General features: G+C 38.7%; 4 protein-coding genes across 4 annotated transcripts; 3 read left to right on the top strand and 1 right to left on the bottom strand.

Moving 5' to 3' along the window:
• The first annotated feature begins 5,077 nt into the window (after window positions 1-5,077).
• LOC143849281 (exostosin family protein) lies at window positions 5,078-18,684 on the top strand. Its single transcript, XM_077358274.1, has 15 exons — window positions 5,078-5,202; window positions 5,548-5,990; window positions 11,157-11,250; window positions 11,726-11,912; window positions 12,009-12,267; window positions 12,876-13,091; window positions 13,171-13,257; window positions 13,348-13,482; window positions 13,964-14,077; window positions 14,199-14,446; window positions 14,554-14,634; window positions 15,070-15,301; window positions 15,882-15,980; window positions 16,077-16,262; window positions 18,344-18,684. The coding sequence occupies exons 2-15, from the start codon at window positions 5,646-5,648 to the stop codon at window positions 18,443-18,445; spliced, it is 2,385 nt and encodes a 794-aa protein (XP_077214389.1). The 5' UTR covers window positions 5,078-5,202; window positions 5,548-5,645; the 3' UTR covers window positions 18,446-18,684.
• A 1,486-nt stretch (window positions 18,685-20,170) lies between these two features.
• On the top strand, window positions 20,171-36,484 carry LOC143849265 (defective in cullin neddylation protein). The gene is made up of 11 exons (XM_077358273.1): window positions 20,171-20,359; window positions 21,220-21,281; window positions 21,913-22,049; window positions 22,345-22,403; window positions 30,282-30,305; window positions 30,928-31,010; window positions 31,130-31,194; window positions 31,468-31,517; window positions 34,433-34,534; window positions 35,691-35,750; window positions 36,092-36,484. The coding sequence occupies exons 1-11, from the start codon at window positions 20,357-20,359 to the stop codon at window positions 36,236-36,238; spliced, it is 792 nt and encodes a 263-aa protein (XP_077214388.1). The 5' UTR covers window positions 20,171-20,356; the 3' UTR covers window positions 36,239-36,484.
• A 5,405-nt stretch (window positions 36,485-41,889) lies between these two features.
• LOC143860518 (uncharacterized) lies at window positions 41,890-45,057 on the top strand. Its single transcript, XM_077371201.1, has one exon. It carries the CDS (start codon window positions 41,989-41,991, stop codon window positions 44,761-44,763), a length of 2,775 nt encoding a protein of 924 aa, XP_077227316.1. The 5' UTR covers window positions 41,890-41,988; the 3' UTR covers window positions 44,764-45,057.
• A 3,142-nt stretch (window positions 45,058-48,199) lies between these two features.
• LOC143849249 (adenylosuccinate synthetase 2, chloroplastic-like) lies at window positions 48,200-62,559 on the bottom strand. Its single transcript, XM_077358272.1, has 4 exons — window positions 62,165-62,559; window positions 52,777-53,469; window positions 52,136-52,447; window positions 48,200-48,545 (listed from the first exon to the last, which is right to left on the bottom strand). The coding sequence occupies exons 1-4, from the start codon at window positions 62,477-62,479 to the stop codon at window positions 48,375-48,377; spliced, it is 1,491 nt and encodes a 496-aa protein (XP_077214387.1). The 5' UTR covers window positions 62,480-62,559; the 3' UTR covers window positions 48,200-48,374.
• Window positions 62,560-63,584: the final 1,025 nt, after the last annotated feature.

Here is a 63,584-nt window from a genome sequence, read left to right as displayed (position 1 = left end):
AGAATGGCCATGAAACAGAATCAATAGCTTAAAGACAACTTAGTAGACTTCTTTGCCACACTCGATCCTAGGTTTAGGACCATCTGATGAGGAATAGGTCCACGGGCAATAGACCAGGCTTTTGATATCCTTAAAGAGAATGGGTGCTAATCTTAATCAGAAACAGTGATTCTTCAAAGGCTAAAGAAACTTACATATGGTGCACATGGACAAGAAATGTTTTTACTTTTATTTTTTATCCGTCTTTAAAATTTATTTTCTTTGTTAATTGTTGAACTTAATTATTTTTTTCTTTGTTACCCTATTATCCACAAGAAGAGGGTTACAATTATTATTTTTTCTTAAGAGAGAGGACTTATTATTTTTTCTTAAGAGAGAGGACGGGAAATTTTTCTAAAGGATTCATTTACCTGACCCCAACTAGTTTGGGACAAAGGCTCTGTTGAGTCGAGTTGAGTTGTGTTGAGTTGAGAGAGAGAGAAAGAGAGAGAGAGAGAGAGAGAGAGGGAAGGAAGAGGAGACCTAAACGAGGGAATTGGATAGGGGTTACCATTTTTTTAGACAGAAGGGAGTCTACGTACGTAGGGAGAGCGTGAGAGAGTAAGATTTATTTTTAAATTCTATGATAGATGAGAAGATCGTACTGCTAATTGCTTGACATGTCGAAGAGATGAAACGAAGATGATATATCTGCTGGCCAAAGTCTCCCTTACAAAATGAAAAATCAAATTTCACGCGTTTTGTATGGGCATGAAACCCATTAGATCACTAAAGTGGCGAGAGCAAGGCCCCTTGTATTCTGATTATGTGCTAGACCGAGAAACAAAAGCCTGTTTTCCTGAGCTCTAAGAGATAATGGTTGGCCAAAAGAAAATACAATACCCAATTTGTAGATCGCTTATCATACTGGCACCCTAAACCAATCAGCAACAAAGAAAGGATTAAAAGTGGATCTTGGTGATTGTTTGATACATATGCCATAAATAAAAGGGGAGTGATAAATCGACTCCCAAATATGATAAATCGACTCCTCATGTGTCTTTCTCTCTCCTCTGGGTTAGAGATAGAAAGAGGAGAGAGATAGACACATGGGGAGTCGATTTATCATTTTGGGGGGTCGATTTATCACTGCCCTTAAATAAAATTGTTCGTCATATATTACAAAATCTGTTTGACTACACCAATGTTTTTTAAACAACTACGAAGGGCTATCTACTCAGCGAGATGATCTAAAGTATATTTGCATTGCAGCATTGGCATAGAAAGAGGTCATCTAAGCCGCTAAAGATTTCAATGACTAAGATATAATTAAGTGGGCCAAGATCTTTGATAGCAAATTCAGATAGAAGAGAAATAAATGATCGATCTGATGACTTGATGACCATGGTTAAAAATTTCAGTTTCGGTACCGGTTTCGCACCCTGAAATTTCAAAATTTCGGTCGAAATCCGGCACCACAAAGAAAATGGTATTTTATTCAATATTAAATTTCGGTCGAAATTTTGGTAAAATATTTAAAAAAAAAAAAAAAAAAAAAGGTTTTTTGGTTTAAATTTATGGCAAAATCGAAATTTCGGCCGAAATAAATGACGGTTTCGGTTTTGGGTGATTTCGGTGTCGGTCTCCACCGAAATCCGAAATTTTGGTCCGAAATTTAAAACCATGTTGATGACTACAATGCTAAACCCAGTGATAATGAGTACTGCAATAACAAAACCCAGGGCATGAGGGTACGCTGCCTTACGACATTAATGAAAGTCTCGATATGATAAATTATTTGAAATAGTTTAAATTTTTATGTTGATAGAACAAGTCCATTTTGTTTATTGTTCTGTAAAAAAATGTTAAGATGTTTAAAACGCTGATCAATATTTGTAGAAAAGATTAAAACAGCGTCAATGTAACTACCAAAGTTCAACCAATCCAGATGAATAAAAAATTAATGGAATATTGTAAGAAAATATAAGATTAATTACATGAAAAAATGATAACAAAATCCAAGTCTCAAGTTTAGTCGATATAACCCTTGGCCATGAGATTGAGCTTAAAGCGACCAATTGACTAACTAGGATTTCTTTTAAATCTAAAAAATACATTAAGCAGGGAGTCACTTTCACAATCAATAATAAAAAGGCAGTTATATAATGTGCCGAAAAAAAGGGCAATGATATATTACCACCCCCCCCCCCCCCCCCCCCCCCGGCGCTCCCCTCTCTTTTGTAACTTGGGACAGCCATACCTTGCGTATCTACGACTGTAGAGGGGTTTATTTACTTCACATGGGAAGGATTCAACGGTCGTGATTGCCACGTACACTGCATTTGGATGTCCTATATAAAAGAAGGGGCAAATTTATCATTTCCCCAACAAAAAAATGCCATTAGTGTAGCACTATCGAATCCCTTCGTGCGATAAAACGTACAGAAGAAGGGCACCAGAGCGCATGTATGTTAGATCATGATCCTTGATCTTATTGAGCATCACGAGCCGACTCACATGGTCTTGATCATATTCTAAATGAACATCTTGATGTGTCAGATAGAGGGCTAAAAAAATCAACGGTTTATCTTCTACTGTCTCAATAATAAATGAGGCTAGTCCAAGGCTTGACGGATTAAGGGCCTAGGATTATCTGATCAAGGTGTTCTCAATAATATTTGATCGGCCCTATGATTTCTGTCGGGCCAACAAAACTGATCATATACATGGTTTTAAATTTCGGCCGAAATCCGAAATTTCACATTCAGTTGAGACATAAACCGAAACTTTCGAAATGTTTCCGAAATTTCGGAAATTCCAGCTAAAATTTTGAAAAATAATATTTTTATTTTTACAGAATTTCGGCCCCAAAAACCGACGTTTGAAGACTTTTTACCGAATTTGGGCCGAAATTTCAGTTTCGGCGAGTTCCAAAATTTAAAACCTTGAGCATATATATACCAGGTAGAATTGGGAGTGCCTTTTAGGAAGTGACTTTCTTGTAGCATTTTCACATAGTTTTGTAGCTAAAAGTCACATGACATTTAACTTTTTTGGTTATAGGGAGCATAGGTTAGGCCGTTAGGGTGGGGTGGGAATGTTGGTACAATCGTGATCGTTGATCTTGTAGAACACCGTAATAGAACACCGTAAAGCGACAAACATGGCCGCGGTCTGATCCTGAACAGTCATCCATTGCATACGAGAAAGAAATACAAAAATCGTTGGGCCTGTTTGGATACATGCATTTTGTATTTTGATTTGGATAAAAAATAAATCCATCATCTTCATGAACATGTTTTAAGAGAGAGAGAGGGAGGAAGGGAGGGATGTCTCGCTGTTGTCGGAGCAACGTCGAGGAGCAGCGACGGTGAAGGAAGTTGGCACAAATATTGATTTCCAAATAATGTCTCGTAGAACAGATTTGAAAATCAAAATATTTTGCATTGTTGTAGCTGATTTGAAATTTTTAGGATCATCCAGTTCAAAATGGCAACTAAATCCAAATCTAAATCTTGTGGGTATCCAAAAGTGGCCTTAGCTATTTTTGCAGGGGATTTGCTAAGGGCTTTCACAGAAAGGCATTTCGCGGCCTGATGTTGGATGTGAGAGCAGCCACACAGGCTCATTTTTCAGTAGATTGTCTTATTCATTTAATTCACCTGAGGTGGTTGCTCTCACATGCAACAGACAGTTGTGAAATACTTTGCTGCGGTGGTCCCTAGTAAATCTGTTTTAGCAGATGCCTAAACAAGAATTTCTTGATCAAGGGCTTAGATTTATCCGATCAAAGAAATCTCACTGACATTTGGCCAGACTTATGGTTGCCTTTTAGATCAACGGATCTGATCGTGTAATCGAGGTAGGGCCTAATAAGTGTTACTTAGGAAGTAGCGTAAAAGTGATTTATTTGAGGAATGATAGATGCAAGGGCTCTTGAATAGATCCACATCATTAAGTGCAACCGAATTCAATTTCTCAACTGACTTTAAAAACCACGTGGATCTAATCAAGGGCACTTCTCCGGCCCTTGCATAAAGAGGTCCCTTGCATCTATCATTCCCCGATTTATTTTTAGCATTTTTTTAGCAGAAGGTTTCCTACAGCGGGGTGCCTTAGTAATTTATCGAAACGTCAGGGTTTATTTTCAAGTTTTCGTTTTAAAAGATAAACTATCAGACGTTGTCGCCAGCTTTTTTCTTTATGGCAGAATCTTATGTCAGTTCGAATAAACAGATAGTATAAAATAATTTTATACCGAATTACCAGAAAACCCCCACCATTTTTAAAAGGACGAATATATCCTTCTCAAGTCGCCTTCCAATAATTTACTTACTACAAGTCTACAATGTTTTAATGAAATAGATCGGTTACATAAACCCCATTTTTTACAAATGTAAGGTACAGCCCACACCATAGGATGATCCAAACTGTCCATTTTAGGCCGCTACGAATGGCCATATCAAATGGACAGTTTGGATCATCCTATGATGTGGGCCATACCGTATTTTTACAAAAAATACGGGATTATATGCCCACATATAAAATCTTACACGGCAATGGTCCGACCATTTTCAATATTCTAGGTCAAGCATCTGCTGGGCCCTATTATGAACGAGCCTTTGCTCAAAAATTTCTTCCTTTAGACTTTTCCTAACACTGATTTTGGAGACTTTCTCTATCAATGCCAACTGTTATATTTTTTAAAAACTTTTCTAACCATGCAGTTAAAGGGCATGTAATTGGAGGGTTAGGATCATCTAACGTGCAAGATTTCTAGATCATGTCCATTCATAGTAGGGCTCACAAGGTGGATGACTTTGTTGGGCACGATATGAGGACACACCTGTGTCATGGTTGTCCAAAACAGCCCTCCTAGGAATGCCATGTGTATCATTATAGGAACAGGTCTATCATTTATAAAGGATGTAAGTTCGTTTTTGTCGTAAAAAGCCATGACGTGTCTTATTTGATTATGGGGTGGCTTTTTTGTAGTTTTCTAAGAAGAAGTGGGTATATTAGTAAATCTCTAAACAAGGGTAATTAAGTCATTTTTCCTGATTAATGTGAATTGTTCGCCAGTTTGTTCAAACGCTACTGCGTTTTTGCCTTTGATACAGGTTGTTCATACATAGTACCTTCTAATCTCTTTTATGCGTTTTTGCCTTTGATTCCCATATGGCAGATTTCCGGCAAAAGTTGCAATACCCAGATCTAGAAAAGGTTAGTACTTTTTTAATCTTTGTTTATGTAATGAAATTAGTTGACCATAGGATGAATTTAATAAGTTTTTGGGGACCTGTGTGTGAAACTTCTTGGAGGTTTGGTGGAAATTTCAACACTAATTTATTCATTATTTGGAACTCTCTGTGTTTTCTTTATACATTGACTTCAGATTTTATGAATCTTTTTTTCATTTTTGTGTTGGCACTTTTTGTGGGTTTTATGAATTTATCAATTTTGAGTGGTACCCATGTAGAGATTTCTGTTGATTATTGAGATTATTGATATGCTTGGAGATATCTATTCTGAAATTTTGTTTTCATGTTTTTACTTTTGTTTTGACAGTGATTATTTGCACTTATCAAGTTCAAGTGGTTCCTAAGAAGAGGCTTATGTAAATACATATAGTTCTTAGTGGTGTTATTGAAGAGAATTTTGAGATAATGATATCTGTTCAGACATGGAAATTCTCATGGTCTTTAGTAGCAACCATTGCTTCTTTTGTGATATTAGTGTCAATAGTTCATGTATTCTTGTTCCCCTTGGTACCTTCTATTGATTATTTTGGGACCCGACAAAGTCGCAATTCATGTTTGCCCATTAATGGGTCAATTGGAGGAGGTGATGACCATTTGTCAGGAAATTCACAGCTTGGTTTGGATTTAGATACTCAATTTCCAGCTGACGCTCATGGGGCAGTGGTTTACCGAGGTGCGCCATGGAGGGCTGAGATGGGAAGGTGGTTTTCTGGTTGTGCTTCAATTTCTACAACAGTCAATGTAGTTGAGGTAAGCAGATATGATATTTTTATGTATTTGATTATTTAGCTTTGGTTGCTCATGGTCTTTGGTATCAACTTTTGTGTGAATTTTTCTCTTGAATAAGATAAACTGTATAATTGTTTGGTTTTGAATCAGATATTTGTTGGTTTTTGTTTTGGAGATAATTATCATTGATTCTTAGGCTTAACTTTTGTCTGGAAAACAAGAAAAAAGCAGACAACTTCTGGTTTTGATTGGAATATGTGAACATGAATCGTTTCCTTATTCTCGAGGGATCTATGAGTTTAGAATTTTTGGACTATGTTTATAATGTAGCAGTATTTCTGTCCATCACATTATAGTATATAAATACCAAAATGTGAGTGAGGGGTCATGACTCCCTTTTCACGACTGTCTCCTCTTTTATTTCCTCATTTTCCTCTTTCTGTGTTTATTTCCCCAATACACAACCATTAACATGGTATCAGAGCAGTAAATATTGATTTGCCTTCGAGCAGGCTTCAACCTCTATCCCTCTGCCTTTTTTATTGCTTGATCAAAAACCAGTATTTGATCACCTTATCTGTGTTGAATGTCGCTTCAATTTCTTGCGGTTCCTCAGTTTCGCGTGGTGGTTCAGTCGAACCACAAGTGGTGATGTGTAGAGTCTTCAAAATGGCTTAAATACTTTCTCTTGTTAATTAAATTGAAGGTAGCCGTGTTGATTTGGGTGGTGCGACAGAAATCTTCCTTATGTTGATGCTGGCTGCTTCTGGAGTTTTGGTCATGTTCCTTTATGTTGAAAACTTTGCCGGAATTGGTGTATGTTGTTGTGGACTCCTTTGCCATGTTGCCTTTTTGCTGGACACGGGTGTAGTTTTGGTTGGGACTGCTGATCGGAGTTAGGATCTACTTCACCTGGGCTGTCTTGGATTGTGGTGCTCCATTTGTGTGAACTGTTGTACAGCCTTGTCTGGATTGTGCTTTTGACTATTCTGCAGCCTTCACGAAGAGTGTTGTGCAGCATTGTATCGATTGAGGTGCTGATTTATGTGGCTGCATCGATGCTGCTAGACGTGCATCATAGGTGTTTGTTGGTATGTCTGAGTGGACTGTTGACGCAGGACGATCTAGCTTTGATACCAATTTTGATGCAGGACTATCTAGCTTTGATACAGGACCATCTAAGGAACTGAGTATCTTTCAAATATTTTGCCCTTGTTTTAGCTGACTAGGGTGGGGAATAAGGTATGAGCAAAGGAAATAGGCAATGCATGCTATAGATTTGAATTTGCTGGAAAGAGCAGACTTTTGTAGTAGAGAATAAGGGTGGAAATTAGAGTTTTGATCCTAAAATATGTCATTAAATTCGAAAAATATTTCTACTGTGATTAGGGTAGGTTTTGAGGGATGCATGTGGGGTGCATATGTATGCTGGAAAAGTCCAGATGTACGCTAGAAAGGTGTAGACATAGTTTTTTGACAAGATTAAGGGATGCGGGGTTTAGGGTGAGACCAAATGGGTAAAACATGAAGCAAAAATTAAGGTCTTGAAGTTTTAGGTAAGGGTAAGAAATATTTTTGGCTCCCGGGTACATTGTTTTTGTGGAAGAAACGAGAAAAGAAGAGAAAGAATGTGAGAATTATAGATTGCAAGTAATGAAGAAACAAGATACTTATCTCAAGACATCCCAGTCCCACCAAGAGTTTTCATTGGCATATCACCAAAGAAGCTTTGCTATCTCACGAAAGAAAAAGAAGATTATGCTAGAATCATACTAGCAATCATGTGGCTTTATACCAAGGGAACCCTAGGCATCACATCAAGGGAATCGAGGCATCACCTCCTGAAGAATAGACATCACCTCCACACGTTAGAGAAACAAAGCTTCAAATCTTTATTCATTCTATCATTTCGCGATAGCATCGCATCCATGGCCCTAAAGCTTACAACATACATAGGAAAAGAAGACAACTAGAAAGTTTCACACATTCTTCAAATCTTTACTCCCTCAATGTCATCCATTGGCTCCGAGGTTCTCTTGTTCCCCTTGGAGATTCGCCTAGTTTTTTTATGAGATTCAGGATATTGTGGGAGACCCTTTGATTGCTTACATCCATATCCATAGGTCGGCCAATTCCGTGGCGGGTAGGTTAGCGAGAGAGGGAATTCTGAAGTCGAGTCTCGAGATCTTTGACTATCTCTGTCTGTTGTTTTTTATTTGACCACCTCTGTCTTTCCTCCTTTAATAAAAATTTTCCACCATTCAAAAAATAAAAAAACCTAACACTTTTGGACTAAAATACCCTTTAATCACTTACAAACTTTCTCTTCCGCAATCCATATATGGGGCCTATTTAAAGCACTCATAATTCAAAGAACTTAAGTGATTTTGATGGAAAAATACTCTATATTATCCCATTTGACCTAAAAAAGCATAAATAATACTCTAAAAACAAAATAAAACTTTTAACATTAGCAATGGGCCCCATCTTCTTAACTTAATTACTCTCCATTGCATCTTAGATGGTCCTCCATCAACAGTTTCATGTGTGACTGCATTAATACAGCTAAAAGTGTATCATAGGTCTTTGTTGGCGTGCCTGAGCGAAGTGTAGAAGACTGTTTTATGTGTGGGGCTGCATCAATACATCTAGAAGTGCATCATATATGTTTGTTGGTGCGATTGAGTGAAGTGTAGATGTAAAATAAAAGGTGACCCTAGATCTTGGATGTTATTTCTTTGAGACTACATCAATATTCAGGTAACTTCCGGTAAGCTTAATGGTAATAGCTATGTTCGCTAGGCTACATATGTGGAGCTTTACCTTACTGCCAAAGGGCACTATTATGGAGTTTTGAAGCAACGCCGTATTAGTTAAGTCAAGCCGTTGCGCGCCCTATGAGTCAGGAGTGAGAGGGGCCCCTATTAGTAAGGGCCCTCTCACGTAAAGGTTTTGAAGAGCTTCAAAAAAATCCGTAGCCCCCCTCTCACGTAAGGCCCCTAAACGCCCTTACGTTTATGGCACTAGCTCATATGCATTTTTGAAGCAAGCAACAGCTTCAAAGCCCATATTAGTCAGGCGCTTGGCGCTTGGCGAAACCTCTATCTAATACGTCCAATTTCTGAGTAGATTCAAGAAGATGGCCAAATTATGTCATGATTGTAGAATATTATGGAGCATAAAATCAATAGTACTCTTATTTTTCTTAATATTGCTTAACAAATTTGGATGGAAAGAGATCTGCCTGGATTCTGAATGGGAGTCAAAGATAGTTCAAGTGTGGGAACCACCACTGATCGAGTCCCTTAAGTTAAACTTTGATGGCTCTAGCTGGGGAATCTGGGTCCTTCTGGTATTGGGGGTGTTCTTAGAGATGATCGGGGAGTGGTCTTGTGGGCTTTCTTAGGCCCCATAGGTTTGGCAGATGCTAATGAGGCTGAAGTGCAAGCGGTGCACCGAGGAATAAAATTGCTTGCAAACGTCGACCCAAATATAGTGGTGGTAGAAGGGGACTCTCTAAATGTGATCAGATGGCTTAAGGAGTCCCACTCGCATCCTTGGCAATTTGCTCCATACTTCGATGAGATCCAGGATATAGTGAATAGATCCAATTTATCTTTCCCTCTTGTCCGTCGGTCGGCCAATACGGAGGCCGATATTCTTCCTAGAGCTGGGGTGTCTAGGGCGGAGATGGAGCTATTTGACTTCCTCCCCCCTTGATCCCTGATTTTTCTGGGTTTTGTGCTTTCCTCTTGCCCCTGGGCGGTCTGTGTCTTTTTCGTTTTTTCTTCTTCTTTTTATTCCTTATATAGACGTCGGCCTTTTTAATCATGGAATGAAATTCTTTACCATTCAAAAAAAACAAAAATTTGAGAACATGTTAGGAATAAATATTCTAGGTCCAACAACATACCCAAATATATCAGTTGTCTCAACAATTTTTTAGTCTACAACAGGGATAGAAGAGCCTGGAAAATTATTATTTGGCGGTGATGAGTATCTTTGAGGAGACGGATACATGTCAGCCAATTACATCATATGTATCAGTGATGCAACATCAACGTGATAATTTTAATGTGGCTCAATTTCTCCTTGGTTTGAAGTCGGAATATGAACCTATTCGGGCTCAAATTCTTAGCAGTCCAAAACTTTAACCTTTATCAGTGTCCTTTTTTCTAGATTCTGATGTGCATCTATGTTTGAGTCTGGAGTTCACATCACCGCAGATTGACTTGCCTTGGCAGTTATAGAAGGTTATAGTGGTAGCGGAGGCGGTGGTTTTGGTGGTGACGTTGTAGAGGTCTTTATGGTGTTAGAGGTGGATGTACTGAGTCAGGGAGAGGTAGTGGTAGAGGTTGTTGACTTTGGAGTTGTACCCATTGTGATTGCAAGGGCCACATGATAGATTTTTGTTGGGACCTTAACGGGAAACCTACTAGTTTTGCCAATCATGCCACGTATACGATGAGGTACTACTGCTCAGTCTTCCTGGGTACTGATTACTCCCTAGCCATCCGGTGATGTGATATCTATCTCTAAAGAGGAGCATTCCCGTCTGGTTGCCCAGCCTGCTGCCCATCATCTTCCACTGCTACACTTGTTCAATCAGGTGTCTTCACTGCTAGGGGTTGGGCTTGGAGCTGAAAGGTTGAGGCTTTGTATCTTAACATTGAGGCTGCAGGTTCTATCCCATCTTACCTACCAAAAACAGATAGCTCAATGGTTGAGGCTTTGTATCTTAACCTTGGGATTATATGATATATATTCTCCGACTTGAGGGGAAGTGTTGGAATAATAGTATAGGGGCATTTCTTTCCATCACATTTTAGTACTGATACCAAAATGTGAGTGAGGGTTCATGACTCTTCTCACGATTATCCCCTCTCTTCTTTCCTTATTTTCTGTTTCTTCTTCCTTTGTTTATTGTCCTAATACACAGCCATTAACACGAATTTATAACTTAGGAGTTTAGCTTTTGTTAGTAATTGTTATTTGAAGATGAGAACGTGTAATGTTTTGTGGTTTTTGTTGACTTCACCATTTTTCCAAGATCGGATGTCCGATATCTTCTGGATCTCTTTTTTTTAACTATTTGGGTATCTCCAAGGATCCAAGAGTTAAATTCCTTTTCTATTCACATTCCAGTTTGGCAGTATCGTTTGCTTAAGAACTCACTTGTGTTGACAGACAATTGGTGGCAGGGGTTGCAAGAACGACTGTAGCGGTCAAGGCATTTGTAACCGGGAACTGGGACAATGCAGGTGCTTTCATGGATTTTCTGGTCAGTACAACTTTTCTTGATGTTTGGCTTTTCAATATTTATAGATCATGAACGATTTTCCTAAATTTTTCAATATTTATAGTAATTTCTTAGTAACGGTTCCTCTTGTCCGTGATCCAATTCTGCAAAAACTAGTAATCAGTATCCTGTGATAATTTACAACTACTATTGTTTCCCTCTCAGCAGTTCTCTTTAATGGAATGTCGAATGTGTCAGCTTGTATTTCAAGACAGATATAGCTAGCCTGTTAAATGTTTGATGAATCCCAACAGAGGCCAAGTTTTATGGGGATCAAAGCTCATATCTGAGAACAAAAATCTACTGATTGATTGTTTGGTGTTTTAATTTTTTTTTGTACTAATAGTTCTAATCAATGATTGATTTCATCAAGAAATGGACTTTCTATTTACATTTTTTAATTTTATAAGCAACTCACTATATGAATAAAATCCTAATACTTCTGATTATTTACTAGGTGAAGGATGCTCTGAGAAATTGCATTTGGACTGCAATTTTCCAGGATCTCCAGAGCAACCATATGGGCCGTGGGTCGTTTCAATTTGCCCTGCCCATTGTGATACATCAAGAGCAATGTGCTTTTGTGGAGAAGGAACAAAATATCCAAACCGCCCCGTTGCCGAGGCATGTGGTTTTCAAATAAAGTAAGAAAATTACCTTTTTACTGCAAATTCCCCTTTCTTATCCATGTTTATATCTTGATATATCGGTGATCTTTCTTAATCATACTTTTGTTTCAGCTTACCTTCTGAACCTGATGGTCCTATGCTGACGAATTGGAGGAAAGCTGATCTGGAAAATATCTTTACGACAAATAGTAGTAAACCTGGCTGGTGTAACGTTGACCCAAAGGAAGCGTATGCTTCCAAGGTGAGATTCAAAGAGGAATGTGATTGTAAATATGATTGTCTTTGGGGCCAATTTTGTGAGATCCCTACACAATGCAGTTGTCTCAACCAGTGCTCTGGGCATGGACATTGTCGTGGCGGCCTTTGTCAGGTAAGTGATGGAAACTACATAGAATTTCCCTAGATTCTTTTTGTCTATTTGCTAAGCGGAATTGTCGAGCAAATGAAAAATGAGAACATAGCATAGTTTCAAGTTTTACTTAGGCTTTCAGTATGATTCAATCCTATGCGACAAATATCTCTGATATTGTCAAAATATTGCGTTTTTATCATGACATTTTGATAAAACAACAAAATCCCGAAATAATCCCGATATTTTTAAAATACAGCAATATTTTCATTTTTATCCTAAAATATCGCGATAATATCATGATAGTATTCTGATATTTTTACGATATTTTTATTTTATATATTTTTAAAAAAATTATATATATTTATATATATTTTTAAATAATTTTATTTTTATCATTTCCCCATATAAACCCAAAAAAAAGATTAATGTATCCGAGATTTTCCCTTGCCGAGAAATTCCCGAGAACGATATTTGTGACATAGATTCAGTCTAGCTTGAGTTCTCTCTTTCAGGCGAGATTTTTCATATTTGTTTATTGGCCGGAATTTTTTCTTCGTCATAATGAAAGCCAACTTCAATGGTCAGTTTCTATGTGGCACTCCAGCTAAATCCAGTGTTCTTTTCAGTGTGACAGCAGCTGGTACGGAACGGACTGCAGTATCCCATCCGTCTTATCTTCTATACAAGAATGGCCTCAATGGCTTAGACCAGCAACTGTTGATTTATCTGATAACGCACCTCTTAACGGTGATCATGTCAATGTTAGTGCTTCAGTGAAAAAGAAAAGGCCTCTTATATATGTCTATGATCTACCCCCAGAATTCAATAATCACCTCCTTGAGGTTAGCTCAAGCATCTCTTACAACTTCCCAACTTAAGCACAATGCTCTATATCTTCATAGACTCTTTCGGGTGTTGCAGGGGAGGCATTTCAAGTTTGAATGTGTTAACAGAATTTATAGTGATCAGAATGCTACACTCTGGACCGATCAGTTGTATGGCTCACAGGTGTTATTTTAAACTAAGAATTTACTTTGATGCTAGCATGGTGACTTTGAAACACACTCTTTACTGTCTTGTGATACTCCTTTTTGCCAGATGGCTCTCTATGAAAGCATCCTGGCTAGCCCTTTCCGAACATTAAATGGTGAAGAAGCAGATTATTTCTATGTTCCCGTTCTTGATGCATGCCTCATCACTCGTGCAGATGATGCACCCCACTTGAATATGCGGGTATAACTCTCTATAACTTTTAAATTCTGTTCCAAGATCGACCTCTGACCAAGGATTTAAATGTCGGTTTTGGTCACCACCGAAACCGAAATATTTCGGTTTTGATGGAAATTTCGGCCGAAATCATGTAAAACCTTGATAAATTTTTTTTTTTTTTTTAATTTCCACCAAAATGTATAAATTGTCGGTGGAAATTTCGGCGATTTCAGTTGAAATTTTGGTGGTTTCGGTTGAAATCTTTAAATTTCGGTGGTAATTTTGAAATTTTTGACAGAAATCTTTAACATTTTGGTGGAAATTTTGTTACTAAGGGTGATAAATGCCCAAATTTAGGCAAAATCTTGTATTTTTCCGATTCAATATACTTTTGGTTTCAGTCCAAACAGATGCCGAAATATGTCGGCCGAAATTTAAAACTATGCCTCTGACTATGTTACATACTCACGTTTTGAGGTTTTTTAGTGAATCCTCTCAATTTCAGGAACACATGGGTTTAAGGAGCTCCTTAACTCTAGACTTCTATAAGAAAGCACATGACCATATTGTTGAGCAATATCCTTACTGGAATCGCTCGTCAGGGAGAGATCATATTTGGGTATGATGCAGAGGGTCTTCATTGATTGTAATCGAGAGATCAGAAGAGCAATATTAGTTATTTTTTCTTGTGTGCAACCTTTTTCTCCTATTCTAATTTTGTTGTTTCTGTCTGAAGGCAGTTTTTTTCATGGGATGAAGGTGCTTGCTACGCTCCAAAAGAGATTTGGAATAGCATGATGCTGGTTCACTGGGGAAACACAAATTCAAGGCACAATCACTCGACAACAGCATATTGGGCTGACAATTGGGATCGTATTCCTATAGAGAAAAGAGGAAATCATTCTTGCTTTGATCCAGTGAAGGATCTCGTTCTTCCTGCATGGAAACGGCCTGACCCAGGTTCCTTAAGATTAAATCTCTGGGCCAGGTACTCATAAAAAATAGTCTGCTTTATGCATTCTTGCTAGAATAATGTCTAATAGAATAGGTGCTTTGAGGTTTATCAAGATGAAATTAGTTCAATCTTATGTGCAGATCACGTAAGGAGCGCAAGACACTGTTCTATTTTAATGGAAATCTAGGACCAGCCTATGAACATGGAAGACCAGAAGCTACGTATGTGCCTGATTACCAGTCTATACAAATGCTAACTTTTTATACCTTATTCATTTGTAACCTATGTCACAAATATCTCCGATATTTTCAAAATATAGTGATTTTATCGTGGCATGTTGATAAAATGAAAAATCCTGAAAAAATCCTGAGAACTTATAAAATATAGCGATATTTTCATTTACCACAATAATATCGCGATAATATCACGAATTTTTTTTGAAAGGTAATATCACGACATTTTAAGATATTTTTTTATTTTTTCTTAATTTATATATGCTTATTTAATTTTATAGTATTTTCCCGATATATACCTGAAAAATTAAAAAAACATTTAGTGTACCCCGAGATTTTCCCTTGCCGAGAAATTCCCGCGAACGATATTTGTGACTTAGTTTGTAACTGATGTAGCTCACTATCTTGTCCGAGGTAATTCAGGTACAGTATGGGTACAAGGCAAAAACTGGCAGAAGAATTTGGCTCAAGCCCTAACAAGGAGGGCAAGTTGGGAAGACAGTATGCTAAAGATGTCATTGTAACTTCACAGCGGGCTTCTAATTATTATGATGAGTTAGCTAGCTCCATATTCTGTGGGGTGTTGCCTGGAGATGGTTGGAGCGGTCGCATGGAAGATAGTGTTTTGCAAGGGTGCATTCCTGTTGTCATTCAGGTAATTCTTTTTTTTCATATGCTTCAACTGAGCCTTTTTACTATGATTGGTAAATAGTGTATAGAATCCCACATCGGAAAGGGAGAGAAAATGACTGGGCTATATATGTAGACCTCTCTCTCCATGTGTAGATGCGTTTTAAAACCTGGGAGGGTTGAGACCTAGAGCCGGACAATATCTACACAGTGGGGTCAGGGCAAGACATAGCGCAAGGCTTCTTCAAAATATTATTATTTAGTTTTCCCTGCTGTGAGATAAAAGAATATCAAAACTCCCTGCTGTGAGATAAAAGAATATCAAAAGTTGCTAATGTGCTAGCTATGTGTTTATTTGCAAAACCCATAAACTTCAAATTAGATTTCTTGGAATGAGATTCAAATTTCAATCTCACAAGATAAAGCATTGCTTTGTTTTCATCGGTTAATAATGGTACCCTGTAACTGAAACTGCGTTTAGTTTCATATTCATGGTACACTAGGAGAGCTTTATTTGGAGTAATGACCAGAAAGCATGATTACATTTTCTCGAACTTGCAATTATTATAAATATCAATAGGTTTCTTTATTACTCCCTCTTGCAGGATGGAATCTTCCTGCCTTATGAGAATGTGCTAAACTATGAAAGCTTTGCCGTCCGCATTCTTGAGGATGAGATCCCAAATATGATACAGGTTCTTCGGGTAATAATTTCTTTCTGCCGCTTTATGTATGGGAACAATTACATTCTATCCATTATAGCTGTCAATAATGTCATGGTTCTGTTTTCCTTCTTGCAGGGATTTAGCGAGACAGAAATAGAATTCATGTTGGCAAATGTATGTGCGATCTGGCAGAGGTTCTTATATCGCGATTCTGTTTTGCTTGAGGCGCACAGGCAGAAGAGTTTGTCTGGACGTGTAGATGATTGGGCCGTGGAGTTCTCGAAACTAGAAGAAGATGATGTCTTTGCCACATTCATACAGGTACCATCTGTCTTCTTCTTCTTCTTTTTTTTAAATTCCAGCAGTAACCAAACTAATAACTGATTTGGTAACTTTATGATCTGTTATATGAGCATTTGCTCAACTCAAAATTCAAGATGGTATCCGTCTATTCATTCATAAATAGGAAAGATTCAGTAAGAAACCCTTTCCACTTGAGGCCTCAATTTCTAAGATAGTCCATATGAACTTTTCTTAGAAAAGAAAAGTAAGAAAAAAGGGAGGTGGCTAAAATTGGAGCATTCATGAAAACTTGGCGCTGCATATCTAATGGCTTAGATGTTGAGTTTATGGATTTATCGAGGGCCCTGAAACTGTATTGCAGTTGTGCCTTACATCTGCAGATAAATTACAAAAGAGCCACTATTTAAAACATAATTACCCTGCCGTTGACTTTGTTGGCAAAACGTCGTGTTTTTATCAAAATCTATATTTAATTTCTGTTTTTTTCGAAAATGTATTTGTTAACTTACCAACTTCTCCAAAAGCTTAAGCTGTTGGAGAAAGGCGTTATTTATCTTTTATACTTTAACACTCCCCCGCACGTGTGGCCCTTTTGGCAAACACATGGCACATGTGGCCCACTTGGCAAACACGTGGCACATGTGGTCCCACTTTGGGCCGACCATCGCATGTGGATTTTTGCTATCCGGGAGGTTTGAACTCGAGACCTTTGGCTCTTATACCATGTTAACTTACCAACTTCTCCAAAACCTTAAGCTGTTGGAGAAAGGCGTTATTTATCTTTTATACTTTAACAGTATTATTGATTTTTTTCAATAAAATTCAAAACTTTGAATTTTTTTTAAACTTGATTTTTTTCATAAAGAAACACTTCAGAGTGGACAGGTATCTCTTCTCCCAGGATTTATTTTCTCCGTCCCTTTCGCTTTTTTCCTTCTCTTTTTCATTTTCCTTTTGATTGTACCCTTTCTCGTTGATGAAATTCATTAAGGAAAATAAGTTTTCAAACTCTTGAAATTATGGGTGAAATCTGAGATATGTGAAACTGAAATCTAGGGTAGGATGTAAAAAAAACATTGCTAGATTACTAAATCAGTTTTGGCTTATAAATAATATCATGTGATTATATGCCAATAAGTTCCAAGTGCATCACAAGAACTACAAAATTTGGATTATTTCTTTGCCTCAAGTAGTAAAGAGCCAATGTTGAGACCCTGTTGTCCATGTGAACAATGCATAACACTTTCGTAAGTCTTAAAACAGTTTAATTCTTTATGTAGATTTCAATTAGCAAAATATGATGAGGAATGAATGAATCATGGGTTATTATTTTAGGTATTAGAATTTGATGACATGTATTGACAATTATTTTAGAATTTTTTTATGTACATAAATAAGTTTTCTTCCACATTTTATTAATACACTGGTGTCATTTTAAACCCCCTTTTACCTTCTTTTTTTTCAAGCTATGTTTTAAAGCTGTTTTTCAGCTTGGCATTTTTCTGCGGTCATGCAATTTGCTAACTACGGCTACATCAAAACAAAAATGTTGAAGATCAAAGACTGGCTGGCCTTTCTCGCATAAAAATGATCAACGTATCAGAATATACAGATGTGTAGAACTTATGGAATTTGACTGCGGAGTAGCAAATTTTCCCATTTCAGTATAAGTGCTTACACTATTATCAATGTGTAAGAATCATATCAAGCGGACCCGATAAAAATTTGTTTAAACTTCATATTATTTGGTCTTTGGAAAGGGAATAAGATCAGTCACCAGCAGGAGAAGAAACATCCGTCCATTGATTGGATCAATTAATGGGACCTGACTAACATAATAGGGGTAACCCAACCCCTGCTGTTGGCATAGGTACCATCAACGGCCAACAATCCACAGGCTCGAGTTTCTCCTCCCACATATGATTGATGAGATACTCATTCAAAAAAAAAAAAAACCCATTAAAATGCATCTCATCATTCAAGTTAAACTATCAGTTACAGTATTAAATTCATGTTATCAGTTAGGAATGATTATCAATCAAACTTATTGAATAGTTGGAGTGACCATGGTCTTAATCGTCTGTCTTTCGTGTAACAAGGTACTGCACTACAAATTGCACAACGATTCTTGGAGGAGACATCTTGATTCTCAGAAAAAGGAGTTTGGGTTGCCAAAAGCATGCTTGGGAAGCTCCAATTAGACAGTTGATGTAAAAGAGGCTACCATTGTGAACAGGTTGAGTTTCGAGGCAGGAAGCTGCAGATGTATCTTAGTTTATGAATATCATTATTAGTTACAGTTTTGCTCCTGCTCCATTTTTTTTGTTCCTCCCAAGTAAAGGGAAGAAAGTTATCTTGTAATTATAGATATTTGTTAACAATGATTGTAGTGTTGGTGGTGAATAAAATAATAGAAATCTTTTACCCATTTTATTAAGAACAGAGTGCATACAGACAGTATACTGTAATTGCATTAAACTTGAATGAAAATTTCTAAATGTACAAAGAAAGCTGTCTGGTAATTATGGGACAGAAAATTAATGCCATATTTGTTTTAGATTTTGAGAACCGATTGTACCCCAAAGCGATTATTGGACTCAAATTACATAATTTTGAGTCAAATTATCGGTTTGGGACTCACAATCGGTTCTCAAAATCTTAAACAAACAGGGCCTTAACGTAAAATTGATTCCAATAATCAGTTTTGGACTCACAATCAGTTCTCAAAATACAAGACTAATAGGGCTCCACCGAAAGAGTTAAGACCCTGTTCGTTTCAGGTTGTGACAACCAATGCTGGGGGCCTTAACCGATTATTGGCCCAAAATTATGTCGTAATTTTAGCCTAATAATCTGTTTACCACTGACAATCGGTTGTCATAATCTTAAACGAACAAGGCCTAAGGATTTTGAGAACCAATTGTGAGTCCAAAATTGATTATTGGACTCACAATTACGTTTAAATTCGAGTCCAATAATCAGTTTTGTACTCTCAATGGGTGCTCAAATTCCAAAACAAACAGGGCCTACGGATGATTCAGCCCAAAAGGATGCTGGGAATTCGAAACTTAGGCCCTGTTCATTTTAGGTTGTTGCAACCGATTGTGGGGACCAAACCTAATGGACTCCAAATTAAACTTAATGTGGAGTCCAATAATCAGGTTGGGCCCACAATGAGGCCCTGTTCGTTTTAGATTGAGACGACAAATTGTGGCCCCAAACGCCCTATTCGTTTTAGATTGTGACAGCCGATTGTGGGCCCAAACCGATTCTCTGACTCCAAGTTGTCCCAATTAGGCCTTATTCGTTCTGGATTGTGACAACCGATTGTGGTCCCAAAGGCCCTATTCGTTTTTTATTGTGACAACCAATTGTGGGCCCCAAACAGATTATTGGACTCCAAAGTTAAACGCAATTTGGAGTCCCATAATCGGTTTGGGCCCACCTTCTCGACCTGAAAAAAGTGGAAGCTTTGTGAATGGTTAATGAACAAAATTGTTGATTTTTTTTGTTAATTGATGTTAAGCATGAGATGTCTATTCAGCATGGGGCCAAGACCACGTGAGTCGTTTCATGATGCTCTACGAAATCAACGGCCTCGATTCGATTGCATCTACATGTACTGAATGAACCCATGTGGGACCCTAAAGTCAATCGTTTCAATTGATTCCGACAGCGACCCCGTCATCCTCGTCACGAAACATACAAACAAAAATGGAACGGGGGATGATAAATTCGCACCCAATATAGGATGATTCAAACCCCTTGACGTGAATTGACGTCAAAAGCGTTAAGTCTGACGCTTTTTGACGTCAATTGACGTTGGATGGGTTTGAATCATCCTACAGGGGGTTGACGTCAGTTGGTATTTTCGTAATTGTCGAAGAAGAGTGAGGGTATATATGCAATACTCGCCGAGTAAAAAACAAGGGGAAGCAACTTATTCACTTCCTCGGGGTAGAGTGAAGCAAAAGCTGAGAGGGAGAAAAAGAAAGAGAGAGAAAGAGGAGTGAAGAAAAAACGAGAGATCGAAACCCTAATTCTCTCTCTGGAATTCCCCCCCTCCCCAAAACCCCTTTTCCAAAAGCTAGGGTTTCTTCTACCAATTCAAGATGGTCAGTATATATCCAAATAATATTCAGATACACATAATTAGATATTTAGCTTTACATTTGTTTACATCAAAAGCTCTTAATTTCATCTTTTAATTGCCTCCAGTGACCATTTTCTTTTTTCCTTTTGTTAATTTATGTTTTGTTAGGGTTTCTGATGTAGTTTGGAGGTCTAGGGTTTTTCTTCTAAATTATTGGTTTCTGCTTGAATTGGGGTCCCGAAGTTTCGATTTGCATAGTCTTTCATTTTATTTAATTCTCTTTTGTTAGTTGAGTGTGTGTGTGTGTGTGTGTGTGTGTGTGCGTGTGCGTGTGCGTGTGCGTGTGCGCGCGTGCGTGTGTGCGTGTGTGTGTGTGTGTGTGTGAGTTTTGGGATTAGGGTTTTTGGTCAGGCTCTCAATTGCAGTCGTTTTATATATATATATTTCTTTGATTGTTTTTTTAATTTCCGGCGCATGATTTTCACGAAAGCCCCAACATTTTTTTCATGTTGTCCTGTAAATATATTTGGAGTTATAGACTTTACCTTTCTGAAGTTAGATATTTCGATACGTGTTTTCACTGAGTTCTGTTATTAATCTATGCATTTTTTTATGTTTTTAAAGCGTGTGCGAATTCATTCTCGATTTTCCTGAACTTGAAAGTTCTGTTTTTACTGGATTTTCTGGGCGGCGAATTTTCGATTTTCAGACTCACTGTGGCATCTGGCTGTCTGGCATATATTTAAACTGTTGGTCTACTAGTTCCTCTTTGTTTTGGCACCCGATTTCAAGATCCCTCTTTTCTTTGTGTGTGTGTGTGCGCGCACGCTCGCGCTTTAAGAAATGAAGAAGTTCATTAACTGAGCTCAATTTGATTATCAGCATAAGTTGGGTAGAGGACACCGAGACAAAATTCAGCAGTTCATAGCAATAACTGGAACTAGGTAAACACTCTACTTTATACTTTTTGATTTGTTACACCTGCTTCGCTATCTTAAATATATTGTGCAATGACCTGACTGATCACGCAACAGAGATGGTATGTGCATTGATGTCTATGACATTGAGATGTAGTGAAGTAACCACACAATTTCTTCTGTTTGCATAAACAAATAATAGTTGAATCAAGCAAACAAATCATGCTTGGTACTATACTGAGATAATTTTTTTTTTTTGAATGGTTATTCTGAGATAATCTTTTTTTTTGAATTTTATACTGAGATATACTGAGATAATCTTCTGAAGCATGTTTTATCTAATAAGCTAATAATGCCATGCCTATGTCCTTTTCTTTGATTTCAACAGTTTGTTTCTTTTAGCAAGGTAAGTGAAAGCTTTCCCTCAGGCAATCTAGTTTAGCATTCAATCCCGAGTTGTATTATCATCTCGGAAGTGTTGTTGTTGGGTATCTTATGTTTATATGAACATGTACATTTTGGTTGTTCTTATCGACTGACAGTGTGTTTAGTTTCGAGATTTTGGTTATTTCCCTTTTGGTAACCGATTCTAAGTTATTTTTATTTTAGTAATCTTGCATTCAATTCTGTACATATCATAGTACTATTGTCTTTGCAGTGAAAAGGTCGCTCTTCAGGCTTTAAAGGCCTCTGACTGGCATCTAGAAGGGGCATTTGATATATTCTACAGCCAGCCACAGATTAGATCAGTGACTGATTCTAGACATCTTGAGGAGCTTTATAATAGATATAAGGGTAAGATATACTCATTCAGTGAGTTGCAATGACAAAAGAAGCACACATCTTTTTTTGTTTTTATCATATTTATTTTTTCCACATGTTGTTGGTGTTGAAATCAAAATGAATCCATCGGTAGCTAATCCTTTCATGCTGCTTTTTTCTTTTCTGCCGTTTCAAGTTTAAGTGTGGCAGTCTATTTATAGTTGCACCACCATACAATCTATAAATTGATCATAAAATAACTGGTTCTACAAAAAATATTTATTATTCCTTTGATTCTAATTCTAATGGAACTGGCTAAATTGCGCAGATCCTTATGTTGATATGATTATGGCCGACGGCATCACACTTATGTGCAATGACCTGCAGGTAGTTTGTTGTTTAAGTTCTTACATTTAAAAAAAAAAACTTACACAATAAAACATACACATATATTGCCTTTATTCATTTTTTGAATTCTCTTTCTGGATATGTTTCTTTTGGACACTGGTTTAAGGTTTCTAGTGGAGTGTGTCTCCATAAAAATGCAATTAATCATGAGATTTCTACCGCGGGGGGGGAGGGGTTAGTTTATATTGGCTTATCGTTTACCCCACATCTCCATCACAAAACAAATAAAAATAAATAAAAAATGGTCTTTGGGACTACTCTTTTCTCAAGAGTTCTTTGAGAAAATCTTTTTTGTAAGATTACCTTTTTTGTCCATGTTGAGAAAATCTTTTTGTAAGATCGCTGTTTTCATCCAGGAAAACAATCATTGTATGTCACAGTCCCATTGCCATGCATGCAATGATCGAATTTGTGAATTTCCTCAGCCATCACACATCCAATCCATTGTCCCTAGCCCCACCCTTATCCGATGATTCTGTCCCTCGATCAAGGGTAATGAAAAAGGCAACCTTTCTAGTTGTCTTGAAGCCATTGATTCTTTGTCTTCCTTAATCTGGCGAATGGCTTCTCCATTTGGCATAAGACCTAGATCCACTCAGTCGCCCAATGATGACGCATCAGAGTAAAGGGTCGGATTACCGAACATGTTTGCCACATTTAAGTCACTCGTGGTTGCTCTTGATTATCAAGATGCTATTGTGTTGTTAGGCAGCCTCATCTATATTGTAGCTGCAGTCATAGTTTGAACTTTATACCCTGCCATGTTATGTTATCATTAACATGCCCGAGACTAAGCCATATCATCTATTTGGAGCTTTTTATCTTCAAGAAAGTAGCTCTTGTCAATTAGTGTATGCAGAACCTAATCCATTATGCTTTTGTAGTGGAGGCATTTTATTCTTCTGATTCTGAAAGTGGTTATTGGTCTAAAAAATATAAGATAGATTGCTATTTTTTCCATTAATGCTTAGATTGTAACTTGGCGCTTATTGGAATTTGGAATTCATTTAGTATTGTTAGGTTGTTTACTTTACGTTTCATCAACGATCTGCTTTAATGGTATTAACGATAATGCGGGTGTGTACCTTTCCAAGTCTTCAAGAGAGATTCTATCCTTTCAAACATAAAATCATAGTCATGACCTTTCAGAGGAATGCGAGGGTACTTGATGGGAAGGGAAGTCGAAGCAAATAAAAATACAGACTTCATTTCCCTTTTGTTTCTTCATCTCCTTTTGTTTTCTTCTTTTAATCCATTTAATATACAGACTTCATTTCCCTATTGCTTAAGATATATAGCCCCTACGTTTATTGAAATAGACTAAAAATAAACTCTGGACCTCTACCTTACACTTTAGATTTAGACCCAACCCAAGCCCTAGATTCGAACCCCCTTGTTCCTACGCATACTCATATTTTAGCCCAAGGTCTCAAACACTAATCCTTAGTCATGTATGTCTAAGCCCTAGATGTAAAATATATCACACACCTTGAACCATGTGTGTATAAAACGTATTGCCGTTACCCAAAACCCTTGCGCTACTGCTCTAATCCATAAACCTTGCCCTTAACTCTGGATATGTATTACAACATCTCTCCCCAAACATGAATCCTAGGCCTATCAGCCATCCTTGCTAATATGTGCCATAAACAATTTGGCAATTTAGCCTATCCATCCATTGCTCTACTTGTAGAATCCAGTTATAATTTGATGAATAAGTGAAGATATGATAGAGAGTGATAAGGGATTTGGTATGGGTCGCAACCCAATTCATACATCATATGAAAAGTCATGCTAAAAGTTGCTGGGTTTGGTCAAAATGACCAAAATACCCGTGATGCCTAAATATGACCACTTCTACCACTCCCCCTCAAGCTAACATGTTCCTTGAGTCATGTTTAACTTGTTGACAAGATAATGATGGGGGTCGGTTGTGAGTTCTTGCGGGAAGACATCTGTAATCTGTTCTTGTCTCGTAGCATAGCATTGGGAGACTTCTCGGTTTTCAATCTTTTCATGAATAAAGTGGTATTCGATCTTAACTACTTGGTCCTGACATGAAAAGCAGTATTTTGTGACAGCCTGATCACGCTTTGGTTGCCACAATACAATATGTGAGCATCTGACCTCAATTGAAGTTCCTGATAAGTTCCGCCATATTCATGGCACTCAATACCCAGCTTTTGCACTCAACTTGGTCACTGTCTTCTTTTTCGTATTGTTCCTGGAGATCTAGTAGTCATTCATCAAGATAAAACGCCCTATGATTAACTAACGTGCTACGAGATTTCCAACCCAAATCTGCATTAGAGTAACCTTATGATTCGGCCGACACTTCGAATTTATTGCTGACACGCGTGTCGTGTCATGTCCGACACGACACGACACCCGTGTCCACACTCCTTTAGACACTTTTAAGTGTACTGCTAGAAGTGTCAGTAACTTATAAGAATGTATGTGTATGATTGTGCCACTATTTCTAGATATTTAGGGGTTTCCATGTCAGATACCTCATGTCTGTGTCAAAACTCAGAAAACGAATCCGTGTCCACAAATCATGCCGATATGTACTTTCTATTTTAGCCGTCTCCCTGTTTCTAAATTTTGGGAGTTTGCCGTGTCCGACACTTCGTGTCCGTGTCGACACGCGACACTCGTGTCCGTGTCCACAAATCATAGGAGTAACCACAAACCTTGATTGCCTCGTCTTGAGAGACTGAAGAACAATTCGTAATCCATAGTTCCTCCCACTTTTCTCAAAATACGTTTAGCAGCCGTAAGTGTTCTTCTCGATGATCATGTAAGTATTGGTAAACTTGATTTACTGCATATGTGATATCTTGCCTGGTAATTGTAAGGTATTGAAGAGCTCCTACCATTCTTCGATAGGTGTGTGGATCTTTGATTTTGTTACCTTTTCTCTAGACTTCTTACTGTAAATATCATTTGTAATTCATCATACAAAACTATTGAGCAAATTTAAAGCATACTTTTTTTGGACAATCTCATTCCATCCTTGGATCTCTCAACTTATACCCTAAGGCCATGTTTGAATGCGTGGGGGTGGCTTAGAGAGTTGTGGAATAAGAAGTCACAAGGGAGGAGACAACCATTTCAGTTGTCTAGAATTACCTCTCGGAGAATAGTGGAATAGTGGTAAGTAGTGTTTGGTTGCACAGCATAGACGAGTAGTGGAAAAAGTAGGGGTGTCATTACCAATATAGAGTGAAGAGAGAAAAAAAAACTTTTTTCAAGATTCTTCTACCAAAGTTCTCCCATTTGGGTAGAATTTAGTTTGAAAGTGAGAAGAGGGGGTGGGGGTGGGGGGGCATGAATGCCACATTGGCGCCATGGGCAAAAAAGAAATAATGATGTCTGAAACATGTTGGGGAGTCTCCTAGAATTTCATCATGTGTGAGGGGCATGTTTGTCCCTCTTTGATTCTTTGAATGTCATCAGGTGGCTCAAAGGATCAACTCCAATTCCTTGGAGATTTGCCGCCTTCTTTGATGAAATCCACGATTGGATGGGAGGGGCATGTTTGTCCGTCCACCATATCAAGCGTTCAACAAATGATGAGGTCATGCTTGCAAAGGAAGGGGTATCTAAAGAAAGCATCGAGTTCTTCGACTCTCTTCCTTCTTAATATGGGTTAAGGCTATGCCTTTCCCTCTTCTCATACTAGAACTTTAGGCCTTCTCGGTCTATTCTTATTAATAAAATCTTTTCACCATTCAAAAAAAAAAGTCTCCTAGAATTTCAATGCACTATTAGCAACCAAACGAGGAATCCGCAGCCGTTGGCATTTGAAATTCCAATGGATGCCGAGCGTTTGTGCAACCAAACACTGATGCACAAAGTGACTAGAATCATTATCATACTATGGGAGTGTAATATATCATTTTCCTTCCATTATTCAGGTTGCATAAATAATAAGACCTAAGGAGTGTCATTATCAAAATATAGAAATGCAGGATATCATTTCCCCCTATTATTCAGGAGTTTCATGAATATTGAGAGCTATGATACCAATATATAGTAGAAAGCAGCAGGATTTTAATTTTTTTGGCATAATAGTAGTAACTCCAAAATAAAATTATAGAAAGCTTGTATTAGAATCAACTTACTTGATATTGGCAGTTCTCTATCCTCATTACCTTATTTTAATTAGTTTACAACTTATTTTATTTAGTTGCAAAATGAAAAATTTCTACAAAATCAGTTTTCTATGCTTATACTAAATTTTACTGTAAAATACCTTAGTTCACGCTCGTGCTTTTTTACCAGTTAATGTAAAAGTGAGAACTAGTTTAAGATGCAGTGAGTGTTTTTTTGACAATCTAGTGAGTGCAGAGAGAACACTTGAACTAGTTTATGATGCAGTGAGTGATTTTTGGTCAACCATGATACTCAATATGGAATCTAGTGAGTGCAGGGAGAACACTTGATTAACAACACAAATTAATGTAAAAGTGAGAACTAGTTTAAGATGCAGTGAGTGTTTTTTAAGGTACAGTGAGTGTTTTTTTATTACTTGAAATAAAAGACTTGTTAACTAAAAAGTGTAAGATAATAGAGTTTGTGTGCGCAATTTGATGATTCCATGCCAGCAAGGAGATGGTGCTTAATTAATTCATCTGGGGTTATTCACCAACCCACGCACAATCAAGATTCCCTTGTGCGTGTATTAGAGAGAGGATTTGACCTTCCCAAAGTAGGAAATTTCACGGGAAAAGTTTGATTGTGATAAGAGAGAACATATGGATTGGGAACTGGAGAAGAAACGAAAGGACTTCATTATGAAGTGCGAAGAGGATAGGGGAAGAAGTTTGACTTTTAGGATAGGACGTAGAGAGTCAATGGAATATGAAGACCTTGGGCTCAAATGGTAGAGAAGAGATTGAGAAATTATGGGGAAAGGGTGCCTGGTGTTGAACTAAAAAATTTACAAAAAAAGGGAATAAAAGTAAAATCCCTAAGTAAAATAAGAAGAGAGAAAAAAGGGTGATTACACGTTATGTTATTCCCAAAAACAAAAAGGATAAACATTAAGTTAAAATACTTTAGTGAAAAAGAAAACAAAAAAAGGAACCCACTACTAAGGGAAAAGAGATCCCTAAATTTTAGGAAATAAAATAACTCTCACGAAGGAAGAAATGGGTCATCCTTTTTTCAAGAAAAGAGGAAGTTATGTAACTCCCCACAAAAGGGGAAGTGGAGATCATGAAGTTGAGAGATAAGGGGTGAGGTGGTTGTTGGCAACCACTTCAAGAGAGTTTTATAAATAGAGGGAAAATCCTTCAGAAAAGGTGATCGGATCTTTTGGAGAGGAAAAAGGCTACGAGAAAGGAGAAAAGAAGGAGAAGAGAGGTGAGAAAAGATTTCTGGCCCTAATGGTTTTTTTTTCTTCTCTCTGTTTTGCAGACTTATCCCAAAAAGGTTCTAGAAAGGAGAGAAGTAAGAAGACCTTTTACTTACCAAAAAAAAAAAAGTAAGAAGACCTTTCTCCTTCGGGAGAAAGAAGAAAATCCCGTTAGAATATCTTTCCAGAGATTCTCTAAAGGTCCCTTTAGGATCTCTTTCTAGAGACTTCCTAAATGGATAAAACCTCCTTTCTCCTCCAGGAGAAAGATAATAAAGATGAAGGTTCCCCAGAAGGAAGACAAAGGAAAATCCCTTTAGAATCTCTTTCCAGAGACTTTGAAATTCCCTTTAGGATCTCTTCTCAGAGACTTCCTAATGGGAGAAGACCTTTCTCCTCGAGGAGAAAGATGATAAAGACGACGGCTCCTCAGAAGGAAGACGAAAGAAAGTCCCTTTAGAGTCTCTTTCCAGAGACTCCGTAAAGGGAGAAGACCTTTCTCCTCCAGGAGAAAGATGATAAAGATGACGGCTCCCTAGAAGGAAGACGAAAGAAAATCCCTTTAGAATCTCTTTTCAGAGACTCTCTAAAAGTCCTTTTAGGATCTCTTCACAGAGACTCCCTAAAGAGTGAAGACTTTTCTCCTCCAGGAGAAAGATAATATTTCACCAAAGGGAAGATGAAGAAAGTCCCCTCCAAGACAAATAAATTCCGTCCGAGATGATCTGTTCACAAAAATCAAATCTTTCAAAAATCCCTCTTTTTTGGAGGATAATTAACCAAAAGTTGTATATGGATAGGGAACCCCTCTTGATGGATAATCAGAGGTGTTTTCTTTCTTCAAGAAATGTAATTAACGGCCAATAGAGCCGGAAGTGTACGATCCCTACCAAAGTTAATAAAACCTCTTCTCGCAAGAGGGAAATTTGATCCCAATATATTTTATGTGTGATTCTCCTTTTCATGCATGTGAAATTTGTTGTGGACACCCAATATTGGAATTAATGGAGATTCAAGGAGAGGAATAGGTTTTGAATATTTTGTGAGAAGGATGGGAAATCTAGGGTTTGGAATTTTCTCTGGAGGGTTCTAAAATAAATGCATCTATTTTGGAGTTCGGGTGCTAAAATGCATCTATTTTGGAGTGAAAAGGTAAGGCCCATTAGAAATAAAAGGAGCTTTAGTGACTTGCTAGCATGCATCACTTAAGTGGGCTTAAGTTATAAAAAGGGAAATTAATTCATGTGGGAGGAGGGGAAACCCTAGACTCTGAAGGGAAGTAGTGCTTGGGTGAAGGAAAGAGAAGATTTGATTTTTCTTTTGAAAAGGGAAACATGAAGGAAAAAGAGATGACAATGGAATACATGGTTAGGGTTGTGAGAATATTAAGAGATGAGGAAGGGACGAAAAGCAGATTAGAAATTTTGTGGAGTAAAGAAAAGGGAGATTAGAAAGCTCGTGTGACTGAGGATAGAGAAATGCAGTACCTTTAGCGGGTGCCCATTGATGATGATATCGGGAGTATCTGCTTTTATACCATGTGCATAACTTCTGTCCCATTCATGGTGGGGCTGAACAATGGATCACCAAACGCGACACCAATATATGCACTTCTGCCACCATATTTGTCCTTGAAAAAAAAAAAACCCTGCTTACACCAAATAGTTCCTCCATTAAAAACGGCTATTTTACAATTTTCACTGTAGTGGTCGTGGAAATATGTTACTGCCTTGTGTTAGAAGTGTTGATTGAGTTGGTCAACACCTGGTCCAGCTATTGTTTAACATCACATCTTTGATATTTTGCATAAATTTGTCAAGACTTGTATACACTTGCACTCACATCAATCCCTTTGTCCACACCAAGTGACTGTTTTTTATTCCCCGCAATCTAAATAAATAAAATGCATAGTCTTCAGCTCACTGACTCTGGTTCCGACATTTCAAATCGATTACTTTATCAAGTCCCGGCTTAGTGAACTGGGATTTGGTGGTATATTTATATATTGACCGGGCTTCCAATTTTTACTTTTCTCATGTGGGTATTATATTCCCACCTGTTTTGTTCACTTTATGTTGTCAAATATGGAACTTGGTGTATGGTGGTTGTGGGATCCCGTAATGCAACTTTTCTGATTATGACTGCTTGTGGATGCTATTGTTAATGCTCTTTTTTGCTGAAATAAAGTGAAGCTTCCTTCGAATTTCTTCCATTTGAACGAATAGTTCCATTGTTGACTAAATGTGGAATGATTATGATCCCTGCTTTAACTTGTTGTCTTGGTGAATGATCGTACATGTTTTTTATATACTTGATTTTGGTAATATCAGCTAGTTTAACAACTTGGGCCACATCAGGCTGACAATTCTTTTATATTGTTTTCTTGAGAAATTTGTGCAGATAGTTTTTTTCTTATCTCTAATAATCACCCCTCTCCTTATGTCTTCTTTTTCATGCCTTGTGAGATATTTACGGTATATGTTGGTCTTTTGCAGGTGGATCCTCAAGATATTGTTATGGTATGTGCCTATTGTCTAAACTCGGTGGTACCTTTTTTATTGGCTGTTTACTGGATTGTAATGGCATATGTTGAATGGGAATGTTCTTGATGGAATTATTCTTAAATCTATTACATTATAAAGTGTTATAATTTACTGAGGTAATATTGTTGAATGACTTTACCTGTTCCAAATTTCCATATACTATGAAGGTTTTATTTTCCTTCCATCTCAAGGCGTCGAATATGTCAAGTATGATAATGAAAAATGGATACTGGAAGCGGTGTTATATTATTCTCTTTCTTTCTTGACAATTAAAATTGAATGATATCCCTGATAGAACAAATTGCATTGGTGGCCAGCTGAAATTGTTGACTATAAAAAATTTTCTGCCAAGCATTGCAAATGAACTAAAGTATATCAAGTTGAATGATATCTGGATAGCAAGAATTGCATTGGTGGCCAATTGAAATTGTCGACTAGAAAATTTGTTCCGGCAGGCATTGAAAATGAACTAGAGTATATAATGCAAATTGTGTTTATGTGGTATCTTCTTAGTAATTGCCTAGCAAATGTTACCATTTACACCATTATCTTGGCCCAAGTTACCCAATAACCACTAGGATTTCTGTCTTTATAACAGTTGGTTGTATCCTGGCATATGAAGGCTGCTACCATGTGTGAATTTTCCCGGCAGGAGTTTATTGGTGGATTGCAGGCACTGGGGTAAAGGTTTACTAATTAATATTTGCGGGTTCCCTTTCTTTTTCCGTTGGAGTTTTTTATTGCCATTGTGGTTGAAGCTACTGATGGGTTGCACTGAAATCTGAGTATTTGAGTGACAGGGTGGATTCACTTGACAAGTTCCGTGAAAGGATACAATTTATGCGCTCTGAGCTAAAAGATGAACGTATGTATATGTTTTCAAGAAAAGGACATGATGTGTAGTATTTGATCAAAAACTGGTTTAATATATTAATTGTGGGAGTGTGATTGTTGCAAGTGTTTCGTAAAAGTGTGATTTTTTTCCAAGGGGAAAAGTTTGTATGGAAGTTCTAATTGTAAATATTTGATACATGATCTATCTATCTGATGTTTCTGTTTTGTGTTGGATGTTTCTTTTTTCATGCTTTTGTTTCAATGTTGCCAAAAGTGATGTTTTCTGGCTTCTATGCTTATCCAGAAAAATTTCGTGAGATATACAACTTTGCGTTTGGCTGGGCTAAAGAAAAGGTGTGCGATTTATGAGTTGAGATTTAGTTTACTGTTTGTTATTTCATTTATACTGGCTAGAAAATTTTGTTTTTTATTTTTCTGTTGAAACTAAATTGAATTGGCCTCTTCATTAAGAAGAAGAAAAACGAAAACATAATAGTTCTCTTTCATAAAATCCAAGAACTTACTAGAACCACTGTCTAAAAACTCAGCGAGTCAAGATTAACTGCCCAAGTCGACTTGGTTTTGGCCCTACCTATTCAATCAAAACCTATTTCATCTCACCGAGTCAATGAGAAACTCGTTCTGTTAATCATTGACTTGCCTGACTAAATATTTCCTTTAACTTCGCCGAGTTCTTGTCGTTGGAGTTTTTAAGCATTGATTAGAACCTAATCAGGACACAAGTTATGTTCTTCCATTTTGATGAAATTGTGATGCTCGATATGAATAAGGTGTTCCTTTGAATTTGTTGGGCTCACAAAGTTTTCCAGGCAGCACCACTTACCAATAGGTGGTGGGTTATAGGTGGGAAGAATGGAGGGGAGTTGGGGCCGATCGAGGGCATTTCGGAGGTAAGACGACGAGATTCCTCTGATAATCGGGTACAAGAACGTATTGTCGCCGCAGTTAACAGAAGAATCCCTAAGGACGAAGAGAGCAGAGATTATAAAGAGCGCGGAAATCCAAATCTCAAAATAACACAAATATTTCAAATGTGATGAATTGAGTCATGAATCATTTGATTGTCCATGCAGGGAATTTGGTCATCAAACTAACATAGCAAAACCAATTACTGATGACAATAGGCCTGACCTTGAAGGAGGAAATAGTGCCTAGGATGAAACTGTACTTGATGGGGATTATGTAGGGACACTTTGTGTGACCCAGTGCACGGTAAGTCAATCAATTGAAAGTCAAACTTCGAACTCTATCATGTAGTCTCCTTTAGTCAGGATTGCTAGTAGATTTGAACCTGTCGTTCCTATTGTTGATAGGTTCTTCGATGTATCTCACTTCATGTCAATTTGTGTAGCTAGGTTCTTTGACATTTCTAGATAATTTTATAGAGCAAAATAGGGTCTGTATTTCAATTTGAAAGCACATATTACTCCCGATCAAATAAACGGACATAAATGATTAATCACAATTTAGGGCATTTGTGGAAGTGCTTAGCTAGTGAGGCACATCATCGGTGGAACTTCATTTTATTCATAACAGAGTTTACATGCTATAGTTTCATGGCCCATTCCTTTGATGCCATTGTGGCTTTTCCATTCCACACCTATCAGACCATATCTCTATATTCTATCATGGGAAAGACATTGTGGAGGTTGACGTCTGCATCTACTATGTCTAAGAGTTTAATTGAGAGGTGCTAGAGAGCTTGCGACTGAGTATTGAGGTGCCAGAGAGCTTGTGCCTTTATCTACTATTGCGAAGACATTTTCTCCCCTCTTCTCCCTCTTGGCTTCTACCACCTGTCTCCCTTCTCACATCCTTTTTGACCACCTACGCCGCCCCCCCCCCCAATGCCTTTTCATAAGCTGCCCCCTTCTATGTCTATCTTTCTTCTTTGTGGATCTTGGTCTTGATCTTGGTTATCTATTCTTATCTCCAAAATTATCTTGGAGAATGACACTTGCTACAGCAGATGATCAAGGTTCAAGGCCCGACACGCCATACCAGATATTCATCCATTTCCCCTCTAATTTCTATAGCGTATTTCCCCAACATCACCCTTTGATCCGTCACCTTTTCTTTTCCTACATAGCCAATCCCATTTCACTTCATTTTACATCTAGATATAACCCAACCAGCTCTAACCATTCAAAAAAAAAAAAAACCCCAACCAGCTCTACCATCGTCGCCCAAGCATTCTACCCCCATCCTATTTTCACCCCTTATTATCTTATCCTATTTAATTGTGTTTGGGCTATAGTTAAGTGTTTTTAGTAGGTCTGATTTTCCTAGGACATATTCGCATGGCGTATGAATTTTAATCATTAGGGGATTGTTTTCTTCATTTGGGATTATTGTATGAACCTGATTGGATAAAGTGGTATTGTTTATCGTTGAGTTTTTAAGCCTGTCATTTCTTTGAACATCTTTGTTGTATTTGGTTATCTATGATATATTTTTATTGATGTAGAAATGCATGTTGATGTCTTATTGAATTAGAGTCCTTTTAATGCTCTAAATTCTCAGAAGTCAACCTGCGAACTTATAGGTTTGCACCAAATTTCCAAAATACATTTCGAAATAAAATTTTCCTTTTGGGACATTGTGCACATTAATTCAATCGAGTGATGAATCACTGCCAGAATACAGGACATCTGCACAACATTTTTCTGTGCTTCTTCTACTTCTAAAGCATTCTACACTAAAGGGAGGAGTCTTTGTCTACGTCAAAGTGTTGTATTCAAAGGGCGTACCATAATTTAGATTTTATTTGTCTTTTTAGGGTTTTTTGTTTTGTTTTTTTATTTGTAATAACTACAGTTAGCATTTGAATGATAAATGGCTAGTTTCATTGATGTCTTGCACTAAATGTGATGTTAATTAGGCCCATCAAGAGCCAATGTTATGCCTAAGATAGATGTTTCAAGTAGTAAAATGTTCTTGCTACTTGCCTTATGTTGTTAGTGTGTGATGCAGATGACTTGCCTTATTACTTTTGCTTGCCTAATTTCCTAGTTGATTTGTGTAACCTGATGACATCTACTTAATATGTTGACTTTGAAAAAGTTGACATTATTATGCACACTGTGATCCCTGCATCTTGGGTGTAGAGTACTGATTTAGTAAATCTCATTTTAACTAGGTCAATTGCCTCTGTTTTCTTCCACATTGAATATATGAAACAATATAATCCCTTATTTTTGTTGTCAACTCGTAACTGGCAAGAGTTGATGTTATGATGTTGATTACAGGGCCAGAAGTCTTTGGCACTGGATACAGCTATTGGCATGTGGCAGCTACTGTTTGCTGAAAGGCAGTGGCCTTTGGTTGACCATTGGTGCCAATTCTTACAGGTAGTACACTCATAGCCTTTTTGTGAAATTGTGAATTAGAATGTGATTAGTCTCTCCACAATTTAAATTTCAGTGAGGCTAAAAAATCGGAAGAATATAGGATTCCACTCAAGGATGATGGACCTCCACGAACATATCCATCTTTCATTGACGCATCAAGTGTTCTTCCCATTACTTTTTAGTTTTTATCAACGCTTTGTTAGATATCATTTACTAAATGAGGAGCTCTCTGTGCAAGCACCTATATGGTATCTATATTTGAAATGAGAAGATCTCAACGCAAGCACCTCTATGTTATCTAAAGTTCGGCTCCCTTGATATCGAGTTATTGACTTCAGAAGGCATTTGTAGGATTTTTCAAGCACTTAGAGAAGCTATGGGAATGCACTGCTCATTGTAGGTTACATCATTCTATTTGGACAATTCTTGGATCAAATGCAGTCTCAATTTTTTTCCTTTTTGGTAAATAATTTCATATAGATTTGGATCATCTTCAATGATTATGGGTGTTGATGCTGTGTAAGACTGAAGGATTTTTTTGTCCTTTTATGGAGTTATGCTCAAGTGTCTAGTTATCTTGAATCAATAGTAGTACTTATCTTTAAGATGTTAGATGCCTACTCTTAAAGATAAGTATTTGAACTGGTTCATATGGGTAATAGTACTCACGGACTCACGGTATATAAGATGCTCATTTTTTATTGCCGATTTTGATGGTTCAGGATAAACCATTCGGCGGCTGACATGTATCCTTTCTCTTGGCTATTTCTTAATATTATTGTCCTGAGATGTGCACTTTTCGTAAATCTCAACTGGCAACTGTATACCAATTGCTGCTGGTAGAAAGGACACATTTTTTTAATTTTTTTTTACATTATTGAGTTAAATATATTCAACTACTTGAAGTTAAAACTTGGTAAAGTTTGAATCGTGATGGAAGTGGTGCACTTTATTTTATCATCTTTCAAGTGTTATTCTGACCAATGTTATGATACTGCTCAGCTATTCAAACCTAGTTCACTTTATTTTATCATCTTTCAAGTGTGATTTTGAGCAATGTAATTATAATGCTCAGTACTCAAACCTAGTTCTGTAGCTTCGTTTGATTTATTTTTTGTGATCCCTCTAATGTATTTCTTTTTGCTCTCACATTTAGGCTAGGCATAACAAAGCAATCTCAAGGGACACCTGGTCACAACTCTTAGAATTTGCCAAGGTAAAACCCGCGAAGACACAACTGTTATGGCTGTTGCTGAGAATTCCTCTCTACTTCTATCATCTTTTTAACATTCTCTTCTTCTTCTTCTATCATCTTTTAACTCCTACAATTTAAATTGTGGGGAATTCTTGAAAAATTAACAAAATGGTGCATTCACGCTGCACGTGTGTGCACGTTTTCTCAATTATGCAGAAACACATCAATTTGCTTGCACATTAGGAACTTATAATGGTGCTTTACAGTTTTCATGATTTTTCCAAGCTGAAAGCCATCTTTAAGGTTGATGGTATGAATTTTGAGGCTTACTGTTGATTCTTGCCATTTCTGGGTTCATGCAGTCGGTGGACCCCGCATTATCGAACTATGATGCCGAGGGTGCTTGGCCCTACCTCATAGATGAATTTGTGGAGTACTTGATGGAGAATGGGATTGTCCAGAGGAACAATTTAAGAGAGACAAGTGGACTGTCAGCTGATGTATACTAGTAAGTCTTATCTCATTTGGGATTTCCTTCAGTGTGATTTGAGTTGTGTTTGCCCAATTCTCATAAACTCTCCATTTAATGCCTTGCTGCATAAGATTATGTTGTCATGGAAAACAATTACCAAACATCATAAACTCCATTCTTGTAGGCAACCCTCCTGTTGTAGTCATCTTGTAGCACATGCTTATATACTTTAAATAAGATGACAGAACCTTGCGAGCCCAGTGTTGGGAGATTTGTTGTTTCAGATTTTTTATGTCATGGAAATGCATTCTAGACATATTTACAACTGTTAAGTATCTCACATTACTCAAGATTTGGTTAAGTTTCTTTTCCGAAATATAATATTTTCTTGTCTTGTAATTTTGGGTTTAGGTTGGAAACTCCTGAATAAACAAAACCTTCTGCAAGTGCTTGATAATAATCCCAAATGATTTTTTTTTTTTTTTTTAAATAATCCCCAATGATTATTCTTAGTTGAAACCCCATTAGAAGGCGGCTTTCTTGGTAAATTAGTGGGCAGTTTATCCTCTCCTTGTATTGAATGTCTGGTTTTTGCCATTTGTTGGAATTTTTTTTTTGGGCGACGATAAATTCGCACCCCTTTTTGGATAATTCTCACCCCTTTTTGGATAATTCTCACCCTTTTTGGGCGACGATAAATTCGCACCCCTTTTTGGATAATTCTCACCCCTTTTTTGCCATTTGTCTGTCCATGAATTCACGGTAATGGGGTGCGAATTTATCCTCACCATTTTGTGGCCGCCCATGTCTCATCATATAACAAGTTCAGGTAGGATTATTTCCTTCATTAAGGGGATTTTTGGTAGCCATGAAATTCATGGAACATTTGTTTACCCAGTCGTTAGAAAAGAGGCAGGAGAGTGACGGGGCTTAAAATCAGGGAAATAATCCCAGTAGAAAAATTTTAGTGTATTTTATGACTACTTTTTTACACAAGAAGGGGCAGCCTAAGTCAATTTACCCCCTTTACTTCCGTGGGCCAGCCCCCTCTATTGTATTTATCACTACCCTTATACACTACAAGCTGGCATCCCAGGTAAGAAAAAGGGGCAAATATATCATTTCCCTTGGGATCCCTTTCTTTCTACGCTTTTACACTACAAGGAGATGGCCCAAGGAAGAAAAAGGGGCGAAAAAATCATTTCCCTTGATTTGTAAATGCCTCAATCGTGAGAGTGAGACCTCCATTAAACTCACAGGGCCTATCAAATCAATGATACCAATCACAAAAAAAAAAAACATTTCTTTTATCTCTGTTGCCTTTAATTTTGTTTCTCGTTGAGATCGCATGCTTCGTATCTGTATTTGAGTTACACTATCATTCCCACTTTAAAGCCTGGTTTCGGCTTTTCTCATTCGATCATCCTCACTGAATTATTTCTGAATCCGAATTTTGGTAGTCACCTTTTTTTATTGTATGTTCATGTACAACAAAAATGATAAGCAGGCGATATTCATTTTTCGGCTTTTCGCATTCGATCTTCCTCACTGAATTATTTCTGAATCCGAATTTTGTAACTATCACCGCCCTCTATTAGTAAGCGCAACAAGATTCTCGTCTTAACCAAGAGAAGAACCCCAGAATTCGTCATTCCTGATGTGCCCCAAATCGAAGATCCATCCCAATGTGTCATCAGAAGCCCTGCCGTGACCAAGAGTTGAGCCCTGTAATCCAGAACCATGCATAGCTGCAGTCGTATGTTCATGTACAACAAAAATGATAAGACCCAAGGTCAGAAGAAACGAGGTCTAGGTCGAAAGGGCAAGCGACATTCTACATTATGAAAGCCATAACTTAAGCTACAATCGTCAGAATCGCTATTATCACATACCATATAACATACTATCGGAAAGAGGACGGCGAGCCCTACTAGGGTGCCAATTAACTGAGGTTCATTGGCCCTTCGGAAGCAAACTATTAAATGCAACAATATAATATTTTTGTATGAATAGCATTTTGGGCGTGTAACATGCTTATCACTGAAGAATTGTGATAAGTCTCACCAATTGTGCAAATCCAGCTCGTGTATTCTTTTCTCTTGCTTGTTTGAGTTTGTCTTCATGATACCATGACCTTAGTTGTTCTGTCCTTTTCCTCGGACATTGTTCTAAGGATTAGGCAGTGGTCTTGTTCATGATATTGTATCATCTTTCTTTATTTAATATATGGGTAGGAGTCCGCCTAACCAGTTTACCCATCAAAAACCAAAAAAAAAAAAATTAATTTTTTTTTTTTGAGGCGAGCAAGTTTAACTATGACTACAAATTAAAACAGGCAATGCATATATTTATTTATTATTTTTAAAAATTTATGAATAGATCCACGGTTCAATCTAACATAATAGTGATTCCCTATATGCCTCATTACTATATGCCTAATTAAATATTAAATATTATTGGGCATAGAGGATTAATAATTCAGTTTGACCTTTTTTTAAAATTTATATGAATGATTCATGAAGTTTGCGGTGTTTTCATATGTTTCTCTTCAAGAAGAGTTATTTGTTTTCTGTCTAGTGAAAAAGCAGGTGGGGTGTTTTTTTAAAAAAAATTTCTTCTCTCAGTAGATTGCAGCTTGGACACTTGGTTTGTTTTAATAGAGGAGTCCTGCTGGAGTTTGAAAATGACAGAGGGATGGATGAAATTGTGTTCTTATTTTATAGCCTGGAAAAATGGAAAAAAGAGAGGTCTCCTTTGATTAAAATGGTAAAAAATAAATAAATACAGGAATAGGAAATCACTCATGGGTTTGAATCCTAGTTTATAGTAAAGAAGAAGAAAATAATGTGAAATTATATTTCCACCAACTTTCTCATCATTTCTACCCCTTTTGTTTGTCTTTAACTTAAAATGTAGTAAGAGAGAATTAAAAGTAGGTGAAAATAAGCCAATTCTAGCAAAATACAAAGAAGAGAGAAACTAAAGGCTGGAAAAGGGGTTGGAAATATCATTTCCCTTAAGTTAACAGCTACTAAATAAAAAAAAGGAAAATTATAAAACTATATATTTTTTTTCTTATTAATATAAGTAAGATTTTAATTGGGTTTCGAGTCGGCGAAGGAAGATATTTTTGGAAGATTTTTTCGGAAAATATTTTTGGAAGAAGGAATAAGAGAACTTAAATAATATTGACAAATAAAGATTTATCATGAATTTGTATTGAATTCTCCTCAATTTACCATTAATAAAAAGAGGGCTTAACTTTCAAATGCACTTGAATTCATTTAGTCAAAAAAGTGATTAGCACTTGTCTCGGCAGTGTTAAGCTCCCTAAATACTCAAACTAGAAAATTATTAACCATCATTCATCATATTACTGGGAAATGATAAATGTGCCCCTTTTCATCACACGGGACACCCAACTTCAGTGTGCACGGCAATCAAGTCCGTTGAATCCTTCTGACGTGGAGTACAGCAGCCCCTCTGTAGTCATTGATACACTGATGCTGGGTGTCCCTAGTAATGAAAATGGGTGCATTTATCATTTCCCTATTGTCTAAGTCTCTAAAATTATCAATTACTTATTTTACACAGACAAATTATAGAAGCCCAATAGAAACGCGTCTTTGATAAAACTGAAAATTCCATCAAACATCTGAAAATTTACTACTTTTCAGGTTCTACCTGATCACACGCATTTCTTGTTTTTACATCTTCCCCGTCAAATGACTGAAATGCCCTTGCCTTCACTATAAATTACAACCAATGCCGTCATTCTTAAAAGGGCTAATTACATTTACACCCCCTCTAGTTCCTGACACATCCACTTCAACCCCTATAGTTTAAAAAGTGACAAAGACATCCCCTCTAGTTTCGTTTTGTTTAAGGTTTGCCCCCTCAGCTGAAGGTTCGTCCATAGATTGAAGGGTTAGGATGATCCGATGGAGCTGATTTTTTGGGCACACCCTATCTATGTCAGGACTCATCAAATGAACGCTTTGGATCATCCAAATAATGTGGGCCCATACTCAAATCCAAACACTACCAAACGCTTTGGATTCAGGTATGGGCCCACATTATTTGGATGATCTAAAGCGTTCATTTGATGGGTCCTGACATAGATAGGGTGTGCCCAAAAAATCAGCTCCATCGGATCATCCTAACCCTTCAATCTATGGACAAACCTTCAGCTGATGGGGCAAACCTTAAACAAAACGAAACTAGAGGGGATGTCTTTGTCACTTTTTAAACTATAGGGGTTGAAGTGGATGTGTCAGAAACTAGAGGGGGTGTAAATGTAATTATCCCTTCTTAAAATTTTCTAGTAAGAGAATGCTTGTATCTTTTGCCTATATCAACTGCTAATCATTTTGGCACTCTTATATTTAGGGAAATGTTATCGGCACTACTCTATTTTGATGACGGCACTCCTAGTATCTTTTGCCTAGGGAAATGTTATAAGAGAATACTAGTATCTTTTGCCTAGGTTCAAGTTCGTGCAGTCCTAGTATCTTTTGCCTAGGGAAATGTTATAAGAGAATACTAGTATCTTTTGCCTAGGTTCAAGTTCGTGCAGTCCTAGTATCTTTTGCCTAGGGAAATGTTATAAGAGAATACTAGTATCTTTTGCCTAGGTTCAAGTTCGTGCACTCCTAGTATCTTTTGCCTAGGGAAATGTTATAAGAGAATACTCGTATCTTCTGCCTAGGTTCAAGTTCGTGCTAATAAATCTTAGCACTCTCATAGTATTGATAATGGCACTCTTTTATTTGTTAAGCTTTTGAAAACCTACTGTGAGTCCAGAGCTGATAATTGGGCTCAAAATTAAACATGATTTTGAGACCAATAATCGGCAATCTGTCGTCAAAATCCAAAACGAATAGGGTTTTGGAGAAATGAAAATAAAGTGAGGAGTGCCATTATTAAAAGAGGGGATGCACACACATACAACTTGTTGGTGATAGTTATGGGAGAAGTGGCATTTTCGCTATTCTGAAAATAATCCAGGGTAATTTAGTAGCTTAAAGTTTCACAATGCTTTCATAGTTGAAAAAAGAAAAAGAAATAGCCTCCGAGGGCAACTAGATAAGCATCCACGTGGCAATAGATTTGTATATACACGTGGCAGCACGAAGGAGTAGGAGGCATGTTCTTCTGATGACGTCATCTCCTGAGCTGGCATATTCGAGCGACTAATGAGAGGTGTATTTTAAAGATTATGAAAATAGAGGGCCCTAGTTATAATTTCTAAGTTTTAGACAAGGTATGTACAATAAAAAAAGAAGAAGTAGTCTGATGGGTTGCTTTCATATCTGAGTTGTAAGAAGGGTTGGTGAGATGAGATGAGACGAGGTGATATTGCAAAAATGCTCAGCCTTCCGCGTTTTGCCACCTACTCTCTACTCCTCAAAACCCAATCAAAGAAAGAAGAAATTACACCTCCATGTACTTGAATTATTCTTTTCTAAATTCAATCAAAGAAAGACAGAAGGAGAGAGATAGAGGAGAGGCAATAAAAGAGAGAGATAGAGTCAAACATGGAACATAAGATTATAATATAATGTCATTAACAGGTTGTAAACCATGTTGTACAAATATTTTTTTTGTGTGTAATATGTTTTGAGGACTTCCTATATAAAGGGTTAGCTCCCTACCATGCAATTCATGAACTAGAACACCATAGAAACTTGTACCACAAGAGTTAGCCCAGGAGGATTACTAGTACTGAATTTGTATCAGATTTGGGTAGACGAAGTGGCTGGCTGATCAGTACTCATTCTGCCAGAGATGGGGAGTCTGGAGAAGGCGTGGCAGTGGCCTCGCCTAGTCTTTGCGGTGGCATTGTGTGTGTTAGCCACTAGTGTTGTGGCAGATGAGAAGTATTTTTGGGACTCTTCTCCGCCACAACCTTACTACTACAAGTCCCCACCCCATTCATACTCATCACCACCACCTCTATACTACTACAATTCCCCACCTCCACCATCTCCATCACCTCCACCTCCATACATTTACAAATCACCACCTCCCCCTTCGCCGTCACCACCACCTCCATACATTTATAAATCACCACCTCCCCCTTCGCCATCACCACCACCTCCATACGTTTACAAATCCCCACCTCCACCATCCCCCTCACCTCCACCTCCTTACATTTACAAATCACCCCCTCCTCCTTCGCCATCACCCCCACCTCCATACATTTACAAATCCCCACCCCCTCCTTCTCCATCACCCCCACCTCCTTACATTTACAAATCCCCACCTCCTCCTTCGCCGTCACCTCCACCTCCTTACATTTACAAATCACCACCTCCTCCCTCCCCCTCACCACCACCTCCATACATTTACAAATCACCACCTCCTCCCTCCCCCTCACCGCCACCTCCTTACATTTACAAATCACCGCCTCCACCTTCGCCATCACCTCCACCTCCTTACATTTACAAATCACCCCCTCCACCTTCACCATCACCGCCACCTCCTTACGTTTACAAATCCCCACCCCCTCCTTCACCATCACCCCCACCTCCTTACATTTACAAATCCCCACCCCCTCCTTCGCCATCACCCCCACCTCCATACATTTACAAATCCCCACCCCCTCCTTCTCCATCACCCCCACCTCCTCCTTCGCCGTCACCCCCACCTCCTTACATTTACAAATCCCCACCCCCTCCTTCGCCATCACCCCCACCTCCTTACATTTACAAATCCCCACCCCCTCCTTCGCCATCACCCCCACCTCCTTACATTTACAAATCCCCACCTCCTCCTTCGGCGTCACCCCCACCTCCTTACATTTACAAATCCCCACCCCCTCCTTCGCCATCACCCCCACCTCCTTACATTTACAAATCACCACATCCTCCTTCCCCCTCACCACCACCTCCATATGTTTATAAATCACCGCCTCCACCTTCGCCATCACCTCCACCTCCTTACATTTACAAATCACCCCCTCCACCTTCACCATCACCCCCACCTCCTTACATTTACAAATCCCCACCTCCTCCTTCGCCGTCACCCCCACCTCCTTACATTTACAAATCCCCACCCCCTCCTTCGCCATCACCCCCACCTCCTTACATTTACAAATCCCCACCTCCTCCTTCGCCGTCACCCCCACCTCCTTACATTTACAAATCACCACCTCCTCCCTCCCCCTCACCACCACCTCCATATGTTTATAAATCACCGCCTCCACCTTCGCCATTACCTCCACCTCCTTACATTTACAAATCACCCCCTCCACCTTCATCATCACCGCCACCTCCTTACGTTTACAAATCCCCACCCCCTCCTTCACCATCACCCCCACCTCCTTACATTTACAAATCGCCACCTCCTCCTTCGCCGTCACCCCCACCTCCTTACATTTACAAATCCCCGCCCCCTCCTTCTCCATCACCCCCACCTCCATACATTTACAAATCCCCACCCCCTCCTTCGCCATCACCCCCACCTCCTTACATTTACAAATCCCCACCTCCTCCTTCGCCGTCACCCCCACCTCCTTACATTTACAAATCCCCACCCCCTCCTTCGCCGTCACCCCCACCTCCTTACATTTACAAATCCCCACCTCCTCCTTCGCCGTCACCTCCACCTCCTTACATTTACAAATCACCACCTCCTCCCTCCCCCTCACCACCACCTCCATATGTTTATAAATCACCGCCTCCACCTTCGCCATCACCTCCACCTCCTTACATTTACAAATCACCACCTCCTCCTTCGCCATCACCGCCACCCCCATACATTTACAAATCACCACCTCCTCCCTCCCCCTTACCGCCACCTCCATATGTTTATAAATCACCGCCTCCACCTTTGACATCACCTCCACCTCCTTACATTTACAAATCACCACCTCCTCCTTCGCCATCACCGCCACCTCCATACATTTACAAATCACCACCTCCTCCCTCCCCCTCACCGCCACCTCCTTACATTTACAAATCACCACCTCCTCCCTCCCCCTCACCGCTACCTCCTTACATTTACAAATCCCCACCTCCACCTTCTCCATCACCTCCACCTCCTTATATTTACAAATCACCACCCCCTCCTTCGCCGTCACCGCCACCTCCATACGTTCATAAATCACCCCCTCCACCTTTGCAATCACCGCCACCTCCTTACGTTTATAAATCACCACCTCCTCCTTCGCCATCACCCCCACCGCCTTATATTTACAAATCACCACCTCCACCGTCACCATCACCGCCACCTCCTTACATTTACAAATCACCACCCCCTCCTTCGCCATCTCCGCCACCTCCTTACATTTACAAATCACCACCCCCTCCTTCGCCGTCACCACCACCTCCATATGTTTACAAGTCACCACCACCTCCTTCCCCCTCACCGCCGCCTCCATACATTTATAAATCCCCACCTCCACCCTCACCTTCACCTCCTCCTCCATATGTCTACAAATCTCCACCACCGCCTTCACCATCACCTCCTCCTCCCTATTACTACAACTCCCCTCCTCCTCCATCTCCATCTCCATCCCCCTACTACTACACTTCTCCCCCACCTCCCAAAGTCTACTAGCCATAAGGGGTCCTTTCTCCACCGGCACGTAGAAAGGCCTTCAGAATAATGGAAAATCATGAGTTTGGACACTCTCTTTCAAGCATTGATTCTACTACTTACATGGTGCAATTGGTTTTGTTTTGTTATGACTTGTGACTCGTGACACATATTTTCATCGGCGTTTTGTGAATAAAATGACCTTTTGGGTCACTCTTATTTCCTATATTGGTATATGTTATTTCTTCATACAAGTTGTACTAAAGTCTCTCCTTCATACAATATAGAAGGGTTCCAGGTGACATTTTTTTTAAAGTATTTTTTTAGTCTCGGGCCAAATGAGAAGTACTTAGATATCTTTCTATTTGATGATGTTTGTTCTCTTTCTTGTCTTTTCTTGAATTGATTGGAGCAAGTTAAGAAAATTTCATACCAAAATCATGTGTTAGTAGAAGCTTTTGGACAGCATATAATCAGTCATGGAAGGCTCCAACTGTGTCCATACAGCATGGTTTTTGATAGATTTTTGCCGCATAAGATGAAAATGAGAGTTTGGAGAGAACTCTGGCACAAATTATTAAAGGATACAATAAGTGTGGGATAAGCTAGCAGATGAACAACTCTATGTGACTCATTTGCACCATATTATGGTATAAGTTATAACTACCATGTGTCAAAGACTCTTCTACAGTCCAATTCATTGATCTGGGCTTTTCAGTGTATTAATTAGCCCCAAATCAGTGTGTTAGACATTTCTCACCGCCTGATTAGTCAAATGGTGGTAATCCCACCATGCACACTTATATGATCCAGTTTGTAGGAATGCTGCAATTAATGCAAAGAAATAAAAGAGGGAAGTGATATATTTGCCCCTTTTCTTCCCCGTGTCACCCCCTTTAGTGACTAGGGGTACAATCTGGGGTTGGGTTGGGTGGATATTTTGCTAATAAATGAATTAGAATCAACCAGAACCCGGCCCAATTTTGTGGTAAAAGTTCAACCCGAATTCCCCAAAATCTGCCCGAATTGCACCCCTATTTATTTTTTGAAAAAGGCAGCAGAATATATATATATATATATATATATAAAGAAGCAGAACCGAGACGGTCCTGGAGGAACTAAGATAATACAAGCATTGCATTACAATAACTCAAGGAGGGAGATAGTCAAAGCACTCGAACGCGGCCCGAAAGACTCCTTTCTTGGCAAGGGAGTCTGCTTCCGCATTGGCTGATCTCCTGACATGGCCAAACCCAATGGATGAGCTCTTAGAGCTATCCTCTATTTCCTCTAAAAAAGGCAAAAATCGCCAGGGGGGAGTAGAGACGCCCGAAAGCCAACGAATAACATTTAAGGAATCCCCTTCGACTATAATTTTGTCAAAAGCCAGGCGAGGCATCGAAACAATCCCGCTATGAACGGCTCTAACCTCTGCTTCGTTCGAGTTTGCCAATCCAATAGGCCCCGAGTAGGCCCAAAGAACTTCCCCTTTGTTGTTTCTACATAACCCCCCTATTTATGACTCCTCTTTTTAGTTTTTACACTAGATAGGGGTGGACCGGGGAAGGGGAAGAATAGGAGGTGAATATATCATTTCCCATAATAAATTTAAGGAATAAAAGAAATTACATGGGGAACAAGAGGCTAAGATTCATGTGGTTTAGTCTCCGACTTCTAGAGGTGAAGCCTTCTGGCAAAGCCAAGTCAGTTTTAGGCATCCATGTATAATTAAATTTCACAACACAATTTAACTTGACATCTAGAATGTGGCCTTTACCATAGTACTAAGACTCGTTGAGTGAGTCAACCCAAAACTTCTGAGTCCGTTTAACACACTAGCAAATGAGTTGACTCGCCAAGAACACCAACAAAATATGAAAATTAAAAAGGCTAAGATTCATGCTATGGAGCTGATTTTTTGGGCACACCCTATCTATGTGAGGGCCAATCAAATGAATGCTTTGGATCACCCAAACAATTTAGCCCCCACTGTATTTTTAGCTAGTATGTAGATAACTTATCTGCACTACTGTGTAGAAACTCTTTTCTCATATACATACGTACATATATGGGGGCGAGGTTTCCGAGGTATCACGCAGCCTGAGCAAGCCACTAAAATACACCATCAACCATGTCTCTCTCTCTCTCTCTCTCTCTCTCTCTCTCTATATATATATATATATATATATATATATATATATATATATATATATATATATATATATATATAATATATGTGTGTGTGCGTGCGCGCGCGCGCTATAATGTAATATACGAAGATATATCAGACCGTTTAAGATGTTATATGAAAATGTAGTAGAGTTTTGAAACTATGGTTACTGCTGAGGACGTTATTCCCTCAATTACAGAACGCAGAGCCTTAATGGATGTTTTCTTACATTGACTGTGTTGAGAAATCTGCCAGCAAATCCAACTCGTGCACAAAAAGAAATGGAAAAAATAGAAATAAAAACAAGCCACAAAATGAACCCCACGATTTTACATGGTTCAGCCAAAATGCCTACGTTCACGCGCAAGAACACGATCTTCCACTACAAGATTACAATTGATTGACCTACAAATCCACAAACCCGCAAACCACAACTCTTTCCTTGTCCTCTCGACCAAGACCGCACACAAGAATAACCTGAGAGAAAAAAATGCATATGAGAGAAAAAAATGCATAAGTGAAAAGTCAGGAAAACATGAGACAAGCATCTGCCTCGCTTCCTTTCTCTCACCTTGTTCTTGCTCCTCCCACCTTTGTAGTTTGTCTTAATTTTCTCTTTTTTGGATTGCATGAAAAATATTTTTGACGCAATTTTTTTTCTCGAGAATTATGTTTCCTTTCCACGATTTAGAGGGAAATTATATGATTATGGTTAATTTAGAGGGATATTATCATAAGATCCCTCTAAGTAAAAATTGAATAGTGTGATAAAAAGTAGGAAATTTTAGAAAAAGAGGGGGGCGAATATATCATTTTCCAAAAAAAAAAATTAAGTAATAAAAGAAATTACAGTGGGGGAACAAGAGGCTAAAGTCATGATCATTTTCATTCATCAAAACCATTTGCATTTATAATTAGGGAAACACCATTTGAGAATCAACATCTTACCATTGCTTTCTTAACAAACAAGCCATCATTATTAAAAAGCTACTACCGTTTACATGCTAGCAAGAGAGCAAGCAAACAAATAGGCACTCCCTTGAGCAAGACCCTTGTAAGCATCCTCAACAAAAAAAACCAATTTATCTTTGCTTTCTTTTCCATCTTTTTCATCTGTAATAAAGGGAGAGAATCTGCAAGCTACATTAGTGTTAATGAAAAACAATAACAACTCTGTGTGTGTTTTTTTTTCCGAGTCTTTTGAATGCAAGAGTTACCTGTGTTGAACTTGTAGAAGCACATTGCAAATAACATTCCAAACAAAATGCAAGGAATACAACCAGCATGTTGCCACTCAAACTTATAATAGATTTTAAGCAATGGAGCAAACCCAAATTCCATATAATATAATTCAATTATTGAAGCACGGATTCCTAAGATCTCCATGAGCAAAAACTACCTAGTTCAAAAAAAAATCTCGAGTATCTCCATTGACAGTAGCTCCATCCAGAAGATAATTAAATTACTTTATTATAAGGGCATCACGGCCTGGTCCCACACCAATGTAATGAACAGGTACGCCAACAAGTTCTTCTATCCTTTCAACGTATCTACGAGCTGCAAGTGGGAGGTCCTTGTAGTTTCTGACGGAAGAAATATCAGTCTGCCACCCAGGTAGGACTTCATAAGCAACCTGAATTACCATAAAATAGAATTGTCACAAAAAAATTACGGCTCCAAGCCAATCAGTGCACTGCTTCAAGTATTTCCCTTGTTTTGGATGAAAATGCAAAAAAGAAAACAAAGATTACAACGACAATTATACCCTTGAATTTGAGATAGGTGCCTAACAGCCCTCCTATGTGCCGTGTTCAACAACACATTAGAAACTTTTTTTACAAGAATATCTATTTTAATGAAATGACAAATATACCAAGCATGTCTAATTGTTTCCAAAAGTTGGGATTTAATACTGAAAATAAATCAAGAGGGAACAAAGATAGAAGATAGGAAGGGATAGAAGTTCGTGGGTTTCAAAGTTAAAACCCCATGACTCCACGTGTTTATCATATAAAAGACCTAAATAATATGTAATTACAAGTATGCCTTCCATAAGTGATGGTCCCCATCATTTATATATAATGAGAAATATATCAATACTCCGCTGAGTATAGATATTGATCATGCCCAACTTGCACGAGATAAACTCTAACTTGGGTTTGACATCCTCTTTAGTTAAAGTGTGTGCGAGTTGATTCCCAATCTTCACAAATGGTAAACAGATTTCCTTAGAAGATACTCTCTATTGAACCAAATGGTTGTTAACCTTTATGTGCTTGGTATGATCATGTTGAATTGGATTATAAGCTATATTGAAAGCAACTTTATTGTCGCAGTAAGGCCTCATGTTTCTTTCCACCTTCACTATTAGATCATATAAAAAAATCCCATGCATAGCCCTATGCTCAGCTTCAGCACGTAATCTGGACAATGGTAGTTTCTTGCTCCTCCAAGAAAATAAATTACCTCCCACAAAGATACAATAAGTAGTAGTAGTAGTAGTAGTAAAAAAAAACATCTATCATTCCCAGAGCCTGCCCAGACGGCATCAATGAAAAACTCCACATCCAGGTGACCATGATTAGAGAGCAACACCCCTTATCCTGGAGACCCTTGGTATTGGGAACCCAAGGAGAATGCATAAATTGATTGATACTACTGACTAATATTTGGTCTATCAAGAGATAAGTAAAGTAGGCAACCAATCAAATAACCCATTATTTGGTAGGAGTTCCCCTCACTTTCACTTAACTTGTGATTTGGATCAATCGAAGTATTTACAGGTTTGGCCCCTAGCTTCTTGTATCCTTAAGTCCAAAATGTACTACTTTTGTGATTTGAAGATACCCTTCTTGGACCTTGCACCTTCAATGCTCAGAAAACATCTAAGCTATCCCTATCAAATTCTTTAAGTAGGAATGCCTTCAACTTTCTTACCTCAGAAGGAGAATTCCCTGCTACTACAAATGCCATTCACAGACAATCAATGTAGTCAATGTTGTCCCCCCCTCTCTTAACAAAGAGGCTACCAAAGAGGGTATCGTATGGTCAGCACGATTAATAGTAGCCTAACTTCATCACCGCTCAAGTAAATCTATTAAAGTAGGGTTTGGGAGACTTTTTCAACCCATATATTGATTTCTTCAACCTTCACATCTTTCCTTCATTGTTACGAGTCTATATGATCCTGAAGGAGACATCATATAGACTTCTTGAAGATCCACATTCAAGAATGCATTCTTGACGTCCAGCCGGTACAATTCCTATGAGAAATGAGCAGCCAGTGATAAAATAACTCGTATGAAATTTATCTTTGATGCGGGAACAAAGGTTTCCTAGTAATCTATTCCATACAGAGGTAAGAGCTTTTTGATTTTTTACCGCCCTAATTGTATAATTGCGGGGTTGTATCTGTCTTTCTTGGTTTGTATCTGTGTCTTTGTTCTTGAAGGGGGACCTTCTCAGTCTTCTTTTAATGAATTCTGTTACCATTCAAAAAAAAAGTAATCTATTCCATACATCTGTATGTAACCCTTCGCAAGGAGGAAAATAATGAACATACTCAAAGAAAGCAACATCCGTGGAGCCAAAATGTTTCCCCGAGACAGTATCAGCACACTTACTACCTATCGGCGTAGAAAAATATCCGAAGAAGACACCCCAAATAGACTTATGATCCAGTTTTGCACAATTTGGACCCAAAATATGGATAAAGCAAAACACACAAAAAGTTTAGGATGAATCGAAAAAACGGACTGATTTGGACACAAGAATTACAAATGAGATTTCAAATGAAAAACTCTAGATGGCATATGATTTATCAAGTATGTTGCAGTTGACACCGCATTTGCTCGAGAACATTTGGGAACCCCCATGCTCACGAGAAGTCCCCATTGCACCTCCAGTAAACACAACTACTTTGATAAACTATCCCATTCTCTTCAAAATATGTTGCCAATTCCCTTTCAAGGTATTCTTTTAACATTATCAGATCTGAAATTTTTTACCTCCTTTTCAAATGGTTAAGTATTATATTATAGAATAGTTTGAAAATCCTCAAAGGGCATGATGAGCCTCAATGGGTGAGCCCTAACGGGCCATTTTCAGATACCAGTCCTTAGGGAAATGCAGTTGTCATTGAGGCGCTCGATTGAAAGAGAAGCTAAACTTAAAAATGACGCCAGTGAATGGAAGAGGCATAGGAGCGAGAAAAGGAAATACGGGTTAGGTGGACGGCTAGATCATCCATCTGCCAAAGAACAAAATTGCTGGGTTGTGATCAGGGAGAAATATGATGAACCTGCTCTTGTAGCATGTTATAAACTAAGATTTCACTAATCTTACACGATTACAATCAACCCTATTCAATGCTTATTATGGGGCACTTAAGGCATAAACAGGTAAAGATAAAGATAAGATTTAAAGAGACACGAAGATAGGAATAATCATAATCTAACCTAACTGAATAATCTTAACATAATTGCCAATCGAGCACAAGGATGATCCAATGGTCAGATCTAGTGAGATATGATATATTCTAAGTGTCTCCTTTTCCGGATACAGTGGATCAAGATCCATCAGCAACATACACCTTGTCCAGACTAGAAAAAAATTATGAGAGAATATTGTGCAACGGTACAACCCTATGATGTTACCTTGAAGCTCAAACTTGAAAGGGAGCAGCAATCCTCTTGCTCCTTTTGCTCTGATACCAAGTTGGGATTTAACCTTGTAATAAATCAAGAAAAGAGGAACAAACAGAGAAGAAGAAGAAAGGAGAAGGAAGAGAAAAGAATCCGTGGTTTTCAAAGTTAAAAGCCTCAGGACCCAAATAATATATAATTACAAGTCCATAACCTTGAGGTCAGAGATTCAATCAGAGCTTATCTATCGAAAAAAAGAAAGAAAAGAACACTGAACCCTATTCATTCAAGAGAATCCCTGTCTCTCATCCGTAGCTTTCCTCACTTTTTTTCGCCCCTACTGCACTAAAAAAGTTAAGACACTTCTCAAAGCCATCTAAATGCCATTCAGAGGATACAATTCAAATCAAAACATGGGATTGACATGACCATTGGAAAATATGCATATAATAAGAGATCCATTAGGTTGGTTATTTGATAACTTCAGAATAAAATCTAAAAACATGGTCCTACTAAATAGCATTTCATAAGATCCAACAAGTTTAAACAAAAAGTACTCTCAAATATACAAGACACTTGCCTGTAATTGCTCTAGAACACGAAGATCTGCAGGAAATGATTCGATCGGTTTTCCATCAATTTGTTTGTAGGAAACCCCCAACCTAATTTCTGGAAGCTCTGAGAGAACATCAAGTTTTGTGAGGTTGAGAGATGAGAACCCATTGATCTGGCAGCAATATTTTAGTGCGACTATATCAAGCCAGCCACAACGTCGAGGACGACCCGTAGTTGTGCCAAACTCCATCCCAGCAACCCTAAGGAGGTCACCACCTTTCCCTAAGATCTCTGTTGGGAATGGACCCGAGCCTACTCTTGTCGTATATGCTTTTACCTGCACAGAATGTTTTCATTATCCTAATAGCCCCAGAGAGATTTTATGATTTTATAACTAGTTGCAAAAGAGGGGCTCTCCATCCATGAAGGAAAGGTAAAGAGTTACACTCATGGTTTTGAATTTCAGCCAAAACACTGAAATTTCAGGAAAATGTAATTTTTTAAATTTTTTTCTGAAATTTACTTTTTTCCTAAATTTCTGCTGAAATTGAGGAAAAAAAATCGGATTTGGCAGAATTTGTTCTTTTTACCGAATTTCGGCCCAGTATTTCGGCTAAGGCCGAAACCGATACAGAAACCAAAATTTTAAACCTTGGTTACACTTACCACTCCAATAAGATCACCCAGGCATCTGGGAGCAATGCCAAGTCCGGTACAAATTCCACCAGCCGACGGACTAGAAGAAGTCACAAATGGGTATGTACCAAAGTCAATATCTAACATAGTCGCCTGACCCCCTTCAACCAATATCTTCTTTTTCTGTGAGATGGATTCATTCATAATATGTACGGTATCAGCAATGAAAGGTTCCAACCGCTCGGCAAACCTCTTGTAACACTCAACTTCATCCTTAAGCATGTTAGGGCTATATTTGAATCCCTTGAATCGTGATGCCGCATCTGCCAAGAGAGTATCAAGCATCTGAGGAAATGTATCCATGTGCCTCAGGTCACTAACTCTTATCCCATTTCGAATCACCTTGCTTGAATAACAAGGCCCAATCCCTCTCTTGGTTGTCCCAATAAAGGAATTTGCAAGCTCCGCTTCCCTAAGTCCATCTACAGTTTGATGGAAATCAAACAACAAATGCGCACGATCAGATACTAATATTCTTCCCTTACAAGAGACCCCATTAGACTCGAGGCCATCAATTTCTTTAAATAAGCCCGGTAGATGAACCACAACCCCATTTCCAATCACACACAGAGTCTCCTTGTTAAGGATTCCTGAGGGAACAAGATGAAGAGCAAACTTTTTGCCCTCAGAGTTATAGATTGTATGTCCAGCATTGGCTCCACCCTTACATCACAGAAAGAAAACAGATTTTTGTAAATGCATCTCAGTAAAGAAAACCAATTTGTAGCAATATAACTATGAATTTGATTTCCAAACTCATTACATTGGGTATGTGCGAAAATATTACTATAGAAACAGGGCAAATACATAATCGAGTTGCGAGGAAGCATAGGATGCAAAAATACACAGAAAAGCAATTCCCAGAGTCATACAGTAAGTGTGCTGATATCAGCCCACGTAGATAAGCAACATGGAAAAGTTCACATGGGAATTAGTTACAAAAATAGTCAGAGATGGGAAGAAAGGAGAGACAAGAAGAAAAAAATAGGCAAATTAGGGTCAGACGTGCCTCAGAATTATGTTATTATGAGCAGGATTTCAACTGTAATGATAAGATTCCAGTTTTTGTGACATGCCTGTGGCAGGTTGTTAATTCCAATTTACCTTTAGAGCAGGAGAAAACAAGCAGGGATTGAGCCTCTAGCTCAATGGTAAAGGCTTTGGCCTTCCACCTTGAGGTCGGAGGTTTGATCCAAGCATAATCATCCCTCCCCCGCCCCTCGCACCCCCACCCCCACCAAAAAAAAGAAAAGAAGGAAAGGACAAGCAACACATGCCAGGAGCAATAAATCAAGTCCTCGCACTGTAATGAGAATGATTGAGAAGCTTTTCTGATTCATAGAATGTTTTGTTGATTATCGTTTCTGAATAGTATATAAATCAAGTAACGGCATGGTAATTAAATCCATCACTACTGATGTTAAATTGGATCTTGTAATTATATAATCAACAATTTATTAGTAAAATACTAAAATACAACAAAAGTAAAAAAAATTACACTGAAAGCTGGGAAGTTATCCTGATCAATGTAAAGAGATATAAGGATAAAATAATGTCCGAAACTAAAATAATTTTCTGGTGGTGCAGGGCGCTAAAAATGGTTGAGTGACGACTTGATTAAATAGAACAGAAACTTCAGAATAAGCATCCAAGAGCAATGAATGTCACAACCTCACAATATCCAAGCCTGGTTGATCTTTGGCATTCTAACATTGGCAATTTGGCATTAATTTCAGTAGCAAATGTTAGCAAACATATGCACTGGATCTGTACATTTCAGTCTAAAAGTATGGGTGTATTTTTACTTGAAAGTTTTTTTCCTCTTAAATAAAAGGAAATGCCATTACCATCGAATTGTTTTGGTACCTTTTCACGCATCTCCCTATACTGTGAGTTGTATCTTGTGTGAGTCAACAAAAAAATTCTAAATAAAGAGATGGGCGGAAAATACCAAAGCAGGTGTTGTGGAAATGTAAAATTAATGGATGAAACCAGAGGAACAAACATAGGTGAGGACACTGGAAATATAGCAAGCGATAGTGCTGAGTATCTGCCTTTTTTTTTTAAGATGAATATTTTATTCAATAAGAAAACAGAGAGGGCCAGCGACCTGAGATGGTCGGGGCGAGAACAAGGAAACTACAACAAAAAGGAATACAAGAAAATCAACTGAGTATTCTTTTATGAAAGAACGAACAAGTGAGAGGCCATTCCCTTGTCCGCGAAACTAATTTGACTAGCTTATGATTTCACCATGAAGATGTATGTGACCAAATATCCTGCTTAAAAATCTCACTCCAAATCCATCACCAGACATCAGGAAGGGACACATTTAACATATAAATTATTGTCTCTTAAATCAGTTGAATATTTTGACCTCTAAGCTGCTATTATTAACTATCTGCAGCATCTGCCGTTACCAATCCATTCTTATATATGCATAGAAATAAGACTGTTTTTAAAATATAAAAAAACCAAAAGCATCAAAGATAAATTGTATGATGAAGAAGATACAGAATAAATCAGCAAGAACAAATAAGAGAAGAATGGCATTAATGGACGGAGGATAGAAGAGAAACAAACACGGTAAGCCCCTAGTTCACTTGGAACACCAATGACAAAGAAGTGCATATCCCCTCACTAGTAGAGCACAAACAATAGGATGCTGATCAGCCAGTTAAGATTATTCTATCAAAACTTTACATCATAAGCACTCCTCAAGACAGTAATCAACTTGAGGTATATACTAAATAAATCATGTCACTATTTACTAGCGACATGATCATAGCAACAGCTTGCATGGATAAGACGGTATCTAGATAACTTACACATACACAATGAAGATTTGAATCAATAGAGCCAAGTTTTTACCTCTCTTTCAATTGCAAAGGTATGCAGATATAAGTGTCACAGAGGTAAAATCATGAAGCTTGAAGCTTGAAATGAGACAATTCTAAAAGGGTGATTGAATTCCGATTTGTAGCATGATGATTCCTATTTATTGGAACAAATGAACAACTGCAAGAGTATATTGTACTGTAATGGGAATAGAAAGAAAACCTAAATTTGTGAATGCATGACACGGCCATATATGGAAAAAAAAAACTAGAAAAATGCACATGAATCTAGGAACATATCCAATAAAGCATCTCAAGAAACCCAGTTAAGTTCTAAAACTAAGGCACAGTTCATTTTGAATTTTGACAATTGATTTTGAGTCCAAAACTGAGTATTGGACTCAAAATCAATTCTCTGAAACCAAAATGAACATGGCCTAAGGAATTCTTAACCAAGAAACATAAACCAACTTCCATGTTGCAAATTCAAAGAAGAATAAAAAGAAGGGGTGTGGAAGATATAATGGAATACGATGCAGGAGAATCAAATGAAAGTGGGTTACTGGGAGTTTTAAGTGATAGAGAAAGGTCCCTGGGTGTTGGTAATCAAAGCTTGGAGGGTGGATTAATGGCGGTTGGTGAGGTGGGTGGTGGTCTCATTAGCATTCCCGAGGTAGGCGGAGAAGCTGAAGGGGCGCATGTTAGCTTGGAAGACTCTAGTGCACCACAGGGGGTGCATGATAGCCTTCAAACACCTGGCGGCTTTTTTGAATTTCAAAAAGGTGGGTCTCCCAATGCTTACAGGTGGCGTAGCTTGATAGGTGGCAGTACTCTTGCGGCGGCTGTGGTGGACCCCACATCTGTTTTGAGAAGATATGGTGAATCTTTGAATGTTTGTCCTTTTGATGGTGAGCTGTCAAGGGTCCAAGTAACGCCAAACATCTCATGGGCCTCGTCAGTTGGAAGCCCATTAGGAGAGAACAACCATTGGGCCTTGGATTCTTTGGAGGCCTTTGGTGATAGTAATGTACGAAATTGCCCTCGATCGGTTCACTTTTGTCAATCGGATTCTGTTAGAATTCAAGGGAGTGGGCCCAAAAATACAGGGTCTTTTACGTCCTTGGATGCCCTGTGCGACCAGTCAAGGGATAGCAGAAATATAGGTCTTGAGGATTTTAGTGCTTCTTTGATGCTGCATCAAGAGGTTGCAAATTCTGCAGGTGGGAGGATGAGAAGCTCTCGGATATTATGTCAGAGATGCAGAAATGTGAAAGGAATTGCTTTGTGCTTGGACTTTGAGGAAGAGGAGCAGAGTTTATTCGCACATAGGTTGGTGGATAAGGGTAGTGGAGATCTAGTGGGAGGACAATTCATGGAAGAGCCGGATTCTGAAGAGCTTACTCCCCACGGGGGGGAGCTGATAAAAGAATCAGTTAGTTGCCTAGATGTCCAGAAGGCCTAGTCAAAATCAAGGTATAAGCGAGGAGAAGCCTCTCTATTTTGCTGGAATCCGTCGAGGAAGGCACAATTATGAAAATCTCAATTGAAAACTTGGTGAACGTATCTCTGGTAGATATTATTGGTGTGGGTAGTCTCATCGCAGATTACTTTGGAAGGCTCCGTAGTGTGAGTGGGTGTATCCCTGGTGAAAGGGCAATTTCCCAGGAAGGATGTCTGTTGAGGGTTAATCACTTTTCAATAGTTAATGAGGTCAGTGAGGGGGTTTGTCGATGATCTTTGGGATGGGCGTTTAGAGTCAGTGGTTAACTATACTCTAGGGTTTTCAAGATCCTCGGGGTGGTGGCATCTGGGGGTGAGGAGAATATTAAGGACCAAATTAGGGCTGCAGAGGCAAGGGATAGGGAAGCTCAAGACTATGCTAAGAGATCGGCTGAGTCAGCCAAGAAGAAGGAAAGAGAATTAAAAAGGTTAGAGTCGGGGATTAATTATAGTGGAGGCCAGTGTGAGGAGGGGCCCGGTCTTGAGCCGAGAGGAAGAACAAGTGAAGGCCGGAAGGGGAGGAATACATCTAAAAAAAGTTATACATGAAGATTATGTCATGGAATTCAAATGGGTTGGGGTCGCAGGGGAAGAAATTGCAAGTTAAGGAGCTGGTAAAGAGTGTTAAACCGGATTTGATTTGTCTGCAAGAAACAAAATTAAATGTGGTGGCGAGAGGGGTCATGGGGGGTTTAGGTCTCAAGGAGGAGTGGGAGTTTGACTTCATTCCTTCTCAGGGGGCTTCTGGAGGAATTGTAGTGGCATGGAAGGATAGCTACCGCAAGAAACTTGACTTATGGAAGGGTAAGTATTCTCTCTCAGTGGCGCTTACGAAGGTAGAGGATGGATCTTTATGGTTGTTTTCAGGTGTCTATGGTTCGTTTACAAGGGAGACAAAGGAAGAATTTTGGGAGGAATTGGATCGAGTTAGAAATTCGTGCCCCTTTCCTTGGTGTATAGGTGGTGATTTCAATGAAATAAAGGCAGTTGAGGAAAGGGTTGGATGTTCGAGAATCTCGCAGAACATGCAGCGAGTTATCGATTTTATTGCAAAAGCTGAGTTAATCGATCTGCCGTTGGCAGGTGGATCTTTTGCATGGGCCAGAGGTGAAAGTAGGAGCCGTTTAGATCGTTTTTTGATTTCTTCAGAGTGGTTGGAAATGGTTCCGGAGGTTTATCAAAAGACACTTATCCACTCAGTCTCGGATCACTGCCCCATTTTGCTTGATTTTAGATTTGAGTCGTGGGGGCCCATCCCTTTTCGATTTGAGATTGCCTGGCTTGATTACCCCCAAATGGAGGAGAGGATGGAAGAATGGTGGGAGATGTGTATGGTAGAAAGTCCGGCTGATGTGGTGATTGGCAAGAAATTAAGGTTTGTGAAGAAGAAACTCAAGGAGTGGGTAGCGGTAAACAAAGAAAGTCTGAATGAAAGGAAAAGCTGGCTGGAGTTTAGGCTAGTAGAGCTAACTGCTCTAGAAGAGAGTGGTTTGGGGGGCGAAGATGAGCTTCAAGAGATGGGGAAAGTGAAATAAGAACACCAGGCTATATTGTTGCATGATGAGATTACGTGGAAGCAAAAGTCAAGAGTTAAATGGCTGGTTGAAGGGGACAAAAATACAGCGAATTTCGATGCAATGGCTAGTGCTAGGAGGAGGAGGAATAGAATTGTGGTACTAAATGACGACGGTAGGCTGGTGTCATCAAAGGAAGGCATATCCTCAGCCATTATATCTTTCTATTCCAAACTCTACTCCTCTGAGAATTTGTTGCGTCCTATCCCGGAAGATGTCTCTTTTAATTGTCTCTCTTTGGAGGAAAGCTCAAAGTTGGAAGTTTCTTTCGGTAAGGAAGAGATTGAGAAAGCCCTTTTCTCTCTTTCCAGGGCTATGGCTCCTGGTTCGGATGGGTTTTGTTTGGCTTTTTTTTCAGTCTTGTTGGTCGGTGGTGAAATGTGACATTCTCAGATTCTTCAAAGAATTTCATGAGGGATTGCATCTTGATAAAGGAACGGGTGCCACTTTTATTACACTGATACCCAAGATAGAAGGAGCCTCCAAGATTTCTGACTTCCAGCCAATAAGTTTGGTGGGATGTCTGTATAAGGTGCTTGCAAAGGTGTTGGCGGATCGAATAAAAGTAGTGCTGCCTAAGCTTATTTCCAATAGCCAAAGCGCTTTTGTGGATCAGAGGCAGATCTTGGATTGTTCTTTGGTAGCAAATGAAGCCATTGATGATTATTTCAGACACGGAAATAAAGGGGTGGTTTGTAAGTTGGACATGGAAAAAGCCTATGACTGGGTGGAGTGAGATTGTTTGGATTATCTATTGGGCAAAATGGGGTTTGGAAATGAATGGAGAGGTTGGATTAGAAGATGTATTTCGCCAGCGTGGTTCTCAGTCTTGATTAATGGATCGGCAAAAGGTTTCTTTAAATCATCGAAGGGTTTGAGACAAGGGGAACCTTTATCTCCCTTTCTTTTTGTCATCGTGGCAGAAACTCTTAGCAAGCTTATTCAGAAAGGCAGCGAAGTGGGGCTAATAGAAGGTTTTAAGATAGGAAAGAACAAAGTGGAAGTGTCATCCTTCAATTTGCGGATGATACCCTACTTTTCGGTGAGCCGAATCAAGTTAAAGTGATGAGCCTCAAGGCAATCCTCAGATGCTACGCGATGATTACAGGTCAGGGATCTAATTTTGCGGAATCAAGTATGTTCCCAATCAATTTATCCCCTCTTGAAGCCAGCAATTGTGCAGCTATTTTGGGTTGTAAGGTTGAAGAGCTTCCTTCTTCTTATCTTGGCCTTCCATTGGGTGTGGGGAGACCTAATAAAGCTCTTTGGGACCCGATAGTTGCTCGAATTGAGAAAAGATTGGAGACTTGGAAAATAAGATTAGTCTCAAAAGGGGGTCGACTGACTCTTGTTAAGGCAGTTTTGGCAAATATTCCAGTTTATCCTATCGTTATTTAAATACCCTGTAAGCGTGGGGTTGAGGATAGAGAAGATTCAAAGAAGATTCCTTTGCGGGGGGGGTGTTGAATGAAAAGAAGGGTATTCCTATGGTTAAATGGGAGAAGGTTTGTGCTCCAATTAAAAAAGGTGGTTTGGGAATTAGGAAAAGTAAGGGTTTCAACTCTGCTTTGTTGTGTAAGTGGGTGTTGGATGGCAAATGGGTGTCGGCCGATGCTTATGAGAGACGAGGAGTGTCGATCTTGAGGGATGTGCTTCGCTTCTCAAATGTATTTAATCAGGGTATTTAATCAGGGCTGTAAGTTCAGAGTGTATTCTGGTAGGCGTATCAGGTTCTGGCTTGATGTATGGTGCGCAATCGAGCCCTTGGGATCGCTATTCCCAAATCTACTAAGAGTGGTTGCAGATAAAAATGCTTTCGTGTGCGACTGTTTTGAAAGAGTGGATCAGAAGGTGATTTGGTGCCCTCGGTTTAGAAGGAATTTTTTTGAAAGAGAATTAAAGGATTTATCTTCCTTGTTTGAGCTACTTGAGAAATGCTATATCAAGAAATCCAGTGAGGATAAAAGAATATGGATTTGGAATTCATCTGGAATCTTCTCCGAGAAATCTGCATATGCTAAGTTTGTTCCGGATGTTGAGGATTCTTTTGTGGCTAAGGTTTGGTCCTTTCATTGTCCCCCTAGAGTGTCTTTTTTTGGTTGGTCTATAAGTAGCGGGCGTATCCAAACCATTGAGTTTCTGAGAAGAAGGGGTTTATGCTTGATTGACCATTGTCCGTTATGTTTGGAGGATGGCGAATCTATTGATCACTTGTTCATACATTGTAAAGTAGTAAGAGTGATATGGGGTTTAGTTTAAGCTCGATTTGGTATCCCATGGGTGTTTCCTCAAACAGTACCTATGCTTTTGGACGGCTGGGAATTCGTCCCTTGGAAAAAGAAAGGGAAGGTGCTGTGGAGGATTTGCCTTTTAGCTCTTTGGTGGGCGGTCTGGAAAGAAAGAAATTGTAGGGTTTTCGAGGGCACAGCCACTTTATCCTTCAGTATTTATCAGAGGATTATAGCCATGTCTATCAAATGGGCGAAGAGTCTTCCTTTGTTCAGATTCGTGTTGGCTTATGATTTGTGGGAAAGATGGGATGTCATTTGTATAGAAGGGTTAACTAGGCAGAAGATTGTTCAGAAGTGGGTTCCGCCGCCCATGGGTTTTAGTAAACTGAATGTGGATGGAGCATCCTTTGGAAACCCGGGGTCTTCAGGTGTTGGAGGACTGATGAGGGACAATGTAGGGGCTGTGGAGTGGGTGTTCTTTGGACCGAATGGGATTTCAGATTCGTCAGAGGCGGAAGTAAAAGCAGCATACTTTGGTATCCTTCATATCGAAAGACCCGTCTTGAATAAAGTAGTTGTGGAAGGGGATTCCTCTAATGTTATCAGATGGATTGTTGGTAAAGCTCCTCCCCCTTGGAGATTTCTCAGCCTTATTGAGGAGATTTTGGACTGGGTGGCAGGTCGGAAATTTCTTTTGCCCATGTTAGAAGATCAGCCAATGAAGAAGCTGATGAACTAGCCAAGTCTGGGGTCATTAGGCAGGGTTTAGAGTGGTTTGATGATCTTCCACCTTAATTGTATTTTGTATAGCTGATGTGCTTTTATCTTCTTTATGTTTTCCCTTTGTATTCTGAGGACCAACTCGGTTCCATTTAATCAATATATCTCGCCATTTCAAAAAAGCAGAAGAAGGGGTGTACTCTTGGCACTATTTTTATTCAATCAGTTGTGGGTTTCCAAATTCCCACTAGATGCTACATCAATGGGTTCTAAAATTTCACAAAACTAACCAAAATCACTTCTCCAACATCCAAAAATCAATAGGAAAAGGGGGGAAAAAAACCCACAATTAGCTTCACAGATAGAGATCACAGTTCAACAACAGCATGAATAGAAATAATTTCTACACAAAATTAATAAATAAATAAGCACAAAACCACCATTCAATACCAATAAAAAACCCACAAAAAAAATGAGAAACATAAAGCGGGAATACCTGACAACGAGCAACAATATCAAAATGTTGGGCTAAAATGTCAACGAGCTTGCCTTTCCCTTCATCACCCCACTGAGAACCCAAAACACCTGAAACCTGACTCAGTGAGCCAACTCGATCTAACCCGTCTCCCTTTTTCTCAGCCAACGCGGCTGGAAAAGAAGAAGAAGAAGCTACGGTGTTTGCAGAGCACTCTACACCCTTCAAGGAGATTTTTCTATGCACGAAAAACCCACTTCTGTTCTTTCCGCCATTAAAGCTTCTTCGAGAAACAGAGAGAGGGTTTGATTCGATTCGGAGGGTTGAGAGATTCATTGCGTTTAGACTGTGCTATGAAGGAACAAAGCACTTCCTCTCTTTGATAACGAAGAAGGAAAAACACTTGCCTCTCTCTCTTTTTATATGAAAGGGAAAATGTGTTTTAACATTTAAGCAGAGATTAAGTTTGGGCCCAATTTGGGGGCATTTGGGCCTGATTAGGTCTCAGTCAAAACTTCTTAGCCCACCAAAGTATGGGCCTGTCCTAATTTGACGTAAAAACTGCTATTATCGAAGACCAATTTCTTAGCCCACCTCTCCTTTGAAACTTTTTGGCTTAGGCCAAAAATGAAATTTCGGTGTCAATTTTGGTTTCGGTTGGAATTTCGGTTTAAATCTTATAATTTCGGCCGAAATTTCTAAATTTCGGTTTCGGTGCCTGCCGAAACCCAAAATTTCAGTCCGAAATTTAAAACCATGCTTGCGACCGAGGTGGTTGGGACAAAACAAAAGAGAGCAAAGACGGAAGTAAAAAAGAAACGCAAACCCTGAAATTAAGACAGAAGCTTGTCTAGAACAACAAAATTCAGGCTATAAACACCTTCACGAGCTAGATGGTCCGCCTCCCCATTGGCCGATCTCCGAACATGTTGAAAATGGACCAAGAATCATGCTCCCTGTAGGTAACACAACTTGATTTATCACCATCGAAACCATAGAAGTTAGTGGAACAATCCAACAATATTTTAGCTCATCTCGTGGACCCGTCTTAGCTAGACTACTCTGCAACGACCAAATAAAATCATAATTATCTAATTTTCTCACTATAAAAAACTAAAAAAGGTTATTTTGATTTTTTAGTCATTTATTTGTTCATTCATTTGTGAGAGTCAATCACCAGAAAATCAGCTCAATTGATACAATTTCTTTATACAATTACCCATCTTAAACGGGGGTGATTGGTTTAATTAAATTAACCATCATTATATTTATGGAGCTGTTTGGATATAATGATTTTATGATCCAAGATTTCAAAAGCTAAAACCTGGATTTTGTAAGCTAAAACGTGAATTGTACATTTTTAAGATTGTAAAATCAAGGCATTAGCTTATAAATGTGGGTTTCAGCTTATAAAATCCCGGTTTTAACTTGTAAAATCTAG

Source organism: Tasmannia lanceolata, unplaced genomic scaffold, assembly GCF_043159265.1.
Source record: "Tasmannia lanceolata isolate RefF3 unplaced genomic scaffold, GAP_Taslan_0.1 ptg000003l, whole genome shotgun sequence".
Classification (NCBI taxonomy): Eukaryota; Viridiplantae; Streptophyta; class Magnoliopsida; order Canellales; family Winteraceae; genus Tasmannia; species Tasmannia lanceolata.
The sequence above is the reverse complement of the archived record's forward strand: the minus strand, read 5'-3'. Positions and strand labels throughout refer to the sequence as shown.

Bases quoted from the DNA above. Each gene is read 5' to 3' on its own strand.
- LOC143849265 (XM_077358273.1), top strand. The intron at 21,282-21,912 runs GTAAACACTCTA...TTGTCTTTGCAG, and splicing joins ATAGCAATAACTGGAACTAG to TGAAAAGGTCGCTCTTCAGG. The intron at 34,535-35,690 runs GTAGTACACTCA...TCTCACATTTAG, and splicing joins ATTGGTGCCAATTCTTACAG to GCTAGGCATAACAAAGCAAT.
- LOC143849281 (XM_077358274.1), top strand. From the start codon at position 5,646: ATGATATCTGTTCAGACATGGAAATTCTCATGGTCTTTAGTAGCAACC. The intron at 11,251-11,725 runs GTCAGTACAACT...ATTATTTACTAG, and splicing joins GTGCTTTCATGGATTTTCTG to GTGAAGGATGCTCTGAGAAA. The intron at 14,635-15,069 runs GTATGTGCCTGA...GAGGTAATTCAG, and splicing joins CATGGAAGACCAGAAGCTAC to GTACAGTATGGGTACAAGGC.
- LOC143849249 (XM_077358272.1), bottom strand. From the start codon at position 62,479: ATGAATCTCTCAACCCTCCGAATCGAATCAAACCCTCTCTCTGTTTCT. The intron at 52,448-52,776 runs GTAAGTGTAACC...CATTCTGTGCAG, and splicing joins TGGGTGATCTTATTGGAGTG to GTAAAAGCATATACGACAAG. The intron at 48,546-52,135 runs GCAAGTGTCTTG...ATGGTAATTCAG, and splicing joins GTGTTCTAGAGCAATTACAG to GTTGCTTATGAAGTCCTACC.
- LOC143860518 (XM_077371201.1), top strand. From the start codon at position 41,989: ATGGGGAGTCTGGAGAAGGCGTGGCAGTGGCCTCGCCTAGTCTTTGCG.